At 48.2% G+C, this 60,922-nt stretch overlaps 5 protein-coding genes across 9 annotated transcripts; 2 read left to right on the forward strand and 3 right to left on the reverse strand.

Annotated features, from left to right (window-relative positions):
• Positions 1-14,425: 14,425 nt before the first annotated feature.
• Positions 14,426-20,652, reverse strand: S100A16 (S100 calcium binding protein A16). 2 transcript variants are annotated; one of them, XM_079697502.1, is made up of 3 exons: positions 20,510-20,652; positions 15,460-15,637; positions 14,426-15,161 (listed from the first exon to the last, which is right to left on the reverse strand). In XM_079697502.1, the coding sequence occupies exons 2-3, from the start codon at positions 15,610-15,612 to the stop codon at positions 15,003-15,005; spliced, it is 312 nt and encodes a 103-aa protein (XP_079553628.1). In that variant the 5' UTR covers positions 15,613-15,637; positions 20,510-20,652; the 3' UTR covers positions 14,426-15,002. The 2 variants fall into 2 exon arrangements, with proteins under 2 accessions (XP_079553628.1, XP_079553627.1); XM_079697501.1 differs by having other exon boundaries at positions 20,514-20,650.
• Positions 20,653-21,698: 1,046 nt separating this feature from the next.
• Positions 21,699-23,902, reverse strand: S100A14 (S100 calcium binding protein A14). The gene is made up of 4 exons (XM_079697084.1): positions 23,836-23,902; positions 23,310-23,417; positions 22,723-22,869; positions 21,699-22,498 (listed from the first exon to the last, which is right to left on the reverse strand). The coding sequence occupies exons 2-4, from the start codon at positions 23,337-23,339 to the stop codon at positions 22,361-22,363; spliced, it is 315 nt and encodes a 104-aa protein (XP_079553210.1). The 5' UTR covers positions 23,340-23,417; positions 23,836-23,902; the 3' UTR covers positions 21,699-22,360.
• A 2,442-nt stretch (positions 23,903-26,344) lies between these two features.
• On the reverse strand, positions 26,345-34,387 carry S100A13 (S100 calcium binding protein A13). Of its 2 annotated transcripts, none has more exons than XM_079697929.1 (3): positions 34,279-34,387; positions 33,100-33,293; positions 26,345-26,571 (listed from the first exon to the last, which is right to left on the reverse strand). In XM_079697929.1, the coding sequence occupies exons 2-3, from the start codon at positions 33,250-33,252 to the stop codon at positions 26,428-26,430; spliced, it is 297 nt and encodes a 98-aa protein (XP_079554055.1). In that variant the 5' UTR covers positions 33,253-33,293; positions 34,279-34,387; the 3' UTR covers positions 26,345-26,427. The 2 variants fall into 2 exon arrangements, with proteins under 2 accessions (XP_079554055.1, XP_079554056.1); XM_079697930.1 differs by lacking the exon at positions 34,279-34,387 and adding an exon at positions 33,452-33,555.
• An 856-nt stretch (positions 34,388-35,243) lies between these two features.
• S100A1 (S100 calcium binding protein A1) lies at positions 35,244-38,730 on the forward strand. Its single transcript, XM_079697356.1, has 3 exons — positions 35,244-35,330; positions 37,312-37,464; positions 38,423-38,730. The coding sequence occupies exons 2-3, from the start codon at positions 37,324-37,326 to the stop codon at positions 38,564-38,566; spliced, it is 285 nt and encodes a 94-aa protein (XP_079553482.1). The 5' UTR covers positions 35,244-35,330; positions 37,312-37,323; the 3' UTR covers positions 38,567-38,730.
• A 3,017-nt stretch (positions 38,731-41,747) lies between these two features.
• CHTOP (chromatin target of PRMT1) lies at positions 41,748-49,119 on the forward strand (the record flags this gene model as incomplete). 3 transcript variants are annotated; one of them, XM_079727643.1, is made up of 6 exons in its annotated part: positions 41,748-41,812; positions 43,160-43,313; positions 43,937-44,020; positions 45,876-46,062; positions 46,891-47,028; positions 48,713-49,119. In XM_079727643.1, the coding sequence occupies 6 exons, from the start codon at positions 41,748-41,750 to the stop codon at positions 48,916-48,918; spliced, it is 834 nt and encodes a 277-aa protein (XP_079583769.1). In that variant the 3' UTR covers positions 48,919-49,119. The 3 variants fall into 3 exon arrangements, with proteins under 3 accessions (XP_079583769.1, XP_079583767.1, XP_079583768.1); XM_079727641.1 differs by lacking the exon at positions 43,937-44,020; XM_079727642.1 differs by lacking the exon at positions 43,937-44,020 and having other exon boundaries at positions 45,879-46,062.
• Positions 49,120-60,922: the final 11,803 nt, after the last annotated feature.

Consider the following 60,922-nt stretch of genomic DNA (forward strand, 5'->3'; position numbering starts at 1 on the left):
CAATACCCATCACCAGATACAATAACTGAGAACAAACCCCACCCCAGCCCAGGAAACATGTACTTACAAGCCAAAATAATCAGAACCTGAGGTGTATAGCTATTATAATGACATACAAAAAAAGAGCAAGCTAAACCATTTGAAGTAGAATTGTTGAAACTGATGAACCAAGAAATTAAAATAAGATAATAAATATCCTCAAAAAGATAAAGAACAACTGGTAGAAATAAGAACAAGAGGTCATAAAAAAAGAACCGAGTAGACATATCGAATATAAAAAATATATTTGTTGACATTAAGAACACAACAAGTGGAAAAAATAAAGGATGGATACAGCTAGAGAACAAATGAGTGAACTGGGAGATCAGACTGAGAAAATCTCCCAGAGGGCAGAAGAAAAGAGTAAAGAGAGAATATTTCAAAAGGAGCTAAATGACATAGAGAATAAAAGTGTGAGGTCAGGACAATAGGATTCTCCAAAGAGAGGAAGAAAAAAAGGTGGGAGAGAATAGCTGAAGAAGTATGGTAATACATTTCTGAGAGTTAGAGAAAGGTGAAAGTTCTCAGCTTGAAACGGCTCACAGAGTGCTAACTGGGGTAACTAGGAGGGGAAAAAACACATTTAGACTCATACTGAAATTTAAGTATATCAAATCAGATAAAATTCTAAACATCTCCAAAAGAAATACAAAGGAACAAAAATCAAACTGCATCAGACTTCTCAACAGAAACACTAGATGCAAGAGGACAAAGTAGCAGTGTTTTTAAACATTGAAAGAAATCTTACATATAGCCAAATAGTTATTCAAATGTGAGGGTATTAAACCCTGGTGGTCCAGGAGTTGGGACTGCTCTTCCACTGCCTGGGGCCAGGTTCAATCCCTGGTGGGGGAAATAGGATCCCACAAGCAGCCTGGCACAGCCAAAAAAAAAAAAAAAAAAAAAATCCTCAGGCATAGTAGGCCTCAGGAAAAAGACCAACATTAAAAACACTCTTCCGGGGCTTCCCTGGTGGCACAGTGGTTGAGAGTCCTCCTGTCGATGCAGGGGACATGGGTTCGTGCCCCGGTCCGGGAAGATCCCACATGCCACGGAGCGGCTAGGCCCATGAGCCATGGCCGCTGAGCCTGCGCGTCGGGAGCCTGTGCTCCGCAACGGGAGAGGCCACAATGGTGAGAGGCCCGCATACCGCAAAAAAATAAATAAATAAAATAAACCAGTCTTTGGGACATCCCTGGTGGCACAGTGGTTAAGAATCTGCCTGCCAATGCAGGGGACATGGGTTCAAGCCCTGGTCCGGGAAGATCCCACATGCCATGGAGCAATTAAGCCCGTGTGCCACAACTACTGAGCCTGCGCTCTAGAGCCTGCGAGCTACAACTACTGAGCCCTCGTGCCACAACTACTGAAGCCTGCACGCCTAGAGCCCATGCTCTGCAACAAGAGAAGCCACCGCAATGAGAAGCCCACACACTGCAACAAAGAGTAGCTCCTGCTCACCACAACTAGAGAAAGCCCGCGTGCAGCAACAAAGAACCAACACAGCCAAAAATGATAAATAAATTTATTTAAAAAAAAAAAAACGGGCTTCCCTGGTGGCACAGTGGTTGAGAGTCCACCTGCCGATGCAGGGGACGCGGGTTCGTGCCCCGGTCCAGGAAAATCCCACATGCTGCTGAGCAGCTGGGCCCTTGAGCCATGGCCGCTGAGCCTGTGTGTCCGGAGCCTGTGCTCTGCAATGGGAGAAGCCATGACAGTGAGAGGCCCATGTACCGCAAAAAAAAACAAAAACAAAAAACAAACAAACAAAAAAAAAACACTCTTAGAGAAAGTACTCAAATAAGAAGAGAGATAAATGAGGATGATGCTTGAGATATGGGGAGTAAAATTGGTTAAATAATATAATAAAACTGATTATTTTAAAAAGCCAAAGGGCAAGGGAGAGAGAGAGAGAATGAAATGGTTGGTTGGAGAGCAGAGTCTCCAGTTGCTGCAGGTTTTATTTGCAAAAAAAGGACTTGGCAGAAAATTTTATTATCGGCTGGAGGAAAAGTACTTGAGGGGCAAGACAGCTAGCCTTTGGTTGTGGAATTACACAAAAGAAGAATCAACCTGAATTTTAAGAACTGTCAAGATGATGAGAGGAGAGAGAGGAAAGGGCAAGACTAAAAGGATATGAGGGTGTGAAAAAGTACTTTTGCTATTAAGGGAAATATAAAATGAATGATACATTTAGAAATTATTCTAAGGAGGAACATGGAGTTAAATTAAAGCAATCACAACATTGTAAAAATATAGAATGTATAACTTTTAAAATATAAGAAGAAAGTTGGCTCCATCCATTGGAAAGCAAGAAAGAAAAAAACAACAAAAACGCACAGTATACGGAAAATTAAAATGTCAGAATAAGTCCTAATACTATAAAGGAATCTGTAATAAAGGTGAACAAAATAAACATACTTGTTAAAAGACAAAGATTCCCAAGTTGGGTTTAAAATTTTTTTCAGCAATATGTTGCATACAAGAGAAACATTTAAAAGAAAAATGTATTAAATTTTAAATATTTTAAATAAAAGAACAGGAGAAAATACACCAGGGAAATATAAAGCATAAGGAATATCAGGGAATTAATTTTGATATTTGATAAAAGAGAATTCAAGATGAAAAAATATGAGACAAGAGGAACATAATACAAGAAAATACAAACATCATGAACATTAAAACACCAATAATATAGCCTCAAAATATATAAAGCAACAGCTAACAAAACTTCTGGAAGAAATAAATAAATTATGGTTAGAAATTGTAATTAACTCTTCTCAGAAACTGATCAAGGAGACAAAAAAAAGCAGAAATATAAAATAGCTGAATAATGTTATTGGTAAATTCAAACTATTTGGTATATATATATATAGACTCCTACACCCAACAAAGAGAACATAAACATTTTTTTCTAGCACATGTGGATCATGTAATATTGAATAAGCTCTAGGACACAAAAGAAGTCTCAATAAATTTCAAAGGATCATTATTACACAGATTATGTTTTCTTACTATAATACAATAATAATTTTAATTAATAGATAATAAAATAGTTTTAAAAGAAACAGAAAAAAAATGAAAACAGCCTTACTGTTCATCAACAGTATAGAGAAATAAATTAGAGCTTTTTTTTTTTTTTTTTTTTTTTTTTGCAGTACACGGGCCTCTCACTGTTGTGGCCTCTCCCGTTGCAGAGCACAGGCTCCGGATGCACAGGCTCAGCGGCCATGGCTCACGGGCCCAGCTGCTCCGCGGCATGTGGGATCTTCCCAGGCCAGGGCACGAACCCGTGTCCCCTGCATCGGCAGGCGGACTCTCAACCACTGCGCCACCAGGGAAGCCCTGGAGCATATTTAAACAATGAAATATGACACAGTAATGTAAATGAATGAACTTCATCAATATGGATAAAACAAGAGAGGAAGTTGCAGAAGAATCCATGCGTTATGGTACTATTTATGTAAAGTGCAAAAACATGCAATACTAAATAACATATTGCTTAGGAATGTGTACACGTGATCAAAATTATTTTTTTTAATCAAGGGAATCATAAACGCATAATTCAGGATGGTGGTAAAAAACTATAAACTCATAATTCAGGAGCAAAATTTGCCACCCCAAAATGTGTCTCTTTGGCTTGAAGATTAATTTAATTTTAAGAAACATAAGACTCAGGAAGTCTTTCTTTTAACATCCCCTTTGCTGCCTAAAGAATTTGAATAAAAGCCAGAATAAAGCTATCACCAGAGCTATCTGCAAAGAATATAGGCTAGGTGTGGTAGGGAAAGATTAGAGTCCACTAGTGTCCGATTGTCTCTGCATGGCCCAGCAAATATTTATTTACAAAATATTTGCTTCTCTATCTCCAACTGAACTGTGTTCCTCTCCTTTGAAGTTCCAAACAACTACCCCCAAATTCCTCTTTTGTCTTTAGCTGAAGATGATATTTAAGGTGAGGGTTTTGACCATTTTGGTGAGTTACTTAGTTTTCCTAGGTCTCGCCCATGTATACATCTTACTAACCTTTTGTTTGATTTTCTCCTGTTAATCTGTCTCATGTCAATTTAATTATTAGACCAGCCAGAAGAACCTAGAAGGGCAGAGGAAAATTTCCTCCTCCCAACAGTGGCTACAGCTGTGGAGAGGGCCAGTGCAATATAGGATTGCACGTGGAGACCTTCACCTAGATCTGTAAATTTTGTTTGTTTTAAGGGATCTAAAGCCAATTTTTTTTTTTTTTTTTTTTTTTTGTGGTACGCAGGCCTCTCACTGTTGTGGGCTCTCCCGTTGAGGAGCACAGGCTCCGGACGCCCAGGCTCAGCAGCCATGGCTCACGGGCCCAGCCGCTCCGCGGCATGTGGGATCCTCCCGGACCAGGGCACGAACCCGTGTCCCCTGAATCAGCAGGCGGACTCTTAACCACTGTGCCACCAAGGAAGCCCTAAAGCAAATATTTTTTAAATGTTCAAATTCAACAAAGCTTATGACTGGATAATGTGCTATTTTCTATACTCTTCTGTATGCCTGAAATATTTCAACATTAAAATAGTAGGAAAAGAAAAAGAAAGAAAAGAAGAGAGAGCATCCATGGAAGAAAAGCCAGCCACAGACAAGGTAGGAAAATCCAGTTAGCCTGAGATTTTCCCATGGAACTCACAATGGCAGCAAACAGAGGAGCCATGTCTACAGGGCACAGAGAGAAAGAATGTATGACCTGAGAATTTTATGCCCTGCCAAGCAGCAACAGTCTCAAGCTGAAAGAACTCAGGGAATACAGAAGCCAAGAGCCCTTTGAAATCCAACCAACCAAATAATGACTCAAATAAAGGATGCCGGAATGGAGAAGCCAGGCTAAAAGGTCTGTTTGTGAGAGCTGAATTCATAGAACTAAGACTAAACTTGCATTGGAAATCGTGGTTACAAAACAGAATGTGAATACTGTATACGTCGACATTTTTAAATGAACTAATATAACTATCAGAAATTGGTAGATTGGGGCAGGGGAAATGAGAATAAGTGTAAATATACTGTTTTTCTCATCCTTCTGGTAGGTGGTGAGGAGTTGTTTTTTATCTCTGACTCTTTTACAAGCTAATATTTCTCATGATGAAAAATGATTTTTCACCACGAGATTTATTTTATTTCATAAAATTTAGTAATTTGTTCATTTTCCATTTGCCATTTTTCCCTTTTGTTATCTACAAGTAAAACTTAAATAGTACTTTTTATTATAAATAACATGTATTGTGATCCCATTTTTGTAACTTTTTTTTCTGTAAGTCTATCTATCAGTCTCTCTAGCTGTCTATACTGATAGAGAGCCAAATGGTATTCAACAAATGTTAATGCTTATTTCTGGGTGGTGGGATAGTGATTAATTTTTTTCTTTCTTCTCTGTATTTTGCTGCTTAATTTGTTGCTGTTGTTGCTGCTGCTAATGGATATGGGTCATGGGCATTCTTTTAGAAGAAACAGAAAAGATGACCTTGGCAGTAATTTCAGGAATGGATTGAGGCAGGATTTGTGGGAAGCAGAGAAGATTGGCCCTTGCAGTGGGGGGAGATGGTGATGGTTTTGAAATGATGGGAAGGGCATTAGAGAGGGAAAGAAGTGAACAGATTTGAGATTTATTTTTGAGGTAGAACCAATAGAACTTGCTGATCAATTAGGTATGGGGAGTGAGAGGTAAGGAAGACCCCAAGAAAACTTCTGGATTTGACTTGTACGGCTGAGCAGATTGTAGCGCCGTTAATATGGGAAGGTGGGGTTGAGGATGTGGATTTAGAGGGAAAACCAGGAGTTTGTTTTTGGACTTGGTCAGTTTCATATACTGTGAGACATCCATGTGGAAGTTCATTTATTCAACAAATATTGAGTACTTGTTGGTGAGCCAACACGGGTTGTGAAAGAATTCACAGAAGTATTAACAAGGGGAAAAAAAGAAAGTTATTTACCTTCTGAGGGAGGAAAGAGGCCAGATGCATAGAGTGACATTAGCCCCAAAGGCTGGGGGTTTGAGCCTTTCACAGGGCTTCAAAGGGCAAGGTGCAAGAAAGAGGGGGTGGGTTCATACCTATTTTGGTACAGAGTTGTATCAAAGCTGGATGTGCTTCTACAGGATGTGTTTTTTCTGAGAATTTGTAACTTTTTGTCTTCATAAATTTTCCAGTCCTTGGGTGTCTGAAAGAGACTTGATAGTGGCTCTTGACAGGCGTTACTCTATTTTGAACAATGTTAGATGGGTTTACACTTACTATGTGCTAGGCACTGTGGGATGCTACAGTGAACAAGAGAGACAATGAAATCTTCCCTCGTGTTGCTTGCAATAAACAATAAGTAGGGACTTACCTGGTGGCGCAGTGGTTAAGAATCCGCCTGCCAATGCAGGGGACACGGGTTCGAGCCCTGGTCTGGGAAGATCCCACCTGCCGCAGAGTGACTAAGCCTGTGTGCCACAACTACTGAGCCTGCGCTCTAGAGCCCACGAGCCACAACTACTGAGCCTGCATGCCACAACTACTGAAGCCCACACGCCTAGAGCCCATGCTCCGCAGCAAAAGAAGCCACCACAGTGAGAAGCCCGCGCAACGTAACAAAGAGTAGCCCCCAGTCGCCGCAACTAAAGAAAGCCCGTGCACAGCAACGAAGACCAAGCGCAACCAAAAATAAACAAAATAAAATAAATTGTTTTAAATAATAAAAAAATTTTTAAATAAAAATTAAAAAAAATAAACAATAAGTAAAACACATAGTATTCTAGAGGTCACAAGTGCCATGAGGAAAAATAAAGCAGGAAGTAGGAATAGGGTATACCAGCCTGTGGAGAGGTTCAATTTTTTTTTAATATATTTATGTTTTTAATTTATTTATTTGGCTGCGCCAGGTCTTAGCTGCGGCATGCGGGATCTTTGTTGTGGCACTCAGGCTCTTAGTTGCAGCATGCGGCATCTAGTTCCCTGACCAGGGATCGAACCCAGGTCCCCTGCATTGGGAGCCTGTGGCCTTAACTACTGGACCACCAGGGAAGTCTCAAGAGGTTCAATTTTATTTATTTTTTTTTACAACTTTATTGGAGTATAATTGCTTCACAATGGTGTGTTAGTTTCTGCTTTATAACAAAGTGAATCAGTTATACATATACATCTGTTCCCATATCTCTTCCCTCTTGTGTCTCCCTCCCTCCCACCCTCCCTATCCCACCCCTCCAGGCGGTCACAAAGCACCGATCTGATCCTCCTGTGCTATGCGGCTGCTTCCCACTAGCTAGCTACATTACGTTATATATGTCCATGCCTCTCTCTCGCTTTGTCACAGCTTACCCTTCCCCCTCCCCATATCCTCAAGTCCATTCTCAAGTAGGTCTGTGTCTTTATTCCTGTTTTACCCCTAGGTTCTTCATGACATTTTTTTTTCTTAAATTCCATATATATGTGTTAGCATACAGTATTTGTCTTTCTCTTTCTGACTTACTTCACTCTGCATGACAGACTCTAGGTCTATCCACCTCATTACAAATAGCTCAACTTCATTTCCTTTTATGGCTGAGTAATATTCCATTGTATATATGTGCCACATCTTCTTTATCCATTCATCCGATGATGGACACTTAGGTTGTTTCCATCTCCGGGCTATTGTAAACAGAGCTGCAATGAACATTTTGGTACATGACTCTTTTTGAATTATGATTTTCTCAGGGTATATGCCCAGTAATGGGATTGCTGGGTCATATGGTAGTTCTATTTGTAGTTTTTTAAGGAATCAAGAGGTTCAATTTTAAATAAAGTGGTCAAGGAAGTTTCCACTGAGAGAGAGACATTTGATCAAAGACCTGAAGTAGATGAGGGAGAGGCCATGTGACTATCTGGGGAAGAGAGTTCTTCTCTAGCACCCAAAGAGGGGATAGTGGGAACCTCTGATTTATAGGCAGAAGTTCAATTGGTATCTGAAATGGGGGGGGCGGAATTCGGGGGGACGTTTTGTAGGACTGAGCCCTTAACCTGTAGATCTGATGCTATCTCCAGGTAGATAGTTTCAGAATTGAGCTGAATTATAAGAGACCCAGCTGGTGTCAGAGGATTGCTTGGTGGCGTGGGGAAAAATCTCACACATTGAATTGGAATTGGTGTCAGAATTGCAGACGCTTTTTAGACACAACCTCTTCTCTTCTCACTCCATACTCTATCCCTTGGCATGCTCATCCATGCCCAATGCTTAGGTTTCCATCTATGTTTCTGCCTCCCAAACCGTCAATCCAGCCCTCCTCTCTGAACTCTGGATGTGTATATCCAACTACTTTTTTGACATTACCATGTGACTATCACAAGAAGATGTCTAAAACTAAAATTGCAATATCCACACACCTACTGCCCCAAATCTGGGCCTCCTCCAGTTTTCCCTGTGGCAATAAATGGCACCACCATTTATTTGGTTTCACAAGCCAGAAATATGGGAGTCACATGCACACCTGCCTCTCCCTGATCCATCATGCCCAGCCCATCAAGGCCTGACTATTTTACCCCCTAAATCTCTCACGAATGCATCTACTTCTCACATTTCCCCACCACACCACTCCCCAGAACTCACTGTTCTTCATCTCTGCTTTATTTTTCTTTACATATCATATGATTTCTTTGTTTGTTTGCTGCTCACATATCTCCACCTGACTAGACTCCAAGCTCCATAGAGATAGAATAGTGCCTGGCATGTAGTGAGCACTAAATAAGCACGTGTTGACTGGATAAATGAGCCTGCACTCTCTCCACCCGAGTTCAGGAGATAATCGTAGTTAAGAACAGCAGCTCTCAAATCAGACTGCCTGGGTTCCACCACTTGTCAGTTCTATGATCTCTGGCAAGTTATGTAACTTCTCTGTGCCTCAGTTTCCTCACCTGTAAAATGGAGATAACAAAAGTACTTACTTCATTGGGTTGTGGGGATTAGGGAGTTATTATATGTGAAATAGAACAATGCCTGGTATAGAGTAAGTACTCAGTAACAATTAGCAATTATTTGCTATTATTTGTTAAATTACCTCTTCACTGGTCTCCCTGCCCCAACTCTACCCCCTCTCTTAATCTTTTCCATATTGAAAAATGGAATTTTTTTTTTTTTTTTGCGGTATGCGGGCCTCTCACTGTTGGGGCCTCTCCCGTTGCAGAGCACAGGCTCCGTGGCCATGGCTCACGGGCCCAGCCGCTCCGCGGCATGTGGGATCTTCCCGGACCGGGGCACGAACTCGTGTCCCCTGCATCGGCAGGCGGACTCTCAACTACTGCACCACTAGGGAAGCCCTGCAAAATGGAATTTTAAGTGAAATTTTTCAAAGTGCAAATCTGATCATGTCGCACACCCAAGCGCACATAAACACACACACACTCACATTGCTGAAAAAGCCATTCAGTGGCTACCAATCCTTAACATGTCCCTCAGGGTCTTGCCCACCCCTCCAGCCTAACCGTGTATCTCTCTCCACCTTGTTCTTGGGCTTTAGCCACACTTAACTTTTCCTCGGTAACTCTTCCTGCCCCCTTCCTGCCACAGAGCCTTTGCATATAATGGTCCTTCTATCTAGGTAGCACTTCCTCCCCTCAACTTCACTCTCACCCTCCCTCTTCCCTTTGCCTAGATAACTTCTGCTCATCTTTCAGATCTCAACTCAAGAGTCACTTCCATAATGACATTCCCCACTCCCAGACTAAAATTCAAGTTTCTTTGTTTAAAATTACCGTAGGGAATTCCCTGGTGGTCCAGGGGTTAGGACTCAGCACTTTCAGTGCCGTGGCCTGGGTTCAATCCATGGTCAAGGAACTAAGAGTCCGCAAGCCATGTGGTGTGGCCAAAAAGAGAAAAAATTACTGTAAATTTGATCCCTTAGCAGTTGACCTCAGTTTGTAATTATCCACTTGTTTGTGTTATCACGTGGTTATTTATTGTCTTCTCTAAACTGAAAGCCCCATAAAATCAAGAAACATACTTTTCCTCCTCTTTTTATTGCAGTATCTACTGTGCCTGGCACATACAAAGTACTACCTTCTGAATGAGTGAATGAATAAATGAATGAATGGGTCCTCAGCAGAAGCAACCACAACCACCATACAGGTCCCCTTCATAGTTATCGGGACCAAGACACAGACAACAGTCTCTGCCCTTTGGGCAGTTCACAGAGTTAGTAAAAGAGAGGGTCTGAGTGGCAGGTCAGCTGGTCACCAGCAGTGTGTCTTTGACTAAGCCACGTCACCTCTCTGAGCCTCCATATCTTCATCTGTAAAATGTGGATCATGATTCTTATCTCACAGGGTTAAGGAGGACCAAATGAGCCTTGGATGAGAAAGTGTTTTTTAAAACTTTTAACATTGAACAAACAGAAAGGATTGTTTTATTTTCCAAAAGGGAACTTTACTAGGAATTGAAATGGAAAGAAAAGCCAAATATACAGGAAGTACAAAAGCTGACCCAGGTGGCTTTAGTTTCCTTACCCTAATGTGGCAAGATAAGCCAGGTTCTCGTCCCATAGAATGACAAGCCTGGCTACAGATGGGTTTGTGGGTGCAATTTATTGGGCACCCACAACCTCAGTCCCAATAGTTTAGACACTAGGCCAGGCCAGTGTGAGACACAAGACAGAGGGACCCTTCTCAGCTCTACTGTGGGACCCCCACAGGAGCCTGTTCTGGCCCCCATCCCCTGCTCTGCTCAGGCCCTGCTTGGGCCATCTGGTCCCTGGACTCCTGGGTGAGGGAGGAAGGCCCACCCTTCTCTGGCCCCAACACTCCCCAGAGAGGCCTCCAGCTGAGCTGCCTGACCTCAAATTGGCTGCTTTTGCTCCTTTGGGGCCTCTCTGGCTCCAGGCCCTGGAGCCCAATCCTTGATTGTTGTTGTTTCTCTGACCTCCACTGAAGCTCAGCATCCTCCCCAGTGCTCTAGGCTTACACTTAGACCCCTCTAGAAACAGGCCTCTAACTGGGGTCACACACCAGCTCATTTTCTGCCAGCTGCTCTTAAGTCTTTACCTGTGAAGTGTTTGTTTCCAGACACAAACCAGGGGCAGTGAAGGGAGCCCTATTCTGAGTTGCCTCCAGGATCTCTCATGCCATCCCCACACCTTAGGCTTCACATCAAGTCCTTGGCAAAAGACTTGTACACTGAAAATGACAAACCATTGCTGAAAGAAATTGAAGAAGGCACAAATAGAGGGAAAGACATCTCATGTTCATGGATTGGAAGACTTAATATCATTAAATGTCCATACTATCCAAAGTGACCTACAGATTAAATACAATCCCTATCAAAGTCCCAGTGGCATTTTTTTAGAAATAGAAAAAAAAAAACTATCCTAAAAGTCATATGGAATCTCAAAGGACCCCAAATAGCCAAAACAATCTTGAGAGAGAAGAGTAAAGCTGGAGGCCTCACACTTCGTGATTTCAAAACATATTATAAAGCTACAGTAATCAAAACAGTATGGAACTGGCAAAAAGACAGACAGACATACAGGGACTTCACTGGTGGTCCAGTGGGTAAGACACTGTGCTCTCAATGCAGGGGGCCCAGTTTCGATCCCTGGTCAGGGAACTAGATCCCACATGCATACCACAACTAAGAGTTCACATGCTGCAACTAAGAAGCCCGCATGCCGCAACTAAAAGATCCCACGTGCCACAACTAAATATCCCGCATGCCGCAATGAAAATCCTGCATGCCACAACTAAGACCCAATGCAACCAAAATTAATTAATTAATTAATTTAAAAGATAGACATATAGACCAATGGACCAGAGTGGAGAGCCCAAAAATACACCCTCACATATTTGATTGAATTATTGTCAACAAGGATATCAAGACCACACAATGGGGAAAGGATAGTCTCTTCAACAAATGGTGTTAGGAAAACTGGGTATTCATATACAAAAGAATGAATTTGGACCCTTACCTTATACCATATACAAAAATTAACTCAAAATGGAAACCTAAAAGTAAGACCTGAAACTATAAAACTCCTAGAAGAAAACATCAAGGAAAGTCCTCATGACATTGTAACAAGCAAAGATTCCTTGAATATGACACCAAAAAAAGATAACAAAAGCAAAAATAGACAAATAGGACTACATTAAACTTAAAAACTTCTGGGGAACAAAGGAAATAATCAACAAAGTAAAAAGATAACTTACAGAATGGGGGAAAATATTTGCAAGCCATATGTCAGATAACAGGTTAATTAATATCCAGGATATATAAAGAACTACAACTCAACAAAATAAAACAAAAAATAACCCACTTAAAAATGAGCAAAGGATTTGAATAGACATTTCTCCAAAGTAGATTACACAAATGGTCAAGGAGCATATGAAAAGACGCTCAACATCACTAATTATCAGTGAAATGCAAATTAAAAAGAAAAAGACACAAGATATCACCTCACTTTCATTAGGATGGTCACTATCAAAAAAACATAAAAACAGAAAATAACAAGTATTGGTGAGAATGTGGAGAAATTGGAACCCTTGTGCACTGTTGGTGGGAATGTAAAATGGTGCATCCACTATGGAATAGTTTGGAGGCTCCTCAGTTTTTTTTAAATAGAACTGCCATATAACCCAGCAATCCCACTTCTGGGTATACATCGAAAATAATTGAGGGGACTTCCCTGGCTGTCCAGTGGTTAAGAGTCCGTACTTCCACTGCAGAGGACATGAGTTTGATCCCTGGTCAGGGAATTAAGATCCCACATGCCATGCTGTGCGGCCAAAAATTTTTTTTAAAAAAGAAAAGAAAAAAATTAAAAATAGGATGTTGAAGAGATATTATCACTCCCATGTTCATTACAGCTTTAGTCACATTAGCCAAGATCTAGAAGCAACCTAAATGCCCATTGACAGATGAAAGGATAAAGAAAATGTTGTATATACATACAATGGAATATTATTCAGCCTTCCAAAAGAAGGAAAGTCTGTCATATGCTACAACATGGATGAACCTTGAGGATATTATGATGTTAAGTGAAATAAGCCAGTCACAAAAGGGCAAGTACTGCATTCCACTTAATATGAGGTATCTAAAGTAATCAAACTCATAGAAACAGAAAGTAGAACGGTGGTTGCCAGGGCCTGAGAGGTGGGGAATGGGGAGTTGCTGTTCAATGAGTATAGAGGTTCAGTCCCGTAAGATGAAAAAGCTCTAGAGATCGACTGTACAACAATGTGCATATAGCTAACAATACTGCAGTGTGCACTTAAAATTTGTGAAGAGTAAATTGATGTGTGTATTTTATCACAATTATATATATATAATGTGAATGAGTTCTTCACCATTCAGTCAAGGTAGTATTTTGACCCCCAGGATGGGCAAAGGATGTTCTTTACTTTTTTTTTGGCTATATTGGGTCTTCTTTGCAGTGCGTGGGCTTCTCCTTATGGTGGCTTCTCTTGCTGCAGAGCACAGGCTCTAGGCACGTGGGCTTCAGTAGTTGTGGCATGTGGACTCAGTAGTTGTAGCTTACAGGCTCTAGAGTGCAGGCTCAGTATTTGTGGCGCACTGGCTTAGTTGCTCCGCGGCATGTGGGATCTTCCCAGACCAGGTCTCGAACCCGTGTCCCCTGCATTGACAGGCGGATTCTTAACCACTGTTTCACCAGGGAAGTCCCTGTTCTTTACATTTTTAACTGGAGAATGGTTGCTGTGAAGGAGAGATGGGAAAGAAGACCAGTGTGCTACCTTGACTGCAAGCCCATTCTGAGGCAGGTCACTTTTAGAAGGTTGAGGATCTGTAATGGATTCCAATAAAACTGTCTATGCCTGTGCATCTTTAGAAAAACCTTAAACCTTAGGGGTAAGCTGCCCTGAGTTGAAAACCATTGATCCAGAGCGCACAGGCTGGATTTCCCGCCCTGTTTCTCTTGGGGGCATGTGCTGTCCTTCCATGGCAGGGGAGAAATATAGAAACTGTCATTGTCCCCTACACCAGGCACAAGTCCCAACTCTGGCCTTCCACACCCCTCTTTCTTTGCACCCCACTTTCTCATCCCATAAACTTCTCTGTGTATTAGAATAATCTGTACATGAGAATTCAGTATCTCTGTGCTATTCGTGACTCAACACTGAGGGTTGCAGCACCTCTCTCATGGAATTTCAGTGAGGACAAAATGGAATACACTGTGTGCCCAGAAGTTGAATATGAGTTGAGTTTGGTCTATGAGGGCCCAGAGGTGATGACACGTGTGGCCTTTGGACCTTCATGGAGGAGGGAAGTAGCTGCTGACCCAGGACTGACAGCACCACCTGGGATGCCAGAGTTCTACTTCTTTCTTGCCCTGCCCTGTCGGTGAGATTTCCCCTTGCCACCCCCTTGCATCGGGGCCCATGGCAAAGATCACCATGGCATGAGGAAGTTCCAAGCAGTGGAAAGGTTTTAATGAACTTTACAAAGGGACTGGGAGAGCGGGACACAAACTCCAAATCCAGCCTTTGTTGCCCATTTCAGTGTCTCAGGAGGGACGGGGCTCAACCCTGTTCCCAGACCCAGAGGCAGCTGGAGGGCAATCCCTGGAAGTCTCCTCTACCCAGCAGAGGGGCTGAGGGAAAGGGGAGAGAGGAGTCTCTGCTGGTGTTGCCAGGAACAGGGAGACCTGAAGCAGCAAGCTGACCTCTAAGGTCAGGAGAGACCCGGAATCAGGCAGGAACATCAGAGGTCAGAAGGGTAGATGGACTGAACAGGTGGGGAAACTCTTGGGTCCCCATACAGCACTGTCACAGAGGGGCCCCAGGGTCTGCTGGCTCCAGGGACTGAGACCCTCAGGGAGACACCCCTAGACTGAGACACTCACAAAGGGGCCCTGACGTCCCCCCTTGCCCTGTTCAGCAATGGTCAGGAGAAGGTCTAGAGGGAGAAGAGAGGACAGGGGGTCTGGGTGGGCAGAGGAGGGAGTCTAAGAAGAGCATCGGGGGAGGGGACGGTGGGAGGGTCCTCTAGCTGCTGCTCTGCTGCTCCTGCTGGCGGATGAGGTTGGCGATGGGGCTAGTGATGCCACCTATCAAGATCCAGTACTCGTCGAAACTGATGCACCCGTCATGGTTGGCGTCCAGGTTCTGGATGAGCTTATCAGCAGCCCTTCGGTTCCCGGTGTCCTGGCGAGGAATTGAGGGTCAGCAATACTGAGGTGGCAGCTCTACAGAGGCCCCAGCAAGGACCCTAGGCAGAGTCCAGGTTCTGGCCTGGGCTGCTGCTGCCCTTGGAAGATGGGAACAGAGCCCTCACTGGCTCAGGCCTGGGCACCCTGAGGACAGAGGGCTGGGCAGGGTGGAGACCCTGGTTTTGGGGGGATAACTCTGAAAGGACAGAAGCGGCGGTGGGGAAGGAAACCCAGAGAGGGCAAGAGCTTCAGGAGCTGGGTGGGGTAGGGGCCCTTGGGTGGGGGGACCTCACCGTCAGCATATGGTTGAGCTCCTTCTGAAGCATCTTCCGGAAGCTGCTTTTGCTGATCTTGTCCTTGACCAGGCCGTGCTTGGACACGTATTTGTAGAAGTTTTCCACCAGGACGACCACTGCCTTCTCCAGCTCCGTGTAGGAGTCCGCCATCTCACTGTCTCACACCTCGCAGCGCCTGGGTGCCAGGATGAGGGGAGGTGAGGAGACCCCACAGGCCACACCTGCTCCTTCACCTCTCTGCCCCTGATCTCCCGCTGGGCCCACCCCCTGGGCCTCTGGCCCCCCAGGCTGGCTGGTCCTCAGGAGGAAGGAAGCAGGGAAAGGGGAACCCAGGGTGGGCCTGGAATGAGAACTATGTGTCTCCTCTCATCCACGTGCTCCCCAGCTCAACAGCCTCAACAGGTTTTCCAGGCACTTCCCCAGCCCCAGGCACTGAGCTTGTCAGAGCCCCAGAGAGAACAAGAGGCTCCGTGGGAAGAGGATGAGAGCCAGTGCCCATCCTTCCGCCTTCTCCATACCTGGCCCACCCAGAGTCCCTGGCCCGGGGACAAGCACAGCTAGAAACTGCTAGGATGGGCTACATCCCCCACCCCCAAGGTTGGCCGAGACCCCTGCCCCAGGCAACAAAGCAGGAGGCGGGGACCTAGGCTCTCCCCAGTCCTTTCCGCCAGGCTCCAGGACAGTGCGTCCAGGGTCTCAGGCCATAGCTGCCCTTCTCTGATAAAGGACAATGTCCCAATCCATCAAGTGAGGCTTTGTGCAGGCCCCCAGCCAGCCCCGGCTAGCCTAACCTCCCTCATACCCACCCCAAAATATACAGCAGGATACAAGGGCCCCTCCTCACCCCATTACCTAAGGAGGAGCCCGGAGGTTCAGCCCCAGCTGCAGACAGCTGAAGATGGAGCCTCCACAGCCAGCCAGAGGCTACAAACGTCAGCCCCTCGCTCCAGGACAAAAGGCACTCACATTGCAAGCGGATACAGCCTACTGAATAACAGGATATGAGGGGAACAGGCGGATCTACTCTGTGAGTCGCCGCCCATGCCCAGAGCCCCCCCAAGTGAACCCTGGCAAATGAGCCTCCCTTCCCGCCCCCAAACCCAGGAATGAGTTGCAGCTGCCTCGCCCATTGGGTCTTGGCAAGGGAAGGTGGACACCGCCACCAGGGCATCCCATGGTTCGATAATGGAAGGGAAGTCTGCTTCTCCAAGCCCCACCACAGCCCCTGCCCCTGCCACCTGCTTTCTAATCCTCCTCTTGGCCATCCATCCCTCCTCCTGGGCCCATTGCCCTGCCCTCTCCACCTAGCTGAAGCCTGCCCAAACCGCACCTCCAGGGAAGACTGCCCTGACCCTTGCCCTCTGGTCCTCCTCCCCTGACTCCCACAGACTCTCAGCCAGCCTTGGCTGGGCCCACTAGCTGCTGTGACTGCAGTCTCTTCCTGGATCATCTCTCCCCAGACACCAGACCTTCCTTGAAGCAAGGATAGTGTTTCTTATACGCAGCCATTGTGTTAGGACTGGGAGACTTTGGGACCACTTTTTAAAATCCTGGATATACAACCTCCCTGCTTTTAATCTCTGCATCTCCTCTCGCCCACCTGGCCTGGCCCAATGCTTTGCTCAAGGTAGATGCTCTATAAATATTCCACCTCCTGGGGCTTCCCTGGTGGCACAGTGGTTGAGAGTCCGCCTGCCGATGCAGGGGACACGGGTTCGTGCCCCGGTCCGGGAAGATCCCACATGCCACGGAGCGGCTGGGCCCGTGAGCCATGGCCGCTGAGCCTGCGCGTCCGGAGCCTGTGCTCCGCAACAGGAGAGGCCACAACAGTGAGAGGCCACAACAGTGAGAGGCCCGCGTACCGCAAAAAAACAAAAGAAAAAAAAAAAATTCCACCTCCTGCCAGCCCTGATACCAGGTATCCAAGGCCCCTGACCACCCTTCGAAGATTTTTCTTTTACTAAACTTCTTCTGGAGGAAGGGTGAGACCCAGAAGGACTAAGCCAGGATGAAGGAAGGAAGGAGAGTTGAGAGGGAGAGGGGTCAGGCTAGGGCAACTCTGACCAGGAATCCTACCCTTCTCTCCCTTGCCTCGTCCACCTGACCGCTCTGGTCTGTGGCCGAAAGAATGAAGTATGGAAGCAGGACTGTAGAAAACCATTTTTTTTTTCCAGTACTCTTTACTTATTGTGTGTAATTGTGTGGCTCAATGTTTATACCTTTGTAAGACTTCCATACAAATGCTCTAACATTCACAAATGAGGACAAAAATGTTTCAATCCATGAACTGTCTGCCCTGCTGCCCTTGGGTGAGCAGTTGCCCAGGCCTACAACCAGCATTCCTGGGGATTCCGAAAGCTGCACCATGTCAGCAAGGACTGTGTCATGCTCTGCTCCCAACCAGCCTTGGGAGCGGGGAGAAAGTTCAGAGAATCACCCACTTTCACCATCCCAGGCCTTGTTCCCCAAGTGAGGAATCCTGTGGGAAATAGTCAGGGAGAGGAAAGGATAAGAAATGGGTTTGGGGGGCAGTGTATCTCTGTCCCTCTCCCCACTGGCCGAGCACTCCCCTCCCACAACCTGCCATCTTGGAGCCCAGTCCTGCCCTTCCTTGATACCATGTCTCAGCCTCTACCTGGCAAGACACAGGTGAGCTCCCAGGAGACATCTCAGCACCTGCTGTCAGGTACACAGTCACCCCGGAGAGCTGCGCTTCTGCTCCCAGGCCTCCCAGTAGTCCCCACCCCACCTTCTTCTAGTCAACTGGACAATGCTGGAGTTAACAATGTGGACAAATGCTTTGCTGAAGCTTTTTCTGAAGGAAAGGTGGTCGAGGGGAAGAGTCAGGTGTCATTACCCTCTTTCTCCCTCCCTTCCCTGGGGGTCAGGAGACAGGCTCTGCCACCACACCCATGCCAAGGTCACCTGCCCCTCCTGCCTGCCCAGTCCTCCCACCAAACCAGGCCAGAGGGTCCCCAGGCATGTGGTTGGGGGGAGAGGAGGTGGTGGGCCATCCCATCAGCCCCTCCCTGAGAAGGGTGGAGCAGGAGGTAGCTCCTGCATTGACTTTGCCACAGGTTGATCGTGGCCTGAGGGGAAGGGGGGAGGTGGACAATACACTGGAGCCTTCCAAACAAATGAGAATGGAGGGACTCGTCCTCCAAAGGACCCTCTCACCTGGGGCCCCCAACCCTCCTGCAATGTTCATTATCTTCACATTGGCTGATTCATCACTGAGCAACCAAGAGGCCCCCCACCCCCGCCCACCTCAGCCTAGCTTGCTGACTTCTCCAAAAGCCCAAATTGCCCTGACACCATACTCCTGGGTCTCAGCCACTCCAGCCCCACCCTCCCACCCCCAGGTGCTGGGCCCCACCCCTCCAAGTGCCTCCTCTTCACCCTCCATCTCTTCAACTCCCCAGTCCCTTTCCGTGTGGAGCCCTGAACATCCACCACACCCTCTAAAACTCACCTCCTCTTCCCCCCTCCACACACACTTCTTGAGTCTTAAATTGTTCCCAAGTGTTAGGATATGTCGCTGGACTCCTATCCCTCCTAGTCACCTCTCCTCTAGAGCCTAGGCCACTCTCAAGCCTCAGTTTGGCATTCTCTGCATTCCTTTCATCTACCTTGAATTTGTTCACTCATTTATCCACCATTCACTTGCTTACTCTCTCATACATTTCCTACTTAATTCACTCATTTGCCCCAACTGCCTGAAATACACAGGGAAGGCGCAATCTACACTGGGCTGGTAATGCTTTACTCAATTTGCAAGGTTGTTTCAAATTAACCTCTCCAGCCGCTCCAGCTCCATTCTGTGTTCCCTCTTCTCCTGCTCTTTTCCCAGTTCCAGAGGCTAGTATCTCACACAAGTGTCCCTGCCTACCCCCCAGCCCCACCCTCACAAGACTCACTGCATCTAATCCACACAAATGTACACAATCACAATGAGCAAAGAATTCTGCCATTTCTGATCCCCTCTGCTTGGGTGACCCATCTACCTTCCAAACTCTTCTGCTTTCGGAATACGTAGCTGGAGGAAGAAGACTGTTCCTCAGAAATTTCTTTCCAAACAAGTGAAGTTGGAGGAGTTTGGTGTGGACACGGGGACACACACACACACACACACACACACACACACACACACACACACACTGCTGCCCCTGGTCTCACCAACACCCAGAGAGCTCTTTTCTAGTCAGTGGGGAAAGTCTGAGCTCCCGCTCACCAGCACTCCAGGGCTCTGTCGTGGGTCTCCAAGCACACCAGCCTTCACCCACCCTGACCTGGACAGGGAGCAGGGCCAGGCAGGGGAAATGCTCTACAGGGCAGGGGGCTCCACCAAGCAAAGCAAGTCAAGCCAGAACCTGCCTGGGTCTTGAGGTAGAGGAGAAGCTGCCCAGTTTCCGGGAACCTCTCCTGGAGTTCAGGCTCCAGGGGGCCTCACCCAGGTTCCTCCCGGGCCCCATCGCCCCTCCCAAGGAACAGCCCCCAGAGCACCTGGGGCCAGCAGGTACCTGCCTGAGTCAAGAGGTGGAGAGAAGCAACCCAGGCCCCTGCCTCCCCTCCTCGGGCTGCTCTCAGGCTCCCTGGGCCCTCCCTGGCTTCTCCTGGACCCCATCACCTCTCTGGGACACAACCCCCAGCGCCCAGCGAGGCCTGTTTCTATGGTCTGGCTACTCTCCAACCTCCACCAAACACATCTGCCCTTTTTCTGTTGGGGAAAATCAGAGCAGCTGAGGGCAAAGCTTCTGAACACTCTGCCCGGTGGCCCAGCCCTGGGAGAGGAACTCAGTCAGCTGCTGGGCTAGGGAGGGGGTCTTGCCACCCCATCCACTCCTCTGAAGGCCTCTCCAACCCCCAAGCCCACCGGAACGCTCCATACTGGCCTTTTGGGAAAGTTAACAATTGACGAAAGCTTCCTGCTCAGTCTCTGCAGGCCCCCCTCCTCAGGCCCCCTTCACTGACCTCTGTCCGGGCCTCCAAAGCCTGTAGGGCCCCTCCAGCAGCCCCAGACCTCCCAGGACGGGCCTGGGGTGCTCACCTACCTTCTTGGTCCACCTCCTCTCCTGCGGGGCTCTGGGACCTGGGCTCTGGCACTGCCAAGTAGCTACACGCTCAGCCAGCCAGGACTCCTCCCCGCTGCACTCCCAGAATCTGTCCCACTCCCTCCTGGCCCTGCCTAGCGCAGCTGGCTCAGTGGGGAGGTAAGGTCTGAGCTCCCTCTTAACTTGGCCCTGGGGTTGGGCCCATGTTAAAGGGATACACACCTTTTTTAACACCCTTCCGCCCCCTACCGCAGAGGGAGTGGTGCAAGCTGGCACTCCCCCAACCCCACCCTCCTAACCCTGCAGGGCCTGAACAGAATTTACAACTTTGAGAAAGGAAGGGAAAGACTGTCACCTGCCCTTCTCACCTGGGTCACTAGGAGCCCCATTTCAGGGACCCCTAACAGACAAGTTCAGTTAGTATTCCAGGCCAGCCTGGCTGGCCGCTTAAATTTCCTTGCTGTTGGGTTTTCCATGAGCTACAGTCAAAAGGGCCCAGAGTGCGGCTCCTTGCCTTCCACCTCCAGTGCACCCGTCCCTAGGACCTCTTGTGTGCAGCAGAGGATTCCTCTGGAAACACCCCTCCACCCCTTCTCCAAGATACCCAAGGAAATTGGCCAGTTTGATGTCCCAGAGGCAACAGCTGATGCCAGAAGTGACCCATCCCCCCACTCCAGTGATTTCCGCCTCTCACTCCGTGTCAGGCTCTCTGCTAAGTACTTTACATCATGTGTCCGATCCCCATTTTACAGATGAGGAAACTGATACTCTGAGAATACGCCCCAAGTTCCAAAGACAGTACGTGGCAGAGCTGGGATTCAAACCCAGGTTGGTCAGCCTGTTTCTCAGCCTCACATTTCCCCTGCTACCTGTCAGCCAGGCTCACCTTGGTTCATATTCTTCTCCCCATATGTGCACACACGCCCTCCTCTCCTGTCAGAGGGCCAGGTCACTGGCCTATCTCTCTGAGCCTGTCCCTCAGAAAGAACCAGGTCTCCCACCTTTTAGGCCTCGTGCCATCCTCAACCCAAATCCACGGGGGAAAGTGAGGCCCCCTATTCGCCTCCACTGCCAACCACTGCAGTCCCACAGGTACCGTGCCACCCAATGACTCTGCCATTCACTCCAACACCTCCTCAGCCACGGACGCTTGGGGTGCGGATGGGGTTCAGTCAAGACAATGTCTTTCATTTTTTCCATCTTCTTTATTAATCAAATGATACAAAACCATAATTCTGTAAATGCCCAAGCACCCAGCTGGTCCTCTCACTCCCAAAACTCACCCTCCTCAGCCTCTCCCCCACCCTGCTCTCTCTCTTCCCCTGCCCTAAGCCTGGGAGACAGGGTCCTGAGAGGAGGCTGGGGCAGAGCTGGGGGCAGGGAGGGACAGCACTGGACAGACAGCTTGGGTTGGGGAAGAGATTAGGAGGGGTAGGCTCGTAGAGACCCTTTTTAGAACCGAATATCCATTCCTACTTCCACCCCCTGCAAATCAGTTCCCATAGCTCAGCTCCTCTCTGCCCTTCCCCCACTACTAAATGACTTGGCCCTTACAGCATCTTCAACCCTCCAGCAGCCCTCCAATAAATCCCTGGCCCCAGCCACCCCCTGAGCCTCCCCCAGGTGGGGACCCCTGGACCCATTAGCCCCACGGAGCTCCCAGGGATGAAGTACACAGAGGCCCCAGGAAGGGCCATTATGAACCTGAACCTTGCAGAGGTGAGACAGGTGGGGCTGGGGAATAGTGCGGGGGTGGTGGAGAGAGGAGTTTTATTTCCAGGCCCCCCAGGCTCTGGAGGCCTCCTTTCCCCAATATCCCCCCGCCGCAGAATTCCAGGGGAAGGTTTTCAACTCCCCCGGACAGGGCTCTCCAGCTTCACACTCTTGGCTGCTTCTCCAATCAGCTCCCAGAAAGTCCCGAACGCCAGTTTAGAGTCGTTACAGCTGCCCAAGTTGGCAATTTTCTCTTCCAGCATACAGTTGTTCTGAAAGGAGGGAAGACACCACAGCTCAGCCAGGCAGCACCTTCCAATCTTCCCACTCCGCCCTGCCCAGGGGCAGAAAGCAGGTCCTTGAGCCTACCTGGCACTGACAAGGGGAAGGGCTGGGGTTTGCCAGTGCCAGGGGCCTCGGCAGTGTGGGTGGGGTCTTGGAGTACTTGCTTGGGAAGTCAGGGTACTGCCTGGGGCGGGGTCCACTCCCTCAGTACCGGCATGAGGTGGGGCAGCTGCTGGGTGACCAGGTCCCGTAGCTCGGAGGGGGTCAGCGTCTCCTTCCCACCCTCCACCGAATACTGGTGGAAGTTCTTGATCAGGGTCTCGATGGCCCTCTCCACGTCACTGAATTCCTGGGCATCCTGAGGGCAAGGGACATGGCCCATGTTGCAGAGGCCCCACCCATCCTATGACACCCTGCTTCCCCAGGAGCCCGGCAGACCCAACAGGGCAGAAGACAGCTGGCAGGCACGTGGGCCCTCGCCCACTCCAAAGCCCAGCATCCAGCCCGTTTGCCCCCACTGTCCTCTGCCCTGAGCCATGTGTTGGACAAGGCTTCCTCCCCACCTCCCCCCAGCCTCCAGGCAGAGCAGGTCCCAGCATGAGACCCAGGCATCCTCTTCCAGGGAGGGTCCATCTGCATCTCCCTGTGTAGGCACCAGAGAGGGTTCAGGTCTCACAGGCAGGGTCTGGAGTGCAGAGCAAGGCCAAAGTGAGGGGGCAGAAGTCAGTGAGGGACGTAGACCCTCAGGGTGAAGGAGAGGAGAGTGGGAACAGAATGGCCAGGAATGAATGGGCCCACCTGTACGTTGGCTGACCCACACTGTCCCATGGTGCTCGATGCGCTTGGTCCTTTGGTGAGAGTTTTGTCGTCCTACAGCCGGCCCCAGAGGAGCTGATGTCTCATGATCTGCTCAGAGGAGGGGGGAGGCTGAGCTAAGGAGAGAGCTCAGCATTTCTTTCTCAACTATCCCCTTTGGCTGCACCCCAGATATTCTGTGCCTCACCCAGGGGGTCAGAGCCAACTCCACACAAGCCCCGTCCCTGCCCAGGCTCCCGGAGCTAAGGTCACAGCCCCCAGGCCAACCTATTTAGAGGGAATCCCTTGAGCCTCACCTTAGCCTCCTTCCTCCCACCCCTTCCAACCCCCCACCCCTGTTCCATACACACACACACACACACACACACACACACACACACACACACACACCAGCCTCCAGGGCCTGGCCCCCCAGACCCTCCCCTGGCCGACTAGGGTAGGATAGGTTAAGCATGCCCTCTGGACCGGGGACAGCCCATTTTGGGTGAAAAGCCCTGGGACTCCTTACCTGCTGGCAGCCGCTGAGACAGGACTGGAAGAGCCAGTGCACCTGAGCTCAGCTCTTATACCTGGGGGAAGGGAGGGGAGGCAGGGGGCTGGGCCTCATCCGAAGCCAGCCCTGCTCCTGCAGCCGTCCGGGCAGTGAGCCAGCCGCGGGGGCCCCACCTCCACTGGCCGCAGCTCCGAGAGCCCGCCCCGCACCCAGGCCACGAGGAGGGAACCATGGAGAGCTGGGTCTGGGATGCCCCTGGCCCCAGACCAGCAGGCAGAGTCCAGGGACGATAGGGAGGGGAGGCTGGGGTGGAGGAGGCTGGAGAGGGAGGACTTGGAAACACTGTGGCGTGGAGCCTGGGAGGAAAGGCCTGGAGGAAATGTAGGACAGGAAAGGGTTCTGAGGGGGCTCTGAGTCAGTCACCAGGAAAGAAGGAGAAGCAGAGGCTGGTCAAGGAGGGTTTTGTGGCCTTGAAGGAATGAGGGACACGTGGGTTGAAGTACTTTAATGTGTCACACACACACATTCCTCCCCTCAAGGCCGATTTAGATAGCGACACTCAAGCCTGCCCAGCCTTGCCGAGTCCTAATGGCAGAAATTTGGGTCAGAAGGAAGGAGCCAGAGAGGGGCAGCCTGGTGAAGGGGGCAGACTGAGTGTTGTCCTGACGTCCTTTCAGCTCCCCGCAGCCAGCACGCACGTGTGGGAGGCCCAGATGGGTTATCTGTCAGCTAACAACCTCTCCAAACTGGTTGGGCTACCTGCTCCTCCCTCCCTCAGAATCCCATGCCTTCCCCAACCCAGAGACTCCACAGCAAACCGCCCTCCCTGCCCCCCCAAATCCAGCACCGGGGATAACATCCCAGGGATCCTGGACTGTAGGTCTGGGGGGAACTCAGCCCAACCCCAGTGGACTTCCCCACCTGATGAGGAGGAGGAAGGGAGAAGGCAGGGGAGTCTGTGTGGGTCAGGAAAGGAGGGGGCAATGCTGAGAGCCAGAGTTCCTGGACTCCTTTCCTAAACTCTGAGATCAAAGCATACCTCCCAGTGCCCCTCTGCGGGTCTCCTTCTAGGGCTCCTATGTACTTTTGGCCTCCACTGGAGTGTCTGTAAGTGTCTCAATGAGGGGGTCCTTCCAAAGTGGCTTATTCTGAGAGTTCTTCTGAGGGGTCTCAATCTGCGGACCCCTCTGAGGCTATCTCGATTTCAGGGTTTCTCCAAGACTGCCTCAGCCTGAGGTCTCTAATGTCTCAGTCTGGGGGTCCCTCTTAGAGTCTCTCACTGTGAGGGAGGCCCTCTGGAATGTCTCAAATGGACCCTCAGAGTCCCACCCTGGCGGTTCCTCTGAGGTCTCTCAGTCCAGGGGCACTTAGATGGAAGGTCTCCATCTAGGACCCTTTCATGGTGTGTGATGGGGAGCTTGTCTCAGAATAAATGTTCCTCTGGACTCATGCTGCCTCAAATGATGGGCACCCGACAGTAAGGCAGTGACAGTCCTTGGAAGGCAGTGCCTGCTGGGCTGCCCCACCCCTGCTCCCTCTGGCGGCAGACAGTTCAAACCACATGCCCCTCCAGCCAAGAAGGATGGGGAGAGCAGGGCTTGGGTGCCCTAAAGTTCTGCTTCCTGCAGCACGACTGCCACCCTCACCCCAGTCCTCGAACCAGAACCCTGTGTTCATCCTTCTGCTTCACCCCTTCTATGGTAGGAGGGAGGAGAGGAGGGTCCAGGGTTCCCAAGCACCCGTCCAGAGAGGATCCCGGTTCATTACAGAGGCTCTGGAATTTCAACCCAGTTCTACCTATTCTTGTCTTTGTGACTTAACCTCTCTAAAATCTGTTTCCTCATCTTTTTTTTTTTTTTTTTTTTTTTTTTGTGGTACGCAGGCCTCTCACTGCTGTGGCCTCTCCAGTTGCGGAGCACAGGCTCCGGATGCGCAGGCTCAGCGGCCATGGCTCATGGGCCCAGCCGCTCCGCGGCATGTGGGATCTTCCTGGACCGGGGCACGAACACATGTCCCCTGCATCGGCAGGCGGACTCTCAACCACTGCGCCACCAGGGAAGCCCCATGTTTCCTCATCTTTAATACAAGACTTAAAAATAGTACCTACCTCAACGGGCTGTGAGCATTAACTAAAATAATACGAGAAAATGTTCAGCCCTGTTCCTGGCACAGAGCAAGCCCTCAACACATGTTCACTGCTATCATTACCATCCAATGACACAAACCCCAGGAATAAGAAAGTGGGAACCAAGCCCAAGCCCCTGAGACCTGGTGGGATATGAGTCACCTCACCTGCCCCAGAGATCTGTCTCTACCTTTCAGATATTCATTCATCAACCATGTATTTATTGAGCACCTATCCTGTACAAGATCTGATGCTGCAGAGTATCTGAAGACGAATAACATTCCTGGTCCTCAAGGAGCTCTTAATTTTTGGACCCAACCTCAGGTGGGGACAGAGCTTTCCCACCCCCTAGTCTCAAGAGAAGAAATCATCAGGGCGGGTGTGAGTAAGAAACATCTGTGTTTCAAGGAGAAAGCTTTATTTGTGGGGAGTGGGGTACTGCCCAGCCCTGCCATGCCCACCCCCATCCCGGCCAGCCGGCTTTACTTCTTTCGGATCTCCAGGGCCTTCTCCTTCCTGATCTCCTTGGCCAGCTCCCCAATCAGTCTCCAGTACTCATTGAACTTGAGCTCTGAGTCCTGATTCATATCCAAGCTCTTCATCTTCTCATCTAAGGAGCCCACATCCTGAGGAGACACCACAGGGAAGAGTGGGGTTAGAAACGGGGGTTTTGACACAGGGAGGGAAGAATTGCCAGTCGCCACTCCCTTCCCTCAGAGAGCACTAGGATCTGCCCCAAACCTTCAGGACAAAGCTGCAGCCCCAACACAGCACTGCCCTGGTGCCCAACTCCAAGGGGAAGCAGAGGAGGGAAGTGGGGAGCCTGGTTATAGTGTTTGCTGTGGTCTAAATATACCCACCATGGCGGATCATGAACCATAAACATGATGTCACTGAACGCAGAGAGGGGAAGAGATGCACACGATGGGCCTTCAACGGCAGGTATGGGTGGGCTCCAGCATGCCGCTGTGCCAGCCCTGGGATAAGCCCAAAGACACTTGGGGAGCCCTTGTAGGCATTGACTCACTCTGACCACCCACAGAGCCTTCTCAGGCCACACTCCTCCTTTACAGAAAGCTGGAGAAGTTCACAGCACTTGGCTGCCCATTTGCATAATCCTAATGCCTTCTCATTCTTCCAGTTGGGTCACTAGCCTGGTAGATCAGAGGAATGGCAAGGACACAAGGTATGTGGTTTCCTACGGGGCCCTTGGCAAAGTCTCTCCCAGCAGACCTGTGAAATCTAAGGATATTCTAAGTTGGACCATGGTGATCAAAGGATTTGTTGCCAGATAAGTAACCACAACCAGAAAGTTGACTGTTGAACGATGGATCCATGTCAAACCAGACAAGGGTGCCTCAGGCAGAGCTCATGCTAAACATTTGAATCAACATTTGGATGAAGGCAGAGAAGGCTTGCCAAATCTATAGATGGCACAAAGCTAATTTATAGAAGAGCTAAACAAGACTTTTTTTAAAGCTACAATCATGCTTATTTATAAAATACTATAAGCATTGCCAGTGGAAGGCAAAGATGCCCAGTGTAACACACCGATGGAGGGGGAAAACATAAAATTAGTCAAGAGAAAGAAATAAAAGGTAAAATTGTTGGGAAAGAAGATGCAAATTCACCTCTTATATTAGCAATTATATAATTGTATACCTAGAAAAAAACGAAAGAGTGATAAAGGTTAACATTTCAACAAGTGTAAGCACTTAATAGTGCTGACTGTTCTGAGCATATGCTGAACATCCTACATGCTTTACATCATTTAATCTTCATAATCTGCTAGAATGAAAGGCTCCTGAGCACAGGGACCTTGTCTGTCTTGTTCACCACCATAATGCCTGTGCCTGGGAGAATGTCTGGTACATAGCGGAGGCTTGTTCACCACTATAACCCAAAGCCTAGGACAGTGTCAGAACAGAACGTAGTAGGCACTCAATAAATACTGACTGAATAAATGCAAGACCAATCCAACAAGAACAGTATTACTATGAGTCCATTTCACAGATGAGAAATGAAGGCTCAGAAAGATTAAATAACTAACCCGGGATGACACGCTAGACCCTGCATTTGAACCTAGATTTGTCTGACTGAGAGCTTATGCTCTTACCCACTAATCTGTATTTCTTCCCCCAAAAACTATTAGAAATGATAAAGTATCAGGTGACAATATTAATACACAAAAACTAATACCAGTTTGAAAATATAATATGAAAGATCCCACTTAAAATAGTAAAAAATAAAATAAAGCACTCAGGAAAAAATGTAGGACTCTATTAAGCTTTTGTGAAGAAAACTGAACTGAAAGATATGAAAGAAAACAAGAATAAATAGAAAAACATACTTTTTTTTTACAGAGAAAGATTCAATAGTGTAAAGATGTCAATTTTCCCTAAAATAATGTTTTTATATAATCCCAATTAAAATATTAACAGGATTCTTTTTAATATGATTAAGTGTTACTAAAATTCTTCTTGAAAAATCAACATGTGGGATCTACTGGTAAAATTCTGAAAAAAAAAACAATAATGAGGGAGAAACAACCCTACAGGTTATCAAAGCATATTTTAAAACCACAGTAATTAAATGAGAATGTTTCTAAATAACTAAAAAACAGATCAATGAAACGGAATAAAGAGGCCCAGAATATATATGGGAATTGAATAAATAATAAGTGGGGTATTTAACATCAATAAGAAAATTTTAATAATAAAATAAAGTCTGGGAGTTTTTTAATAAGTTAAACTGAGGAAGACCTTTCTAAACATGGCATAAAACACATAAGCCATTCAGGAAAAGTTTGACAGATTTGACTACATAAAAATTTTTTATATTCTGTATGGCGAAAAAGACCAAAAACAAACTCAAAGGACGAAAGGGCAAATTACGGGGAAATGTTTGCAATGCACATAATAGACAAAGGCTATTTTCTTTATTTATAAAGAGCTATAATAAATCAATATGAAAAGAAAAACATTTTGATAAAAGAAACGAGCAGTTCACAGAAAAGGCAATATATATGCCTATCAAAAATATTTTTTAAAGTTCTATTTCACTCAGAATTAAAGAAGTGTAAATCAGAACAAGACACCATTTCTACGTATTAGATTGGCAAAATTTAAAAACTCAGTAAGGGCTTCCCTGGTGGTGCAGTGGTTAAGAATCCGCCTGTCAATGCAGGGGTCACAGGTTCGAGCCCTGGTCAGGGAAGATGCCACGTGCGCCACAACCACTGAGCCTGCACTCTAGAGCCCGCGAACCACAACTACCGAGCCCACGTGCCACAACTACTGAAGCCCGCGCACCTAGAGCCTGTGCTCTGCAACAAGAGAAGCCACCGCAATGAGAAGCCCGCGCACTGCAACAGAGTAGCCCCTGCTCGCCGCAACTACAGAAAGCCTGTGCCCAGCAAGAAGAACCAATGCAGCCAAAAATAAAATAAATAAATAAATTTATAAAAACAAAAAAAATAAAATTAAATTAAAAAATAAACACTCAGTAAGACCCATTTTGGGCAAGGACGTGGGAAACAGGCAGTTGCATGCACTGCTGTTGGCCATGAAAACAAGTACAAACTTGTTGGGAGGCAAATTAATAATATCCATAAAAATTAAGAACAAACCTTTTGACCTAATATTTATACTACCAGACATTTATTCTATAAATATTTTCCCTTTAGTATGTAAAGATATATCGATATAAACAACGTTTGCAAAAGGGAAAAGTGAACACAAGAGAAATGTTCATCAATAGAGGATTGGCTACATAAATTTGTGTTAAGCTACGTATTAGAATACAGTACATCATTTTTTAAACTGGGAAAACAGCCTATATGCATTGTTACATTTTTAAAAAGCTATTTGTAGAACCGTAGGTAAGATGCATTTATTCATTCACTCACTCAACAATTTTTACTTCTTTGAAACTTTTTTACTATCTCACTTATTCCCTTAGTATTTTATTGAGCACCTAACTAGGAGTCAGACACTAAGTGCTGGAGATAAAACAGTGAGCAGATTCCTTTCCTTTATAGAACAAGAATGTTTCCTACATGGAAAGGAAGGAAATTATATGTTACTTCTTGGTAACGTAAAATTGTATAATGGAGGCTAAGTTGTGAAGGAAGTGTTCTGAAAGAAAATAGCCCAAGGTAAAGGAACAGAGCACAAGGAGGTGATCTCTGTACTCAGTGGTGAAGGAAGGTCATGCTGAGGATCTGCCATCTGAGCAGAAATCTGTCGAACGAGGAATAAGCCTAGCAGATACCTGGGGGATGAGCATTCTGAACCAGGAGAGGAAAAGTGGAGACAGCATAAAGTAGAGAGTATAAATAACACTCACTGCTTTTGAGGAGTTTTACTACAAAGGGAAACAGAGATGTAAGGCATAGCTGGAGAGAATTATAGGGTCAAGGGAGGTTTTCTTTTAAGACGGGAGATAGCACAGCATATTTGTAAACTGATCAGAACAATCTAGTAGAGACGGAAATTTTGATGATGCAAGAGAGAAGAGGAAGAATTGAGGGCTTCCCTGGTGGCTCAGTGGTTAAGAATCCACCTGACAATGCAGAGGACACGGGTTTGAGCCCTGGGCTGGGAAGACCCCACATGCCGTGGAGCAACTAAGCCCATGCGCCACAACTACTGAGCCTGCGCTCTAGAGCCGCGAGCTACAACTGCTGATCCTGCATGCCACAACTACTGAAGCCCACGTGCCTAGAGCCCGTGCTCCACAACAAGAGAAGCCACCACAATGAGATGCCTGCACACCGCAATGAGGAGTAGCCCCTGCTCTGCACAACTGGAGAAAGCCCGTGAGCAGCTACGAGGACCCAATGCAGCCAAAATTAATTTAATTAATTAATTTTTTTTAAAAAAAGGAAGAAGAATTGAAAGAGTAATGTCTTTAAGTAGGTGAGAAGGGATGGGATTTAGTGCACCAGTGGAGGGGCTGGCCTTAGCAGCAGAGACAGATCATTCATGTTAACAGGAAGGAAGGCAGGAAATGTGCTGATCGGTTGGTAGTTTTGGGGGAGGAAGCACATAGAAGTTTCCTGATGGCTTTTATTTTTCTCAGTGAGAAAATTTCTCAGTGAGAGGGAGACTATGAAAAGAGGTACTAGAGTTTAAGGAGAAAGGAAAACTTGTGAAATAATCATCTGAAAGAGCTGGTAAATGAATTAACTAGGGAAATGTAGAAGAATTGCCAGGTATTGCTAAGGGTCCTGTTGGGGGCTGTGGTTATAGATTTAAACTGAGACAAGTCAACAACATGGCAGTGCATTTTTCTCTAGCCAGATACAGCTGTACAAGCGCAGACACAGAACGGTGGGTTTCACCAACAAGCTAATGAAGCTGAAATGTTGGATTTAACCTGGGGTGGGATTTTGCCAAATAACTAGGACAGAGAGAAAGAGAATCAAGGGAGTTGGGCAAGTGATTATAGTGGTGAGCCTTAGAACCAAGCTGAGTAAAAGGGAAATGAGGTCTCGAGGGATGGTGATGGAAGATGAAAAAGTGATAGGGTCAAGAGACTGAAGTTCCCAGTGGAGTCAGGAAGTCATAGAGTGGAGGAACTAGATAGAGGAATAGAACTGGAGTGACAGGAGGTGGTAGACAGAGAAAGAGAGGCCTGAAATTGGGATTTTGGAGATGGTGCATTGGTAATGACAAGATCTAAAGAATGGACAGGGCAGCAGAGTGGAGGGGCAGGGATGCTGAGGTGCAGGAAGACAGAACCTTTGAAAGTAAGGAGTTGAAGAAATTGAAAGGCCCAAGGACTTCCGTGGTGGTCCAGTGGTTACGATGCCATGCTCCCAATGCAGTGGGCATGGGTTCGATCCCTTGTCTGGGAACTAAGATTCCACATGCCACACAGCGCGGCCAAAAAAAAAGAAACTGAAAGGCCCAGGTGTTGAATAAGTTGTCTGTGTGGATACTGAAGATGACAGTGGCAGTGATGAGAAGAAAAACAGTAAGCCAGAAGCTGAAGAGCTATAAGGTGTGTACTTAGAAGGGTGGCACATGGTACATATGAGCTTCCAAGGAGCTGGGTGTCTTAGGAAGGAGAAGAGGGAATTCCCTGGCAGTCCAGTGGTTAGGACTGTGCGCTCTCACTGCTGAGGGCCCGGGTTTTAACCCCTGGTCGGGGAACTAAAATCTCACAAGCTGCACGGGTGCAGCCAAAAAATAAAAAAGAAGAAGAAACTAAGATCTGGAAGTTGCAATGAAAAGCAAAGAGGTCACTATCTGCATTTCCAGGCCCAGAGGGAGTTGGATTTGGAAGAAGAAAGTTATTATTTGACAAGGCTACAGGGAATGCTGTACTTTCAGGTCAGAGCCTGAAGTTTCCTGTGAGAAGAGGAAGGGAAAAGTCTAAGGATGCAGGAGATATTGCAAATGATAGACTATGAATTTCAGAGACTAGTTTGTGTTTTTTTTTTTTTTAATCCATGTTCACACACTTTTATGTGCCTTTGAATTTTTAGAAAGGATGTAAAAGAAACTGTTAACAGCCTGGGATGATGTGCCAACCCAGAGCGGATGAAATGTAAAGCCCTACCCCATCCTGTGAATAGGAGAGAAAGAATAATCCTGTCAGTTGCATTATTGAGGGGATTCCCAGAGGGGGTGGGGAATAATCACAGACCACTTACAGGAACCTCCTATACTGAGATTCTATGACTCCATTAATTTGGCTGTGTTTTTATTTTTGACAAACCCTTTCCCATAGCTGGGCCTCAGTTTCTGTATACGTGAAGTGAGGAATTTGGACTGTGTTTTCTCTTGGCCTCCTTCTAGCTCTGATGGCCTATGAATCTCCTGGAAGCCAGCTCTGGGTCCAGTCCTGTGTTGGGGAAATGAGACCAGAGGGGCACAGAGAGACACCACGAGAACCCAACAGCAAAATCTGATGGGAGCACAAAGCCCAATACAACACTCGCACTCACACAGACATAATATTACCTAACTATATACACAAACACACACCAGGCAAGAACACCCAGAACCATTTACATGTGCAGTCGTCACACCCTCCTCCACAGTACACCTGTGGTCACCTTATCATGCTCAGTAATATCTCCTCATATACACAGTGTCCCACAGCCACTGGCTCCCAAAACCTCACACCCAGAGACCCCCACCTACCTTGAGCAGGTGAGGCAACTGCTGAGTGACCAGTTCCTTAAACTCATTGATGCTGAGGCTGCCCTTCCGGCCCTCCTGCCCTGCAAAGGTGAAGAAGGTGGTGACCACAGTCTCAATGGCCGCCTCCAGCTCAGTCAGTGGTTCGGCTGCCATTAGGACCCTGGGGATGGAGCTGTTGTCCTCACGGGGCTGACCTGCAGGAGGGGGAAGAAGAGAGAGTCAGGGCAGGCCAGAGCGTCCCTGCCCTGGCGCTGCCACCTCAAGCCTCTGCCTGGAGGAGGCCTCAAGGGGAAGTAGGGAAGGGACAGGGATGCAGGGATGGACCTTGGGGCAGGGGACCAGGCAATGGTACCTCAGTGTAGGTGGGGGAAGAAATGTTCACTTTCAGACACCCCTTCCTCTCTAGGTCTCACAGTCTGGGGGTCCTTTTGAAGTGTCCGTGTCTCAGGGACCCCTGTGTGGTGGTCCCTCAGTCTGGAGACCCCGCTGTCTGGGAGCAGGCTTTCAGTCTGGGGTCCTTCTTTGGAGTCCTCTCAGTCTGGTGGCCCCTCTGTGGGGTTCAGTCCCAAGGGTCCTTTCTTGGAGCTTAACCGGCCTCAAAGGGTCATGGGGTTGTTTGTCTCCAAAGCTTGTTTGTGCAAGGACCTGGGTCTCCACCCGCCTGCATTGCACCCGCCCCCCCCACCCCCCCACACACACACACTGGCCGCTCTTCCCAGCAGAGAGTCCGGGATCTGGCCAATGCCCAGCTGTGGTCAGGGCTGGCTCGGTCTGGGCAGACCCCGCCTCTCTGTCGTCCCGCGAGCCCCTCCCCTCGGGGGCAGCTGGGCAGAGTGCGGAGCCCAGGACCCCATAGCCCTCCCCGCCCCCGTCTCCCAGCAACAGGTCCTGGATGGGGCTCCGCTGACTGCCCGCGCCCAGGAGGGACTTGGTACTGGCACTCACAGCGCCCGGAGTGGAGGGGCGCCGGCGGGGGGGCGGGTACGGCTGGGGCAAGGGGGCATGCCCAATCATCCTCCCTTTTCCCACCCACCCCCTGCCCTCTGCAAGGACTGCTGCTGGATTTCCCAAAGCCATTTCCTGAATCCCAGTCTGAGCCGGCTCCAGGGTAGGGACCTGGGAGCCCAGGGTGGGAAAACTCTCCCCAGGCACCCTCTAGGAGTAAGGGTTGCGACTCACCGGGGCAAGGAGATGGGATGCAGCGAGGCAGGATCCCTAGGGCTGAGGTTTATAAGCGTCCCTGGAAGGAGGAAAGAGCCCCTCCCAAGCCCGGAGGTGTCAAGTTTCCGTCGTGCATTCTGAAGAGAGGAGCGCGCCCAGTCACGCCTCCCGCCCGGCCCTCCCCACCCCAAGCAATCAGGCCTGGAACCCTGGCCCCACCCAACGCAGCCCACCGCAGCCTCCACTTGGTGAGGGGGAGGGCCCGCCTGGAGCTGCCTGGCCAGATCCCATTCAGCAGGCGTCCTGGGGTCCCATCCCTCCCAACACAGGGAGCCTGCTGCCCCACTACACCCGCCCCCTCGGATCTGGAGTATGTATGTTGGGGCGTGGGGAGGCCACTGTAAATTCAAAGAATCAACTGAGGGAGCTCGGCACTGAGAGGTCCCATCTAAGAAACACCACAAGAGGGCCCCTCAGAATGGGGTCCCACCAAGGACCCTGCAGCCCTAGACCCCTACAGAGGATCCAGACTGAGACCCCACAAACAGAGGGGGACCCAGGCCGAGCCCCCCACAGAGGAGACCCTGGATTGAAATCCCGCAGTGGGGTCTCAGGCTGAAACCCCTCAGGGAGGCTACCAAGACTAAATTATTCACTGAGAACTTCCCTCGCTGAGCCCCTCAGCCAGGTGCGTGTACCTCCTCCTGGCCTAGCAGCATACCCAGTACTGTGGGAGGCCGGGGGAGCCGAGAAGGCCTCTGAGTGTTCCTTCTTCCCAGGACCTTTCCCACCTCCCTTCCTCCTGGGCCCTGCCTTTTGGGACCCAGCGTGGGGGGAGGCAGGGGAGGCTGGAGAAGAGGACACAGGGCAGCCTGTTCCAGCCCAGGAGACAGAGGGCGCCTCTGTCCACTCCTGGCCCCTTGCCCCACTGGGTGTCTGTCTGTGAAGGGGTGGAGCCAGTGGGGGGTGTCGGCGGGGGAAGGACGACTGAAGACAGGTCTCCCCACACAGCTCCGGTAGCCACATTTGCAGCCTCGTCTGTCTGTCCAGAACCTGCTCCCAAGCTGACAGTGAGTATCCTGCCCCATCTGCCCTGGGTCCCTGCCCTGGCCAGCCTTGCGGAAAGGGGACTTCAGCAGGGCTCCAAAAGTCTGCGGAGGATGGCACTGTGGAGCCCTGAGGGTCTGGGAGGAGCTCGGGATTTGGGGGAGACAGTGTTTGGAAGGTGGTGAGGGGAGGCAAGTGAAGGTCAGAGGGAGATCTGGGAGCTCAGTGAATAAGGAAGCCAGTGGGGAACGCAGCCACTGAGTTTCCAGGAGACCAGGCCCTCCTCCCACAGAGTTCTCACGTGCCCCCGCAAGGCTCCCTCCATCTCCCAGGTGCTGGGGAGGAGACCCAGCTCTCGCCTTGCTTCCAGCGGTGTAAGAATAAGAAAGCAGATGGACCAGCTCCTTCTGCCCACCCACCCCCCGCCAGCCGTGGTCTCTCTGCCACCCCACCCAGCCTTGCCAAGAGCTCAGGTCCCAGGGAAGTTGGGGGGCGGGGGTGGCAGAGCATGAATCATGTGATACCAGGAAGGGGGCACTAGGGTACTCTACCCACTCCCACTGTCCCTTCATGTGACCTCCCCTTTCTCCTCCTCCTCTTTCTTGGCCCAGTTTCTCCACTCCTCTTTCCTCTCATTCTTTCCCTTTGTTTTTCTGTCTGCCCCCTCCCTGCCAAGGTCCTCTCAGAATGGCCCCTACGCAAAATCCCAGGCTGCTTGAGGTCTCCAGGCAACCTCTATGTGCCTCTCCTGGAGGGGGCTGATAACTCAGCCACCAGCACCCCTCCCTCCGCCCCCCAGCTGCCCCCCAGCTTATCCCCTCCATCAGCCCCGGCTTGGGTTCCATCTCCCCTGTGTCTCTGTGACAACCGCTTCTCACGTCCGGAGTTCAGGTGACATTCACAAGGGCCCCATTGAAGAGCTAGGATGTCATCTGATCAGGGCCCATTGTCCAGCCCCTCAGGTCTGGGGAAGGATGGGGACACCTGATCTGAGACACCTGAGCTGCCCCCTGAGGCTGTGGAGGGGCCGACCATCCCAAGGCCAAGGGAAAGAGACCCCCTGGCTTGGCAGTCCCCTCTCCTCAACAGACCCCTCCATTTTTCCCCTCCTCTCTCCCAGCCCCTTGGATTCAGAGGACCTCATGCACACAGCCTTTATCTCCCCTAACACATAACCAGCCCCATTCTCCCTGCTGCCACTGTCCCCACATCACCCAAGTTGGGCCTGGGGGTGGGAGTGGCAGGGACAAGATCCCACAAGTGTCCTCTCCCCCTCCCTGGGAGCCCTGGCTCCAAGGAAAAGGCTCAGGCATTCCTCTTTCCCTTCCCACCACCACACAGTAGAAGGGCTGAATCTGCAGAGAAGCAAGACGAACCAAACTAGAGGTAACGGAGGGAAGCCAAAGTGACATGTTCAGGAGAGAACAGTGTAGAAGGACCAAGAGAGGCCCCCAGTCTGCTGACAAGAAACTCAGAGGCAGTGAGACGCCCCCGTCCCCATGAACCTTGGGCCACCCACTCGGACTACCACCCTATCCACCACGCCGACTAAGGGCACCAGACTGACTCCTTGCTCTGGGTGGGCAGCAGAGTCAAGGCTATAGAGAGGAGCCCAGCCCACCATCCCCAACAGCAGATCTTGGCTGTGCTGGGCAGGCAAGTCCAGGGTAAAAATAGAGCCAGAGGAAGCCAGGCCGGGTCCTGTGACCACCCCTACCTGCCTGCCCCACCCTCCTCAGTGTCCAGGCAGCCAGGAGCAACTGCAAAGTCCACTGCAGGCCTCTAGAGCCAGCCCAGCTCCAGCTGTTCTACCTCCATGCCCAAATCCCTGATTCCCTCTGGCTGGGGTGTGGACTGAAGGGCACAGAGAATGAGGCTAGACTTAGGTCTGATCAGTTGTGGTGGGGCTCCGATCTCATGGCTCTTTGAGCTGTGGGCCCCTACCCCAACACCAGCTACCCCAGGCACAGTACCCAGCTCACTTCCATGGTGGGACGTGGGTAGGTGAGCTGCGAGATGGGCTCTGAGCTGGAGACGGCAATGGAGACTCTCATCAATGTGTTCCACGCCCACTCGGGCAAGGAGGGGGACAAGTACAAGCTGAGCAAGAAGGAGCTGAAAGAGCTGCTGCAGACGGAGCTCTCCGGCTTCCTGGACGTGAGCACAGGGTGGGGGTACAGGGTGGAGTGGGCGAGGGGTGGGGGAACAAAGTGGGCACCTCCCTGCCATCTCCCCACCCCACCCCAGCTCAGCCGAACCATCTCCTTCCTCTCCCAGGCTTCCCTACTCCTCTGGGTTCAAGTCAAAATGTCCTGATTTACTGATCACCTGTTAAGGGCTAGGCCCTGTGTAGATGCATCAGTAACAAAACACACAGTCTAGCAGGGAAGGATGGACACTTGAAAGTAAACACTTGAACACCAGGAAGCACCCGGGGCCTTAACAGAGGTGCCAGAAAGGATTATGGGAGAATATTAACCTGACTGAAGTGGACGGCTTCTCCAAAGAGGTGGCACTCAGGCCCCTGGAAGATCATTAGGGTAAATGAAGACATTTTAGGAGGAGGTATAGTATCTGAACAGGAGCATGTGAGAAAGAAGATGGAGCGTGCTTGGTAGTTTTGACTGGACTGAAGGATGCAGAAGAGAAGCCAGTAGAAAGTGTACCAGCTTTGAGATTTTATGAGACCCGGGTTCAAATTCTGACGCTGCCACTTAATAGCTGTGTGACTTTGGGCATGTTCCTTAACTGCTGTATGTCAATTTGTTTCTTCTCTAGAATGGGCCTAATGAAAGCTACTTCATACTATTTGTGCTAGAATTAAATGAGACAGTGCTTGTAAAGCTCCTAGTGTAGTGCTTCTCACATTGTAGGCACTCAACATACGGTAATTGTTTTTATTATTCTGCCTCGTTAAGGAGCTGATTCTGTAGGCAACAGGAAGCCACAAATATTTTGTTAGCTTTGAGGAGGGCAGCAAGAGTCCCATAATTGGAAGTAGTTCTCCCTCTTGCTCATCTCTGCCTCCTTCTCCCCAATCAACCAGCCCCCATGCCGCTGACTCAGTGCCGTTCATTTCCTTATACACCTACCTCTCCGTCTCCTCCCTCCACAGGCCCAGAAGGATGCGGATGCTGTGGACAAGGTGATGAAGGAGTTAGATGAGAATGGAGATGGAGAGGTGGACTTCCAGGAGTATGTGGTGCTGGTGGCTGCCCTCACAGTGGCCTGTAACAACTTCTTCTGGGAGAACAGTTGAGCAGACGGCCCCAGTGGGCAGCGCCCTTCACCTCCACCCTGCCATACCTGCTCCTTCACCCTGCTTCCCCCTCACCCCACTTTTCCCTCCCCACTAACAAGGGCGCAAGAGTAGTGGGCCAGGCCTGCAATTCATCTTTCATTAAAGGCTCCTCTCTCACCAGCCGCCAGCTGCTGTCTGTCTCCTTTGGGGTATGGAAGTGGGTGGGGAAGTGAAGGCTGCTCACTCCCAACTTGCCATATTTGGGGAGGGATCTTATTTTGAGAGAGGTCAAGGGGCCATTACATCTTCCTACTTAAGGAATGCTCAAGGCCCAGGAAGGTTGGGGTTCAATGTCCCAGCTGGAAGTGGAGGAGACATCAGCTTCTCAGATATAAAGCCAAAAGGGTTTCCCTTCAACCTTCAAAGAATATTTACTGAAGACCTACCATGTGCTAGACATCCTATGGGAACTGGGGACACAGCAGTGAGCAAAACAAACACGACCCTCAACATCACATAGGTAAAGTCCAGTAAGGATACCAAAACATACGCACATACATGCTAGGAAGGAAAATGAAAGGATCTGATGCACGTGATTGGGGTGGGGGGTGTTGAAGACTCGTACACTCATTCTTCAAACATGCGAGCCTTTTATTGTGTGTCCAGCCATAATGAAAATCCCGCATAGGTCTACATCAAAATCCACATGGATGGCAGATGGAGAGAGAGGACATGGAAGGGGGAGCAGGGACGCAAAGGTCCCCCCCAAATAACTATTTAACAATGTTCAGGCCAAGTTGGGGAAGGAAGTGAAGAAGAAAATATGGACGGGTGGTGGTGAGTGGTGCAGGATCTAGCAGAGGTGTGCTCCCAGCACTGGCCCCCAGGCCTTGGCTGGGGCGTTTGCAGCAATCTGCAACTCTCTGACTGGGGCCAAGGCAAATGATGAGGGGAGAGCCAGTGCAAATTACCTGGGCCCAGTGGTCCACAAGAGAGGCGGAGGAGGGACTTCCCTGGTGGCACAGTGGTTAAGAATCCACCTGCCAATGCAGGGGACATGGGTTCCATCCCTGGTCCGGGAAGATCCCACATGCTGCGGAGCAACTAAGCCTGTGTACCACAACTATTGAGCCTGCGTGCCACAATTACTGAAGCCCGCGTGCCTAGAGCCCGTGCTCTGCAATGAGAAGCCACTGCAGTGAGAAGCCCACACACCACAAGGAAGAGTAGCCTCCGTTCGACACAGCTAGAGAAAGCCCACGCGCAGCAACAGAGACCCAACGCAGCCAAAAATAAATAATAAAATTAATTAATTTTTTTTTAAAAAGAGACAGAGGAACATCCGCATAAAGAATTGTAGTCCGTCTGCCTTAGCTTGAGGGGGTGAAGGGATGTGCCAGGAAATATGAACATCTTTTTCAGGGGGACCAAATCAGCCCCAGTGACCTAAATTACTAACCTGCAGCCCCCTTAAAACCTGGGAGCAGGGACTTCCCTGGTGGTCCAGTGGCTAAGACTCCGCACTCTCAATACAGGGGGACCAGGTTCAGTCCCTAGTCAGGGAACTAGATCCCACATGCTGCAACTAAGAGTTCACATGCCACAACTAAAGATCCCGCATGCTGCAACTAAGACCCAATGCTGCCAAATAAATGCATACTTTTTAAAAGCTTTTAAAAATAATCCATTTTCCAAAAATAAACATTGGTATGCCACTTGGCTACGCCCCTTCCTAGGCGGGGGTCTGAGTTTAATACAGACCAGGCCTTTGCTAAAGCCCCGCCTTCTCCCTAGGGCTCCGCCCTAATCCCGCGCAGGCGTGGCACAAATTTTCCGGCCCCTTAGTGGTGCGGCGGATCTGACGCCTAACGTAACTGCGTCGACGCCATTTTAGCCGGTCCCTCTCCGCACTGGGTGTGGCGGACATTTTGTTTTCGACACCGAGCGGGAGTTAACGGCAGCCGCTGTGGTGAAAGGCAGGAAAGGGCAGGCCGGTTAGCAGGCGGACGGGCCAACCGGACAGCCAGCCAACAGCAACGAACTAACCTAGCAATCTACCGCGTAACACATCTAACTAACCGCCCACCAAGTTAACCCGAGCCCCTCCACCGTCAACTCAGGTTCGGCCGGCCCCCGGCCCGCCTGCCGCAGCCGTGGTGGCAGCCCCGGGAGGAGCACTGGCGTCCGTTTCCTTCGGTACGTGTCTGTGGTGAGGAGGGCAAGAGTCCTGGGGAACGGAGGGGTCCGGCGGACGCGGATCGGGAGCTGGCGGGATATGGAGGCAGACAGGGTGTCCGAGGTGGAGGCCCCGGAGGGGGCGGAGCCGCTGAGAGGGAGGCGGGGGAGACCCCGAACTGGAAACTCGCCGCGGGATTGATGGAAAAGGTGGGGATTTGATAGAGTTAAAAAAGAATGTTGTTTGGTGGGTTGAGCAATGTTGGCGGTCCTGACAGGGCTTTGAGAGGGAAGGGAGATCAAAGGAGGACTATACGACTTTAGAGAACGTTGGAAAGTAATGGCGGCTTCAGGGTTAAATTTTGTGGAGCGCTCTCCGGGAGCGAACTCCCAGGTGAATGCCCATTTAGGGAAACGTTGCCTACTCCCTCCGTCCCCCAGCTCCGCAGGCCCTTGCTAAGGCTCCTACTTGATTTTGAAACTGGTATGCTTGTGTCATCTTTCTAGATCAGTGGTTCTCAGTTGCGGCTGCACAAGAGAAGCACCGAGGTAGACTTTCCCCCACACCCCCACTTCGAGGTAGACTTTTTTTTTTTTTCTCCCTTCTAGTTGCTGATCCCCAGACCTCACCATCAGAGATTGTGCTTTAAATAGTTTGGGCCCAGGCTTCTGTGTTTTGTTGTTTTTTTAAAAAAAAAAAGCTTTTTGCAGCCAAGGTTGAGAAGGACCGCTCTAGATGAAAAGCCAGACTCTTAACACTTCTTTGGCTAGGTCTAAGTCTGCCATTTTGGAGGCTTGGGCAGATATTTTCTGTCCTGTGGCCTTGGAGTTTATTAGTTTGAGGTAACTAGCTTCTTAAGTTTAAGCACCTGAAATGAGTTTTGGTGTGATCATCAATAGGCACTGATACAGGCCTTTTCATTCATTTTTGGTTTGGGCCTTTGGCACTTGTTGAAATGAGGTGGTCATCATTCTCATTTGCTCATTCTGTCCATTGTCCTTTGTAGATTCTCGGGATTTGAAGATGGCTGCACAGTCAGCGCCGAAAGTTGTGCTAAAAAGCACCACCAAGATGTCTCTAAATGAGCGGTGAGGCAGCCAACAGCAACTTCAGCTCGTTCATAAGAAAACATTACTTAAATTGGCCCTGGGGTCCAATGCACAAAAACCGGTTTTAAACTAAATACCAACAGAAGGCTACAGACCTCTGTTCTTAGTTGCATCGTATGTGGTACACAAAACAAATTGGGCGGTTGTTTCAAAACCCCTTATCAGTAGATTTTTATGTTATGCTGTCTGAAATATTTATCTGGTGGGATGTATTTTAAAAAGACTCCTCACACCCTCCCTTTTCTTCACTTTTTTTTTTTTTTTTTTTTTTTTACATTGATACAGGGGTGGTGCAGCTCGGTAGCATGGTACCCTAGCTGCAGTAGGCTTGCTGCCCAGTCCAAGGCCAGCAGTGTTGTGTCTGGCCTGTAAGAGGCGGGTAGCAAGCTATGAATATGTCCAAAGGCCCTTGAATGTCATTCTTGGGCCTTGTAAGAGGCACTCGCTTTGCTCCATTTCACTTTCTTTCCATTCTGCTTTTAGTTTGTTTTTGTTTTCGATTCTTTTACAATTGAATGTTCTTCTCTTTCATTCCATTAAACTTACCTTGACAGGAATAATAGAAGAGTGTCTTCACAAGTTCTTAAATGATTGAACTAATCTTAACTTTTTCAGAAGTAATCACTTAGAGTCAGAAAAAGTAATCACTTGACACTAAGAAAAGTTAAGGCATTTAAAGGCACTTTCTGTCTCTGAGAGCTTTGTTCATTGAGTGCCTTCGACCAGTGACTTTATTAAGTTGATGTTAGACCACTGAAAGATTTACTTATGTTTGTTTGCCTTTTCTGAAGCATATGTACTTCTCTTTATCCCTTAGTGATACACTAATTCTTCATATTCACCTTACTACGTGAACAAATGTATGAGAGAGTGTGATATGCTCTTATAATTTATGTGGGTGTACCATTTCCATGGGCTTTGAAGGTGTTCTAGTCCTTCCTTACGTTTGCCCTTAAAATGCACCCTCAGGTCCCCAAAGGTTTTGGCTTGCTTTGTCTGTCTTTGAAACTACATCTTCTGTCTCTTGTCATCATATCTGCTTATTGCATGCTTTTCATACTTTCTACCTCTCTAAAAGCCGTTACCTGAGCCCTTGTTATCACTTTTGATTGAATGTGCTACACTTAGCTGCATTTCTAAGTTTCTGATTCTTGCAAGTTTGTGGAAGCAGAGGAGTCTTTAACCCACATCAGCCTTGATCTAAGTGTACCACTTTACTTAAAGTTCGTGGGATCTGGAGCTCCTGGTCTAGCAAGCCATGAAAATGCCAATAAATGTTTTGTAATAAAGCGTTTATTTAAACATCCATTTTGTTCGACCTTGAAGCTTTACTAATATGCTGAAGAACAAACAGCCGATGCCAGTGAATATTCGGGCTTCGATGCAGCAACAACAGCAGCTAGCCAGTGCCAGAAACAGAAGACTGGCCCAGCAGATGGAGAATAGACCCTCTGTCCAGGCAGCATTAAAACTTAAGCAGGTGAGAGAATGGGTCTTAATGCTCCAGAAGCAGCTGGTGATCCCTGTCAGGTAGTCCACTGAGGCTGTCAGGACGCCATGGATAATTACGAGGTGGCTCAGGGCAAAAGCTGAACTTCTCTGGAGGAAAGAGAAGTTAAGAGAATTCCCATTTTGGCAGGTACCAATAAGTAACTTTTTGTTGTCTTTCTCTTTTAGGGAGTTTGCCATCAAGGTGGCCTGTTTCTGTGTTATCAATGAGTATTAATCTCTTTTGTTCTCTGATCCTTCGCCCTTAAAATAGATTCACTGGCTTTTTCCACAAAGAAATTTTGGTTTCTGTTTTAGATGATCTTCAAAAAATCCCTTTATTTCTCATTAAATGGTTTACAAATTAGGGAAATGATTTTATACTTTCTTCCCTAATGCAGGGAGTCTGAAAGGCCTCTTAGTCAAAGGTTTTCAATGCTAAACAGTAGAAAGAGTGGGGTGACCCTCATCTCCACAGCACCTAAAGTTTTGCCAGTAAAGTAGAGCGAGAACACTGAGTAATTAATTTAAGAGTTAGCGGGTTCTCTTTCAAATTTCCAGTAAGAGATAATCCTATTCAGATCTGAAATAAAACCTGCTCTTTATTATTCATAGACTTTATATGCAAGTCCGGACAGTGGCTGTGGAAGGATATGTCCAAGCTGTGGCTGGGCGTCTGGAGGGCGGTGCCATGCAACTGTAAGGACTTTAACTGGTAGCACTGCATGGCTGTGCATAAAATCAGCAGTTAAATATAACACCCTTCCACCCCCACCCTGAACCATTGGGCTCACTGACCAAAAATAAACAAGGCCTTCTGCTTCAGCTACCTTAAGCCTTGGAGTGGCTGCATTCATCCCAGACTCAGGAAAGCAGTAAAAGGTGCCACTGTTTTCTAAGAGTAAATAGTAAAAATTCTTGAAGACAGGTCTCTGACATATTATTCCAAAGGACCTTTTAACAAGAAGCTTGGAACAGAGGCTGTGCTGAAGAAAGTAGCCTCTAGAGCACTGCTGTCCAATAGAACTTTCCACGGTGTTGGAAATGTTCTATATCTGTGCTCTCCAATACAGTAGCCATTAGCCACATTGACTATTGAGCGCTCAAAATGTGGCTAGTGCCACTGAGGAGCTTACATTTTTATTTTTATTTATTTATTTTTTTACTTGTAATTTTAAATAAGCCACATGTGGCTAGTGGTTACCTTAGCATGCAGCACAGCTCTAGAGTGAAAACTGAATGATACAGTTGACATCCTTCAGCTTCTTTTCAATGTTAGAGACTAGTATTGGTGGCAAGTAAGGGATGGGAAGGGAGAAGAACTTCTAAGTACTATGCATTCTCCCCTTAAAGAACAGATCTTGGGAGAATGTACTAGGGATGACTAAACACAAGAGACTTGGAGAAAGAAGTCCTGACCTCGTGTTGTTCAGAGCCTGCCCCTCTGATTAGAAGCAGTTTATGATCTCATGCTAGAAAGCTAATAATAATAACTCGCAGCATATGGTTGCAGAGAAAATGGTTTGTAGTCATTTGTGGGTGAAGCCTGAGGACGCATAATTTATTTTCGTTCATACTGACTTACGGCGTTATAGGAGAACAGGTTTGCTAGGGCTTCGGTGGTGTTCAAGGCTACACAGTCACCCTTTCCTCTGAAGGAATTTAATTGTCTGAGATGTGGTCTTTGTAGTTTCTCTTTGAGGGACAGATTATTGAAAATTTTCTATCTATGGTATGTCCTTGTTCTCAAATGTAGCCCTGAGTTTTATGATTATAGCTAAACTGTCTTAATTCTAATGCAGGTTTAGCTAGCTTTCTGTGGAGATACATTTGAGTTATGTGTTTATTTTGAATTAAAAGTCATTATACTGACTTAATTAATGGAGCTGTTTGCAAAGGAAGACATGGAATTAACGGCTATTTAAGATATGTAAGGAAAGGAGATTTGACTTTTTTGTGTTTATTTACATCTTAAGGTAAAAAGTGGACCGTCTGGAGATAGATACTCAGAGGAAAAATGGAACACACTGGCCTCTTTGACTGAGAAATCAAACTTGTTCTTAAGTCACAAGAATTCAAATGAAATTGTAATTTAAACATTGCCCAGAGTGTGATGAACTTCCTATGGTGTTTGAGTAAGCCTTTGAAGACAGTGGTAGTCCTTGGGCAGGTATGAATCCAGTCCTGTCATTGTCAACTGGTGGTTCAAAAACAGCAGAATCTACGATTTGAAATACAGTGTTCTTATTAAAACTTATGTTCCAAGTAGTGGTATATGACTTCTGTAGCCAAACTAGTGAGGTAATTTGTGGTGATGCCAATTTCATGGGACTATACTCAAGCTTCCTAGAAGCTCTGGATCAGAATTCTGCTTGTTTTCTACCATGTTCTGAGGCAAAGGCTTGCTTCTGGTTTGGGATCCTTATGACACCCCATGCAGGTTTATCTCCCGCCACACAGACATCTCACTTGCTTCTTTTTCTCTGCACTTTGAGTTGCTAAATCCCAGTGGATTGCTTTTTTGATCTCAATTCCCTAACACCTTTTCTTCCAGAAGAGCTTAAAGCAGCGTCTGGGTAAGAGTAACATCCAGGCACGGTTAGGCCGACCAATAGGGGCCCTGGCCAGGGGAGCAATCGGAGGACGAGGCCTGCCCATTATCCAGAGAGGCTTGCCCAGAGGAGGACTCCGTGGGGGACGTGCCACAAGAACCCTGCTTAGGGGCGGGATGTCGCTCCGAGGTCAGTGCTCTGTACCTGATAACTGTCGGGCCCCACCCCCTTCCCTTTTCTCTTGGGCTGCTTATGGACACATTTGTTTAACATCTTTAAGCCTGAATTTGTATTGATACAATTAATAACTTTTGAAATCACGTATTTTTAATAGTGCTGCATGTCTTTTATCGATACCATTCCTTTTCTGATAATGTGCAATGGTGAGAGGGTAGGACCTGCGTTACAACAGGTAATTCATGTCATCTCCATTCCATTTTAAAACACCCTGCTGCTGCTTGAATCAAAGCACATTCAAGTTCTAGAAATAAGTCAAATCTAAGAAACTTCTTGGCCTGTTGGCCTATATATTAATTAATCATCTCTGTTCCTGGTTCTAGTGAAATACTCTATTACATCTGGAAAAAAGAGGACAAGTTGACCAATAGCACTTAGCTATCTATATGTTACATTTTAGGCACTGTTATACTGTTCTCTGTATAGTTCTTGTCCCCTACAAAAATGTATTGAGAGCAGGAACCATATCATTTATTTTTAAATATGCCATAATGCTAGGCACCTACCTGTGATTATTCAATAGAGATTCATTAAATGTATATACTTAACTAATTGACTTAACTCCCAGCTTCTTGCAGAAGTGGATTTGTGGTCAGACTTGTTGAATTGATTGAATAAAGAGCAGCTTAATCCTTTCACACTCAGTGTGCAGCTTGCCCCACCCAACCTAAAAATTAACTGAATTAACTCTCATTTAACCCTCACCGCCTTCCTTTGGTTAGAATCTACTTTGTCTCTCTTGGATTTACCTGCATATACATTGTATGCCTCCTCTCCAAGGTCAAAACCTGCTCCGAGGTGGACGAGCCGTAGCTCCCCGAATGGGCTTAAGAAGAGGTGGTGTTCGAGGTCGTGGAGGTCCTGGGAGAGGGGGCCTAGGGCGTGGAGCTATGGGTCGTGGCGGAATCGGTGGTAGAGGTTAGTCAGCTACCAACTTCAGAGACTAGCTTCCCCTTATTTCTCTCCCTTCAAAACTCAGAGCCACCTTTCTGCACAGCTTCAAGTCATAGGCAGGCTTATTTGTTTGTCTTGTTTGTTTTATGAAACTGGCTTATTTTCTAAATTCACATGCTGGTAATGTGGAGGTCTGTCATGGGTTTTCCAAGAACAGTCAGGTATGTGTTACAGAGCCAGATTATATTCAGACTTCTTTCAGGCTCTCGCAAATTTAAATTGTATTGCTAAAAATGACAGAATGGTCAGTTTGGCGTTTTATCTTTTTCTGTCCCTGACCCACCACCACACACCCCACCCCATAGCTCAAAACCCACTTTGAGTCTAAGAAGAGAGAAGAGGGAGATGTACAAAAACGAAGCAGAGTTAAAGAGGATGGTGAGACTTGGAGCTAGGTTTTGACTCTGAAACCAAGTAAATTCCAGATAAAGTTTGTGTCTATGCGAAACCAGAGATGACTTTTTTTGATCAAAGTAGAAAAAGCAAGATGATATTGTGTCAGTTAACTAACTGACTCTTGTTGATAATCTTACCTTGAGACTTAGTGATATTTGTCCTGTGACCTCATGGCCCAGACTGGAAGAGAGTTTTTAATGGTGTTGCTATTAATGCCAAATCTCATGGGAGTTTTCTGGCTTAGAGTTTAGTGGAAAACTCCCAGCAACACCTGTCCAGGAAAAATAATATATATTCTTATAGCCCCTGGGTATATTTGCTTTGGTCTTTTTAAAGTGTGTGGTGGGTCTTCCATAATTTATGACCTTGAAGTTGCCAGGGGATAATAACTATTGGGAAAAGAAATTTGATAACTGAGGGCTTGTTTTCTTCTCTCGCATTATATGTTGCTTGGCTTATTGAGTGAAGTACAAGCTAGTTTGGGTTTCAGGATGAAATAGCATGTTTCCAAATTATCTTGACTTGGTTTCTGAGAGAGACATCACAGGGATTGGGCGGGGAAGAGGCTGAAGTAGCTTTTCAGAAAGCTGGGTATGTTTTGTTAAGTGAATTGAAACCACCTCTCAGATAACCATAATTGTTAAAATGTGAATAGAATCGGGAGATAGAAATGGCTGGGACTACTCAAAATGTTTTTCCCCAATTCTCTTCATTGTTCCTATGTCAGAATAACTCCTCAGTCTCCTGACATAGGATCAGTTCATTAGGTTTGATAAATTTGAGGAGACAAGCTAATTTTTCAGAAGGATCTCCAGTAAAGTTTAATTTGAAAACTGTCTACCTCCACACCCCTGTTTCTCTGTGCCCTTGTTACTTCCTCCCTATCTTACTAAATGGGATTATCTTTAATGTACTTGTATTTTAATTATAAACTTATAGCGAGTCTCAAATTTTAGTTTCTCTTAGGAGAGATTAAGAAATTTTTCATTATCAGTTAACTATATTCCCTTACTTTGTTGATAGAAGAAAAAAATTTCAAATAGCATTTAGAGATGAGCATGTAATAAGGGATTCATTATGTGTGCTTTCCATGTGTTGCTTTCTACCCAGTGTGTTTCCTGTTTTTCCAGATTTCTCCTCTTGCCCTGCCCTTCAGCCTTTCTCAGCTAGGCCCCACTGCTCTAAGGGGCATTTACCATAGCACCAATTAAACTTACTTGTAACTGTTTTTCTTGTTTTTCCCTTGGGCCAGGTCGGGGTATGATAGGTCGGGGAAGAGGGGGCTTTGGAGGCAGAGGACGAGGCCGTGGACGAGGGAGAGGTGCCCTTGCTCGCCCTGTACTGACCAAGGAGCAGCTGGACAACCAACTGGATGCGTACATGTCAAAAACGAAAGGACACCTGGATGCTGAGTTGGATGCCTACATGGCTCAGACAGATCCCGAAACCAATGATTGAAGCCTGCCCACCCTCCTGTGAGACTCTTGTTAAAGTCACACATCTGTAAATAACCTTGAGATAACAGATGAGAAGAAACTTGATTGATGCTGGAAGGACCTATCATAATAGGCTGTGGACTGACTTGCCACCAGTTTGTGCATTTAGTGTGTTCCTTTTACTTTTTGATACTGTGTTGTATGAAACCCTTTTTTCCTCTGACTTGGGTTTTGTTTTGTTGTCGTTTGGGGTTTTTTTCCTTCGCCCAGACTTCTCTTTGAACATGAATGTGTTGGCCTTGTGGCTAGTACACCCTCTTCCCCGCTCTGCCTTCCCTCACTTGTCATATGCTTTGACATTCTGACATTTCCTCTGTTCATCTCCCGTGAAGAAGACCCAGAAAGAGCCCATCAATGTCCCTCCATAATGTCTAGGTTTCTGAGATGCAATTCTGTTCTGCATCATCTTTAAAGAGCCTCTTAAAAGTGTTTAGAAAATCTGGAGCTCAAAAATGCATTCTGCCACGCTGATGTTTTAGTAAAGTAAATTAGGAATTTTGACATAGCTACAGGGCCACCTAACAAGTTACACAAGGTAGCAGCTCTGATTTGATTAAAGTTATTACCATGTACATTTACACCACATAACCAGTGTACTGGGTCAGGTTTGTGTACTTTCTATCCTGGAATGAGATTTATAAACTTTTCCTCTTGGCTTTGCATCATGCCCAAAGAGGGTATTTTTGGATTGGCTTACACCTACAAAAGAGTGGGGAAAGCCGTTTGGTTTGGCAGATGCTTCAGAAGGGAAAGGGCTGGAAATTGATGGCAGATATCTGGTGGGAGGGGTCAGAAGATATCCATGCTGAAATGCTACTATCCTTATGTTTATACCAGGCCGATCTTGGGCTTCATTCCTTGACTTTGTTTGACCCTTATTCCCCTTGAAGGTTTAATTAAGTTCAACCATATTCTGTCAACTGTTCCAGTTTCAGTAGAATCTTTTGTTTCTGGTTCATTATAACAAGAAATTGTTCTCTGAAATCCAGTCAGGACTTTCTCTTTATTTGTTGGGCTCTTTGAAATATTATGGCCACTATAACAATATTTTGATACACCCCTTGTAGAGTTGAGGGTCCTTCATAGTTGTATTAAAATTTGGGATGGGAGGGGGATGTGACTTTGGGGCAGAAAGTGAATAATTTGCCCTCTTTTGAATAATCCTCGAGGTAAGATTAACCACACAAAGTAATGTACCAACACATTTGGTCTATAGGAAGCTCAAACATAATGGTCTCAGGAGGCAGTCGAGGACCCCGGCCCTGGTTTCCCTTTTCCTCTGTGCTGTTTAAGGGAAAATAAGCTAACCACCTCTAATCAAACCAGTTGCCATTGAGCTACCTGGTACCCTAAACTGTTGGGAGGTTGTATGTTATTGTAGACTGGGAAGGAAATTCTGGCCAGGACAACCTGAACTTGAATCCCATTTGTATGACCTGGGCTACTTAACCTCTGGATTGTGAAGCAAGTTTAGTTGTAGAAGGGAGAGCTTGAAAAGACCAGGCGGTGTTAGGACAGAGCCATGCTGACATAATCAATCTGACCTAGTTTTGAAGTGTCTGTACTATACTTAATAGAAGTGGACTGTGAGACTGGAGGTCTTTAGCCCAGACAAGTACAACCTGTAATCGGAAAGAGTGAAAAAGGTATTTTTGTGTGGGCAAGGCCAATTTTAAGGATATTTCCTTAGATCCCAAACTCCAGTCAGCCCCCAAGGCTCTTCTGTGGGAGAGGTGCTGATTGGCAGTGGGCAGGCTACCCCTTGCGAACTTCACATCCACTGGTAGCCTTTTGTCATCTTCCAGGGCCTCCAGAACACCTTCGGGAGAAAGGGAGGGAGCCGCAGGGTGAGAGTTCTACCCGCCAACCACACAACTTGGGATGACCCATCTCTGGGATTTTTTTCCCCAGCCCTGTCCTTCCTAAATTCTTTGACCCTCCTTCAAGGTAGCTAACAGGTATGTGCCCTCAGGATATTTTTAATCTGGTGGCTTTTGGTACCACCCTCCGTAATCCACTGAGATCCTCTGTGTAAGAATAAGGAGTGAAAGAGGCACGGCTTCTGAAGTTTATGCAAGGGATGGGGTGACCAGTTGAGGTAGAGATGAGGAGGAACCAGCGGTATGAGTCTGGGTCTCACAGGGCCCAATTCCAGTTCCATGGAGCCCACACCGGAGATCACCCTGTATACTTTTGGCAAGGTTCCAGGCTGAAAGCAAAGTGTTGAGGGAGTCAGGAAATGAGAGGTGAGGGGTGTACTGGGTGGCAGCAAGTGTCTGAGGCCTCCCACCACCGCCAGTCCATCCGCTGATGTAATTCCCTTGTGAGGGAGAGGTCCATTCCAGAACAGAGCTCCTGGATGCCTCAGCCCCTAGACTAAGGAAGAGAAGCTGGGGCCAGGATACTGGGTCCTTCAAGAAAGGGGAACTTCCCGAGGTGCCAGGTGTGCCTTAGCTGCTCACTCTCCTAGGTCAACCTCTTCCAGCTCAGGATTGCCCTGCCCAGGGTGCTTCTAGTCCCACCTCGTCCTGCTGACTCAGTGCTCCTAGTGCCCACAGGTGTCTGTCCAAAAGGACCTGCCCCGTGTCCTCTACGCCCATCTCTTGCACTGGCCCAACTTGCAGGGTAGTGAACTAAGACCAGGTTGGGGCTGCTGTTTCTAGCACCTGTGTGATCTTTACTAACTACGAAAATGTCAAGCAGATCTAGTGGTCAGGGGACCCTGAAGCATCATGGGGTGGGGGGCGGGAGGGGTATTTACCTTGTGGGTCCCAGTGAAGATGGGCAGTGAGGTAACCACTGGAGCTTAAGGCCCCTTCCCTTTCTGCCTCCTCTATATCCCTCCTACCACTTAAAGAATTCCTCCCCAACAGTGGGCAAAGGAACTTCCCTACCAGTCATGGACCCTCCAGCTCCACTCACTGCTCACTGCAGTTCCCAGAGTCTCCTTGAGGCCTGTGCCCACTTCTGCCATCCTCGATCCTTCGTGAGTGTCCCGGGTAGAGCAGAGTGGGACAAAGAGAGTCAGCCTGGCTCCTGGGTCAGCCTTTCACTCATTCAGCCACCGTATGCCAAGGGCTTGCCATACAGACACGAACAAGGCATTGTTTGTTAGAAAGGCATTGGGAGTACAGAGAAGAGATTGATGAGCTAGAATATGAAAGTCAAGGGAAAGTTTAACAGAGAAGGGGGGAAGAATATTCGAAGGAGAGGGAACAAATGCAAAGGTGCAGGGAAAGTGTTTTCAGTGGTCCTTCAAAGTAGGGTGGGAGACACAACTGATCAGATTGGGTAGCCTGGAGCCTAATTGCCTGCTAGAGGCCTTAGGCTTTATGCTCTGAGTAGTGGGGAGTCATTGAGGACTTCAAGTAGGAGAGTGCCATGGGATGATTTATACAGAACGGTAGTAGGAAGTGAAAACGGGCTAGAGGGAGGACCATGGAGATTGGGAAACTATTAGGTTAGTCTAAAGCAAAACAGAGTTGGCCTGAACCTGGGCAGGCCACACCCTCAGCAGTTTCCTAGCTATCTGACGTCTGGGATGCCTGTCAGCACAAGAGACAGGAGTCAGGGGTGGCCTGAGCAACCACAGTGGAGAAAGCACATGGCATATGCTTCTCCCTGGCCTGCTCTTGTTTGTCTCCTTAGTGTCCCCGTGTGGTGACCCCATGATGCCTGATCTGCCAACCAACCCAGCCTCCACCACAGCTACCCACTCCCTATGACCTCATACCCTGGAAAGAGCTAAGCTTCCAGGCAGGAGGGGCTGGCAGAGGACAGGCCTCCAGCCCCCGTAAGTCCAAATGGCAGCACTTGCCTCCCCTCATCCAGGCCCCCTGCATCCTTGTCAGGTAGTTTCAGCTAATACCCACCCACCAGCAGTGAACGGCACCCAGACCAGCACTGTAAATGGGGCAGGCCTAGGGGTTGGCTCCTAGAAGGGAGGCAAGGGGCCCAGAGAGGCTGGGACCTGGGAGGAGACCTGGCCTGGCCTGGCTTCTGTGTCCCTCTCCTCTTCCCGTGGGCTGTCCTGTCCATCCCACTGCAATCCCAGCCCTCCCACTACCTCTCGCGCTGATTCTGCAGGCAACGTTGTTACCGAAAGCTCAGCCTGTCTGTACACCGGTGCCAAATCCAATCTCGGAGACAGAGTTTTGGGTGAAATAAAAAAGACAGCTTTACTACTTTGCCAGGCAAAGGGGACACACTGGACTTCTCCCTCAAAAAACTATGTGTCCCAACCCGGGAGGATTTGATGAGGGTCTTATATGGTTCAGAGGGGGGGTCTCTGCCAAGATTAGGGTGTGAGCAGGACTGGCACTCCCTTAATCTCCTCTCAGGTGGTCGGTCTCCTAATCTTGATGAGCTTCTCTGGTCCCTTTAATCTTGCCTCGGGTGGTTTCTTGGCAGCCCCTCCCTTGATTAGCAACTGTTCGAATCTGGAACTCAGGGAAGGTCATGGAGGCTGAAGTCTTGCCTACAAGAAATGGGGGATGAAAGGGTCTCCATGGCTGGGAGCCCCACAGGGCCCCACTCGGTTTCAATGTGAGAAGGGCAAGGGTGCCCAAGCCTCCAGTTCCCTGGATTCCGGGCACCTTTAAGGACTCACCTCCAGCTCTCTCTCACCCCACAAACACACATATAGACACAGTTGTCACAGTGGAGGCATGAGAAATGGAATATTTCCTGCCATATCAGTAAACTAATGATGTCACAGTCGTCAGCTTGCAGCCCTCCAATGTGAGCTGGTGAGCCCTGAGGAAACTCAGGGCTGAAAAGAATACCTGCCATCTAGCAGCCATCAGACTGCAGCCACTCCCTACGGTGAAGCAGGGAGGAAACTCAGGATGTGAAAATACAGGATACAGGCCCCAGATAGCTGAAGTGCATATCAAAGGAATGATTTCAGTGAGTCCAGACTCTTGCATCTTCCCATACATAGAAAAGCACTAAACTCCTTAACTTGGGATATCTGGTTTTCTTTAACCATAATCTTTTGATGTTCCCCGCTACCTGCCCTTTGTTGCAAAATATCTGTATAACCTGGCTCCCCGCTTCACCTCCGCTGAGCAGTTCCCTCAGGGTTACTTGAGATGCTGCCTCCCAGGCTTGAAGTCCTAAAAATTCCCGCTGAATAAAACGTAACTCTCAACTTTTAGGTTGTGAATAATTTTTTAAGTCCACAGGCATATCATCTCGTTTCTGACCCTGAACCTTCCCCAGGCACCACCTCCAGCCTCTTATCAGGAAATCATATCTCCAGACTCCTTATGTTCTGTCTCCAACTTTTAGCTGGTAGTGTTAGGGTTAGAGTAGGATAATCAAACAGTTAGCTCAGAAACCCCATTAGGGGATTGTAGATGAGAGAAAACTTCAGGGGGCTTTGGGAGACCACAGTAAGATTAATGATCACTCAAGAAATTAATGGGAAAATCCTGCAACAATGTGGGCTTGCTTGACTCTTAAACCAGAGCAAGTCATTTAGCATCAAAGCCAGATTGGCTCGCTTAACAACAAAACCAAGCTAACTTGATTAGCAACAAAAGCATACAACAGAAGAATGAGACATGCCCCAGAACAATTAAACAATGGTGACATGAGACCCACATCCTTCCCAGTGAGCTCAGTAAGTTAATGACCCACAAGACATGCTCTTTTGCCCCTAGGATATGCTCTTTGCACACAAAAAAACAATCATTATGGAAAGGGAAAGACCCTCATTGTACTGAGACCTGAAATAATTTTTCCAAAGTGCCATGACAGTCCTGGCCTGACCATGTAGGGACAAAACTCCCCTGCCCAAACTGGAGGAGGAGCTGATGATGGAAGCGTAACACCTACTCAAGAAAGACAAAGAAGGTCTTCTCCCCCTCCCCTCTCTTCCTTTGATTAGAAAAATGTAACCCACTAAGTTCTTGGGGCAGCACAATGCTCGCCTGCCTGCTTGTTAGCCTCACAAGCATCCTATTCTAATAAATCACTTCTTATCACTTTGCCTCTCACTGAATTCTTTCTGCATTGAGACATAAAGGACTGGAGCTCTTCAGAGCCCCCTGAAACACCACCTATCTGTTTCAGTAGTGCCAGTGGGAGAGGTGTTGCAGGTGACCTCTGGCTGCCCTATTCTCCTGCCTGGGTGGGCTCTCTGACCTTACCACACCCATTCTAGTGACTTGGCCAGGCAGGATGACCCCCGAGGGTGGAGACTGAGGCCCAGGATGGCTCTGGAAACTGTGATGGTGGCAGCAGTCTACCACCACTAATCCCCAGACAAGGGCTTCTTACTGTGTAGGGCAGTCAGGACAGTAGACCTGGGGCAGCTATGGCTCCATGAGCCCTCTTTAAAGGATTCTCTTAATTCTCCATTTAGGCTTGATTTATTTAATTTCTTTACCCTTTAGTGTAAGATGATTATCAATTTAAGATTTAAACACATCTTTGGTGTGATATTATGAGGTATAAGAAATATATATTTGGGGCTTCCCTGGTGGCGCAGTGGATAAAAATCTGCCTGCCATTGCAGGGGACACAGGTTCAATCCCTGGTCCGGGAAGACCCACATGCTGCAACTAAGCTTGTGCGCCACAACTACTGAGCCTGCGCTCTAGAGCCCGTGAGCCACAACTACTGAAGCCCACGTGTCTAGAGCCCATGCTCCGCAACAAGAGAAGCCACCACCCACACACCACAACAAAGAGTAGCCCCCGCTTGCTGCAACTAGAGAAAGCCCACGCGCAGCAACAAAGACCCAACACAGCCAAAAATAAATAAATAGATAAATTTTTAAAAAAAGAATATATATTTGGTCGTCAGCCCCAGTTCCTGGCACAGAACTCCTAAAACCCTTAGAATTTCCTGTGATAAGAGCAATAAAGGTATCTTTTATTATATTAATAAGTTGACTTTTGGAAAGCTCCAGGTAACCTAAGGGGGGAGGGGGGTAGTTGCCAGGGGAATCAATCAAGTGGTTAGAGGGTTGGAAATTCCAGTCCCACCCCCAGACCTCTGGGGAGGGCAGAGGGGCTGGAGATAGAGTTATGTCAATGCGTTATGTTAGTGGTTTGGACCTCACAAAAGGATGGGGGCTGATTGCCAGGAGAGCCAACCTTGTGATTAGAGGGATGGAATTTTCAATCCCACCCCCAGTCTCCATGGAGGAGAGAGGGGCTGGAGGTCGAGTTCAATCGATGGCCAATGATTCATACCTATGTAATGAAGACCTCACAAAAACCCAAAAGTGTTGCAGGAAGGGGGACCCCTTTCAGGGCAAGACAAGAGTGGGCTCTTGTCTTACACTGAGAAATGAATCGTCCAAGGAGACACAGGTGCTGACAAAGCAAGAGACTTTACTGGGAAGGGGCGCTGGGGCAGAGAGCAGCAGGGAAAGGGAAACCAGGAGAACTGCTCTGCCACATGGCTCGCGTCTCAGGTTTTACGGTAATGGGGTTAGTTTCCAGGTTGTCTCCAGCCAATCATTCTGACTCAGGGTCCTGCCTGGTGAGGCGCGTATCTCTCAGCCAAGATGGATTCCAGCGAGAAGGATTCTGAGAGGTTGGTAGGACATATGAACTGGAGTCTCCTCTCTCCTTTTGACCTTTCCGGAATTCTTCCCGTTGGTGGGTAGCTTGTTAGTTCTGCGTTCTTTACCAGGACCTCCTGTTTAAGATAATTCATGCAAGTGGTTACTACAGTGCCTGGCCAGGGCGGGCGGTTTCAGTCAGTGTTCCCCTTACAAAAGGACTGAGAGCTTACAGAGCCTCCTTGACCTTCCCTGAGTTCCAAAGTGTAGATTCAAACAGTTGCTTATCAAGGAAGGGAGGGAATGCAGAAATGAAGAAGAAGCAGTCAAAAAACAATAGTGCAGCCATAGGGCAGGGTTCTGGTTCCTCTTCAAGGGATATACATAACAAAATACCTTTGAGTTCTTCTGCTGGAACAAGGCCCCCACCCAGGTGGAGGATGGTGACTTCAGGCTGAGCACAAGACTCCTGGAGCACCACCCTATCATCTCACCACCAACCAATCAGAAGAGAGTCTGCACACAGCAGAAGATAAACAAAGACTCTGGACCCCTCCCCAGATGATTCTCCCTTTAAAAACTTCTTGGTCAAAGCAGAATCCTCGGACTTAATCTTTGGACACGAGTCCACCATCTCCCTAGGTTGTGGGCCTCCTGAATAAAGCAAGCTTTCCATTCCTACCAGCACTTGTCTCTCCAGTATTGGCTTTGGAGTGGGGAGCAGCAGAACCTGCGTTCAGTAACGCTAGGAGGGGGTCGTGGGAACCTCTGACATATCCAATCTGTCAAAAGTACAGGTGACGGGCTTCCCTGGTGGCGCAGTGGTTGGGAGTCCGCCTGCCGATGCAGGGGATGCGGGTTCGTGCCCCGGTCCGGGAGGGTCCCACGTGCCGCGGAGCGGCTGGGCCCGTGAGCCATGGCCGCTGAGCCTGCACATCCGGAGCCTGTGCTCCGCGGCGGGGGAGGCCACAGCAGAGAGAGGCCCGCGTACCGCAAAAAAAAAAAAAAAAGTACAGGTAACAACCTGGGCTAGTGATAGAGACTGGTGTCTGAAGTGGAAACAGTGTGTGTGGGGGGGGTACTGGTGGCAGTCATAGGACGGTCTTTAACCTGCTGTGGACAAAGAATGTCCTGCCTTTTCAGTAAACAAAGGATGTTGAGGCCATCAAGACCTTAGCCACTGCAGCTGTGCGAGGGTGCACCCTGAGGGGATTCAGGATGGAGAAAAACAGGATACTGGCCCTATCCTTTGATAGTTAAGGGGTATATCAAAGGAATAATTTCAATAAGCCCAGACTCTTTCATCTTCCCATACATAGAAAAGCTCTAAATTCATTAACCTGAGATGTCTGTTTCTTTAATTAGCCATAATCTTTTGATGTAGGGGTTTTTTGTCTGTTTGTTTTTGCAGAAACTCCTATATAGCCTGGTTCCTCCCTTACCTCTTCAGAACAGTCCCTCAGAGCTATCTGAGGAAGCTGTACCTCGGGCTTAAGCCCTCAGTAATGCCCCAAATAAAACATAATTCTCAACTTTTAGGTTATGCTTTTTTTTTTCCTCAGTCGACACTGGAATCTGACGCAATCTCCGGTAGTGTCAGAATTGAGTTAAATTCTCGGACACCCTGCTGGTGTCTGAGAATCGCTTGTTGAAAGTGTGGGGAAACCCACACAGACGTTGGTATTGGATCAAAGAAACCGAAAGACGTGGGGATAAGAGACATACACAGTGAAAAAACTTATCTGGGGGCTTCCCTGGTGGCGCAGTGGTTGAGAGTCCGCCTGCCGATGCAGGGGACACGGGTTCGTGCCCCGGTCCGGGAAGATCCCACATGCCGCGGAGCGGCTGGGCCCGTGAGCCATGGCTGCTGAGCCTGCGCGTCCAGAGCCTGTGCTCCGCAACAGGAGAGGCCACAACAGTGAGAGGCCCGCATACCGCAAAAAAAAAAAAACAAAAAACTTATCTGGAAGTCTTGGGTGAAATGAGTTCCCCCGAAATGTTCTGAAGATTTACCCTTTGGATTTTGTGTGTGAAAGCACATCCTCTAAGGGAATTTCATTTCAGGGGGAAACCAGGTCAGCAAATGGAGAAGAGAGAGGAGATGACAGAAAGCTAGACAAGAAAGATAAAAGAGGGGGACAGTCCTCCTCAGCCTCCACCCTCTGACCCCTTTGGGATAAGCAGGGGTCCTGGGGTCTGACCTGATCCTGGTCTGAGGATGGAGGATGTGGAGGTGGTGGATCCCAAGCACCAGTTAATAAAACAGCAGGGGGCTTCCCTAGTGGCACAGTGGTTAAGACTCCACGCTCCCAATGCAGGGGACACGGGTTCAATCCCTGGTTAGGGAATTAGATCCCACATGCATGCCGCAACTAAGAGTTTGCATGCCACAACTAAGGAGCCCGCAAGCCACAACAAAGGAGCACACCTGCCGAAACTAAGACCCAGTGCAACCAAATAAATTAAATAAATAAATAAAATAAATATTAACCAAAAAATACAGCAGGAATCTCAGGCCTCCTGGCTGCCTGCCCCTTCCCCACTCCCACTCCTACTGCTGCCTCCTCAGCTCTGCCAGTGAAGCATTGTAGGGCTCCCCAGACAAAGTTCTCACCTCCCAGAAATCAGGGTAGACCAGGCAATACCCATCCCTTACCTGGACCTGACTCTCAGGTCCCCCTCCATAGTTAAAGCCGTCACCAGACATCATTCAGTGCCCCACTCCAAACAGGAAGGACCCTCTGACAACCCTGAGCACCCTCCTGCCACACTCGGGCTCCACGTGGGATGTCGGGGTGCTGCTAGCCTGCCAGGGAGAGTGCACAGTGTGGCTGTGCAATGGATGTGTGCCTTCCCACAACAGACCCCTCCCCCATGTCCTCTGCCTGCCTCTTTTTTTTTTTTTTTAATTTATTTTATTTTTGTCTGGGTTGGGTCTTCATGCTGCATGCCGGCTTCCTCTAGTTGCGGCGAGCAGGGGCTACTCTTCGTTGCGGTGCCCGGGCTTCTCATTGTGGTGGCTTCTCTTGTTGCGGAACACAGGCACTAGCCACGTGGACTTCAGTGGTTGTGGCATGCAGGCTCAGTAGTTGTGGCTTGTGAGCTCTAGAGCACAGGCTCAGTAGTTGTGGTGCACGGGCTCATGTGGGATCTTCCAGGACCAGGGCTTGAACCCCTGTCCCCTGCCTTCGCAGGCAGATTCTTAACCACTGCACCACCAAGGAAGCCCCTGCCTCTTCTTTATGAAAGTTGTAGTCTCCCAGGCCTCCCCTGGGTCACAAAATCCTAGCTCAAGAATTAATGAGTGAGGGAATTCCCTGGCGGTCCAGTGGTTAGGACTCTGCTTTCACTGCCGAAGGCACGGGTTCAATCCCTGGTGGGGGAACTAAGATCCCACAAGCCACGTGGCAAGGCCAAGATAAATAAATAAATAAACAGTACAACTTTAAACATTAAAAAAAAAAAAAAGAATTAATGAGTGAAAATGTAGGAACAAAAATAGCAGTTGGGCCAGGAAAACTGGTAAGAATTTATACAGTAAATCAGCCATATGCTGGTCACAGAATCTTTAGTTCCCCCCTGAAGTACCTAGATAAAAGTATCTGATGCACATTTCCTGAGCTGTTTTACAGATGCTAAAACCCCCACCAAATAGAAGAAGTTAACTACTTGATGACCATGAGCTTGCAGTCCCCAGACCAGCTAGAGCATGAGGATTGATAATGTTAACCCCTGTGACACCACCCTATTACCTCACCATCAACCAATCAGAGAGTTGTGCACATTCTGATCACATACGCTGTGACTCCCCTCCCTCACCTTTCCCTTAAAACCTCTTCCCTGAGACCCTTCGGGGAGTTCGGGTCTTTTGAGCATGAGCCACCCTGTTCTCCTTGCATGGCCCTTGCAATAAACCTCTCGCCACTCCAAACAATGATGTTTCAGTTTGTTTGGCCTCACTGTGCATCAGGCACACAAACTTGGGTTTGACAACAAACAGCTGTACTGCCTGAGCCAGTGCAGCGCTCAGCACAGCACAATGCAGAGGTTTCTCGTGGACATACTCCCAGACCCACCTTCAGGTAGCCAGCAAGGAGGGGGCAAGTCAACCTAAGCTCTTAGAGTCGGTTGAATCGGCAGATGCGGAACCCATGGATACGGAGGGCCTACTGTAAAAGCGATTCCTTAAAAGTTTGGACAGCAATTGCAGTGGAGCAAGAAAATCTTCTTGTTTGGTTTTTCTCCCAAGATAAAAACCTGCGCAGATTTGAAGGCACTTTTGCCAGTGTTACACAGATGGTTCAAACTTTTTAAGACTCTCAGAGTCAAGGTTTCTTTTCATTGAAAGTGTGTGAATATATCTCTGTAGCTACAGTCTGTATTCAAACTACTGGAATAAAATATCTGCCAGTCAAAAAAAAAGGGGGGGGGTAGACTTCCCTGGTGG

The sequence above is a fragment of the Hyperoodon ampullatus genome (assembly GCF_949752795.1).
Source record: "Hyperoodon ampullatus genome assembly, chromosome: 2".
NCBI lineage: Eukaryota > Metazoa > Chordata > Mammalia > Artiodactyla > Ziphiidae > Hyperoodon > Hyperoodon ampullatus.

Excerpts from the sequence above, each read along its gene's own strand:
- S100A13 (XM_079697929.1), bottom strand. The coding sequence starts at position 33,252 with ATGGCAGCCGAACCACTGACTGAGCTGGAGGCGGCCATTGAGACTGTG. Across the intron at positions 26,572-33,099 it reads AGTTGCCTCACCTGCTCAAG|GATGTGGGCTCCTTAGATGA; the intron begins GTAGGTGGGGGT and ends GTGTCTCCTCAG.
- S100A14 (XM_079697084.1), bottom strand. The coding sequence starts at position 23,339 with ATGGGACAGTGTGGGTCAGCCAACGTACAG. Across the intron at positions 22,870-23,309 it reads GTGGGTCAGCCAACGTACAG|GATGCCCAGGAATTCAGTGA; the intron begins GTGGGCCCATTC and ends CCTTGCCCTCAG. Across the intron at positions 22,499-22,722 it reads AGCTGCCCCACCTCATGCCG|AACAACTGTATGCTGGAAGA; the intron begins GTACTGAGGGAG and ends CCCTCCTTTCAG.
- S100A1 (XM_079697356.1), top strand. The coding sequence starts at position 37,324 with ATGGGCTCTGAGCTGGAGACGGCAATGGAGACTCTCATCAATGTGTTC. Across the intron at positions 37,465-38,422 it reads AGCTCTCCGGCTTCCTGGAC|GCCCAGAAGGATGCGGATGC; the intron begins GTGAGCACAGGG and ends CTCCCTCCACAG.
- S100A16 (XM_079697502.1), bottom strand. The coding sequence starts at position 15,612 with ATGGCGGACTCCTACACGGAGCTGGAGAAGGCAGTGGTCGTCCTGGTG. Across the intron at positions 15,162-15,459 it reads AGCTCAACCATATGCTGACG|GACACCGGGAACCGAAGGGC; the intron begins GTGAGGTCCCCC and ends ATTCCTCGCCAG.